General features: G+C 41.9%; 5 protein-coding genes and 4 pseudogenes across 7 annotated transcripts; all 9 read left to right on the top strand.

Moving 5' to 3' along the window:
- Positions 1-2,563: 2,563 nt before the first annotated feature.
- Positions 2,564-5,763, top strand: LOC113577685 (zinc finger protein 585A-like). The gene is made up of 2 exons (XM_035534980.1): positions 2,564-2,777; positions 4,180-5,763. Exon 2 carries the CDS (start codon positions 4,324-4,326, stop codon positions 5,761-5,763), a length of 1,440 nt encoding a protein of 479 aa, XP_035390873.1. The 5' UTR covers positions 2,564-2,777; positions 4,180-4,323.
- A 3,864-nt stretch (positions 5,764-9,627) lies between these two features.
- LOC118242716 (zinc finger protein 585A-like) lies at positions 9,628-12,806 on the top strand. Its single transcript, XM_035534981.1, has 2 exons — positions 9,628-9,696; positions 11,223-12,806. The coding sequence occupies exon 2, from the start codon at positions 11,367-11,369 to the stop codon at positions 12,804-12,806; it is 1,440 nt and encodes a 479-aa protein (XP_035390874.1). The 5' UTR covers positions 9,628-9,696; positions 11,223-11,366.
- A 4,199-nt stretch (positions 12,807-17,005) lies between these two features.
- Positions 17,006-20,433, top strand: LOC118242714 (annotated as a pseudogene).
- Positions 20,434-20,470: 37 nt separating this feature from the next.
- LOC118242717 lies at positions 20,471-21,528 on the top strand (annotated as a pseudogene).
- Positions 21,529-24,122: 2,594 nt separating this feature from the next.
- On the top strand, positions 24,123-27,299 carry LOC118242715 (zinc finger protein 585A-like). Its single transcript, XM_035534979.1, has 2 exons — positions 24,123-24,191; positions 25,716-27,299. The coding sequence occupies exon 2, from the start codon at positions 25,860-25,862 to the stop codon at positions 27,297-27,299; it is 1,440 nt and encodes a 479-aa protein (XP_035390872.1). The 5' UTR covers positions 24,123-24,191; positions 25,716-25,859.
- Positions 27,300-29,983: 2,684 nt separating this feature from the next.
- LOC118242713 (zinc finger protein 850-like) lies at positions 29,984-41,062 on the top strand. 2 transcript variants are annotated; one of them, XR_004776998.1, is made up of 3 exons: positions 29,984-30,055; positions 31,651-31,731; positions 39,827-41,062. XR_004776998.1 is itself a non-coding variant. In XM_035534976.1 (2 exons), exon 2 carries the CDS (start codon positions 31,795-31,797, stop codon positions 33,652-33,654), a length of 1,860 nt encoding a protein of 619 aa, XP_035390869.1. In that variant the 5' UTR covers positions 29,984-30,055; positions 31,651-31,794; the 3' UTR covers positions 33,655-33,712. The 2 variants fall into 2 exon arrangements, 1 of the variants encoding a protein (XP_035390869.1); XM_035534976.1 differs by lacking the exon at positions 39,827-41,062 and having other exon boundaries at positions 31,651-33,712.
- LOC113569413 lies at positions 36,526-38,594 on the top strand (annotated as a pseudogene).
- A 4,370-nt stretch (positions 41,063-45,432) lies between the features above and the next one.
- Positions 45,433-49,350, top strand: LOC113577037 (annotated as a pseudogene).
- Positions 49,351-59,621: 10,271 nt separating this feature from the next.
- LOC113577026 (zinc finger protein 850-like) lies at positions 59,622-63,815 on the top strand. Of its 2 annotated transcripts, XM_035534978.1 has the most exons (4): positions 59,622-59,715; positions 59,818-60,031; positions 60,788-60,968; positions 61,698-63,815. In XM_035534978.1, exon 4 carries the CDS (start codon positions 61,831-61,833, stop codon positions 63,352-63,354), a length of 1,524 nt encoding a protein of 507 aa, XP_035390871.1. In that variant the 5' UTR covers positions 59,622-59,715; positions 59,818-60,031; positions 60,788-60,968; positions 61,698-61,830; the 3' UTR covers positions 63,355-63,815. The 2 variants fall into 2 exon arrangements, with proteins under 2 accessions (XP_035390871.1, XP_035390870.1); XM_035534977.1 differs by having other exon boundaries at positions 59,635-60,012.
- The last annotated feature ends 7,609 nt before the right edge of the window (positions 63,816-71,424 follow it).

Here is a 71,424-nt window from a genome sequence, read left to right as displayed (position 1 = left end):
ACTTCAAAAAGGCAGCTCTGAACATTGTGATGCCAGTAACGATGCCAAGTTTCGAAGAACACGCTGATCCTGTACAAGCCCCTGAGGCCGTGGCGTGCGAGTCCTCTGTGGCAGTTTGGAGAGCTTGCTCAGGCAACACGTACGTCACTGCGCACGACCTGAGGGGGCTACCTCACGCGTCTCACGTGCATGTCTTCAATAAGTCACAGCCAGACCCAAAGCTGCATGTGTCTGTATGCAGAAGGCCTACCTTTACCTCAGTTTGCTTTTGTAAATATATGAAGAGGAAATAATAAAAATGTGTTTCTGGCGTTTTTTTGTTTTGTTTTGGTTTTTTTTGCTGTTTATATCAGCATGGTCGTCTAAAACGGTTTTGGCCTTGTGTTTCTTCAAGGTTTTACCTGAGCATGTGGAACAGGTAGCAGAAAGTGAATAACCCAGGGTTGGCTTTAGCCATGTGGTGTAGTTGTCATTTTTTATCCACTCATTATTAAAGAAGCAGTTTTCATTTGGCAGTGACAGGGCTTGAACCAGCAACCTTCTAACTACAAGCCAAGTACCTTAACCACTGAGCTACCTGTGGAGGAAAAGCCAATAGGACTCGATGAGCGAGCTTTATTGGTTCTGTCCCTTATGCATCGATGGAGAGAAGCCTCAAACTTCTCTCACATGAGTTCATATACCCTCACCATTCCCTGTTGTTCTCTCATGTGCTAATCTCGTGACTCCAGGTGCCAGGCATCTCAACTGTCCCTAAACATTCTTTCCTGGCAGTAACAAGTAACAAGTTGTTATTCCCTGCTGCTGCACCCCTGCCCAGCAACAGAGAAGCGATAACTGTCATGCTCCATCACTTCTCTAGCCGCCTTTCTTGCAGACTGGTCAAGGCAAGGGCAAAGGTCACATATTTCTCACTTCCTCTTTCAAACCAGCATTAAGCATTTTCCCTCACGCTACCTCTGCGCTAGGCTCATCACCTGTTGATTTTTGTGGCTACTGACCTGTTTCCTCCCCAGACTACACCTCGCTCCCAGCCCTTCGGTTCACTCTGGACTCTGCCTGTTGGTTCTGACCCTGGATTTGACTACTCTCTGCATCGTGATCTCCTGGTTACTAATGCTAATCCTATAAACCCCTCATACAGTCCCTATCTGTATGGTGAACCCATTAAAGCCTTGCGCATTTGGATCTAAACCTCCCTGTGTCCTAGCTGTCTTGACCATTAAAGTTACCATTAAGTAGTAGATTCAGTGCAATTAGCAGTCAGTTCACTGCCACTTTGGTGCCCAACTCCTCCAAGTATGTCTTGATCTCACACCATAAGAACCTATGGGCATTTAAGTGACTTAAAGAATGTCCTAATAAAAAATGTGTGGGAAGCAACAACAGGATACAACTGAAATGGTAAAATAAATTAATCTAGGCTATTGATCTAGGCTTACCTGAGTAAGCAGCCCAGAACTCTTCAGTCCTCCATCGTAACTGGGGTATGGAGGGGGAAATGTGCAGACGTGCAAAAAAGGAGTGTTGGGCACTTCTTGAATTCTATGAAGACCAGTATCTTTAGACCTCACTTCCAGGGATACAGCAGATCACCAGACTGAAACGTTACACAGGGTATCTTTAAGCTCGGCATGTGATTTGCACTTACATACTCACTAATTATACACTAACCACCCAAAACAGAACACCTTTTTCTTGAGAAAATTGAAATACATTTTCATGTTGTTTCAACTATAGAATTAGAAACATTGGATTTACCATCGATACCTCACAGAGAAATAATGACACTACACCATGAAGGCTTGGGCAATAATATAAATTTAGACTGTTTCCTAAATCATAGTACTATTTTGCATCTGTTTAAAAGAGTAGTAGAGTTTTTGGAAGGAAGACATTTTCCCAAGCAAGTGATCCTGATTGATGAGAGTGGGGTTCACAGTGCAGCTCACATCATCCCTGATTCCCCTGTTTCTGTGGGGGTCACAAATTAAGTCAGACAGACACTTCCCTCTCATTTGGAGGTTCGGAAGTCCAGTATTCCTGATGCCAGTGTTTAACCACGGTAATACTGTTCTAGTCTGTGCACACTCTGGCCACTACCAGGGAGAACTGACTGAAAAAGAGGAGGAAATGGAAAGCAGCTACTCCAGGGTGCTGAGTTTGTTTCATGTTATTTGTTCATTCATTTAGAAGTTCCTTCCAAAATCATGATATTACATATAGAGGCAATAACCACCAGTCATCACAACTACATTTTTTGTCCTTCAATCCCTAACGAATCTGTTATATTGAGTCCTACTGTAGTAGAATACTTTGTATTCATTTATGTAAATTAAAATTTCTTTTTTTTCAGATATACAAGTGCAAGCACTGTGAGGCGCATAGATGTGAGCACCCATTATAATTGGATGAGGTGAGGAATGCAGGTCTTGTAGGTATCATGCCCACCAGCAGGTGGCAGCACCACCAGCAACGCACAGCGCAAGTTTGCGTCATCGGAAGGAAGGGGTATATTCAAAACCACGCGGAATTCAGCTGCAAACATTGTCATCAACAGAGCTTCGTTCTGTCCTCGTTTTTGCCTCCCGCTAAGGTTTGGCCTTAAATATCTTCTCCGTCGTCTCTCTCTCTTTCTTTGCCGGCACTACGTGGACAGTTAACGCGCAGCTGATGAGCATCTTTCTTTTAATCTAAGGGACGGAAGCATTTGAGCTAACGCGAGATCAGCGTTACCACAGCAACAGATTCACTGCTTCTGTTTACGTGCGACGGAGGTCAGTCGGCCTGAAACAAAGGCCCAGTACATCCGCACGACGTCCAGACGGAGATTCTCTACTGTTGCTCTCGATCAAACAAAGCAGGAGAGGCGCTTCTAGTTCTGTTAAAGTCCAAACATTGTGTGTGTTGTTTTGCTCATTTAACCTTAAAACTTACTTTAGTTGTTACCCTTCAGTTGATCATATCGGGTCAATATTTGCCCTACTCTAACTTACCTGATGTTGTTTGATCGATGAGGAATGGTGAGCTACATGTTCAAGTTATGACTTTGGAGTGTTTGCTTCAGGAAAGTTCTATAGTTCATGGGTTGCCACTTAACTTGGTATTGAAAATCTGCTAGATTAAGATATTTACAAGACAAAACCTTTTTGTTATTGTAACTATGCTTAGATGTGAACTAGACATTCACATTTTTTTTAGTACAGTAGTGGCATTATCATAGTGTAACTCTGAAAATACAAAAATCTTGCTGAATCGTGTTTTCCTGTCCAATGTCCTGCACTGAAATTTAATCATGTTTTTTAGTTTTGTTTGACCTCAAACAATTTGTTTGAATATCATTATCATGATATGAATCTTTGTGAAGTTGGCACCCCATATGTCTCAGATTTATTCAGACCAGTGTCAGTCATTTGTGCCTTTTGAATTTTTCATTTTGTGCTGTTTTAGTTTTTGAGATATAAAGTTTAGTTTAGATACAGTTGGCATGAAGTTAGCATCCATCATGCAAGCAAAGTAAGCAGTGTAAACAAAGCTACACGTGAGAGCCAGCAGTTGCAGCACAATGTAAATTCTTTACAGAACAAATGGTTAAGACTAGTTTGGTTAAAATCACCCATATGGGGTGCCAACTTCATGTTGATTACATAACAATTTAAAACAATGTTTTATGTTTCTAAAGCAGTCCAGACAAAACATGCAAAGGCACAAATGTTATAATCTTAGACAATCTGGGTTGCCATCTTCACATAGAACTTTTACAGGGACAGTACATAACCTATGTCATAATTTGTAATGTAATGAGTTAGTAATGTCTGTCTTTTCCATCCAGAAATGCATGACGTCCAGATGCAAGTCTTCTGTTTTGTGTGTCCACATTCCTATGTAGCTAATATGTACTTTGAATAGACATTAATTGCTTATTTTTTCATTTTTGTATTTATTTTTCTCTTTAAATGAATATTATTGTGGTGAGCATTGTTGGCCAGAGGAGGATAGAGCCCCCCCCTTTGAGCCTTGGTTCCTCTCAAGGTTTCTTCCTCATGCTCTAGGGGTTTTTTCCTTGCCACTGTGGCCCTTGGCTGGCTCACTGGGGGCTTGTAAAGCTGCTTTGTGACATGTTTTGTGAAAAGCACTATAGAAATAAATTTTGATTTTTTTTCTTCTTCTTTTCACTAGTAAATCAAGAAAGGCCATCCTGAGGAGCATTTCAGATTGCTGAAATTGAGAGATTAACCACGGGTCTGGCACCAAAAAAAGGTTCAGCACTCCACAAACATAATAATCTGCACACTAGCACATGTCAGACATTTGCAGAAAGATATGAAAAAGGAAAGAACTCACCACTGCTCAGAATGTGGGTTGAGTTTTTTTCAACAGAGAAGTCTCCAGCGACACCAGCGTGTTCACACAGGAGAGAAACCATTTTGCTGCTCAGAGTGTGGAAAGGGTTTAACTACACAGAGCGCTCTAAAGGAACACCAGCGTATTCACACAGGAGAGAAGCCGTATCTCTGCACAGACTGTGGAAAAAGTTTCACTCAACAGGGTGTTCTCCAACAACATCAGCGCATTCACAGAGGAGAAAAGCCATATCGCTGCTCAGAGTGCGGAAAGAGTTTTACTACACAGAGCGCTCTAAAGGAACACCAGCGTATTCACACAGGAGAGAAGCCGTATCTCTGCACAGACTGTGGAAAAAGTTTCACTCAACAGGGTGTTCTCCAACAACATCAGCGCATTCACAGAGGAGAGAAGCCATATCACTGCTCAGAGTGTGGAAAGAGTTTCACTCAGCAGAGTCATCTCCGTGCACACCAGCGCATTCACACAGGAGAGAAGCCATATCACTGCTCAGTGTGTGGGAGTAGTTTTACTGTATCAAGTGCTCTCCAGAAACACCAGCGCATTCACACAGGAGAGAAGCCATATGTCTGCTCAGAGTGTGGAAAGAGCTTTACTATATATAATAATCTCCAACAACATCAGCGCATTCACACAGGAGAAAAACCACATCGCTGCTCAGTATGTGGAAAGAGTTTCACTCAGCAGAGTAATCTCCAACATCACCAGCGCATTCACACAGGAGAGAAGCCATATCGCTGCTCAGAGTGTGGGAAGAGTTTCACTCACCAGAGTAGTCTCCATACACACCAGCGCCTTCACACTGGAGAGAAGCCATATCACTGCTCAGTGTGTGGAAAGAGTTTCGCTCATCAGAGTAATCTCCGTACACACCAGCGCATTCACACAGGAGAGAAGCCATATCACTGCTCAGTTTGTGGGAGTACTTTTACTTTACTGAGGGCTCTTCAAAAACACCAGCGTATTCACACAGGAGAGAAGCCATATGTCTGCTCAGAATGTGGAAAAAGCTTTACTCATCTGTATCGTTTCCAACGACACCAGCACATTCATGCAAAGAAGACATATATCTGCTCAGACTGTGGAAAGATTTTTACTCTACTGTGTAATCTCCGTACACACCAGCGCATTCACACAGGAGAGAAGCCGTATCTCTGCACAGAGTGTGGAAAGAGTTTTACTATACAGAGTAATCTCAAACAACATCAGCTCATTCACACAGGAGAGAAGCCATATCACTGCTCAGTGTGTGGGAAGAGTTTCACTCGCCAGAATAGTCTCCAACGACATCAGCGCATTCACACAGGAGAGAAGCTACATCACTGCTTAGTGTGTGGGAAGAGTTTTATTCAACAGAGCAGTCTCCAGTATCATCAGCGCATTCACACAGGAGAGTAGCTGCATCACTGCTTAGTGTGTGGGAAGAGTTTTATTCAACAGAGCAGTCTCCAGTATCATCAGCGCATTCACACAGGAGAGTAGCTGCATCACTGCTTAGTGTGTGGGAAGAGTTTTATTCAACAGAGCAGTCTCCAGTATCATCAGCGCATTCACACAGGAGAGTAGCTGCATCACTGCTTAGTGTGTGGGAAGAGTTTTATTCAACAGAGCAGTCTCCAGTATCATCAGCGCATTCACACAGGAGAGTAGCTGCATCACTGCTTAGTGTGTGGGAAGAGTTTTATTCAACAGAGCAGTCTCCAGTATCATCAGCGCATTCACACAGGAGAGTAGCTGCATCACTGCTTAGTGTGTGGGAAGAGTTTTATTCAACAGAGCAGTCTCCAGTATCATCAGCGCATTCACACAGGAGAGTAGCTGCATCACTGCTTAGTGTGTGGGAAGAGTTTTATTCAACAGAGCAGTCTCCAGTATCATCAGCGCATTCACACAGGGGAGTAGCTGCATCACTGCTTAGTGTGTGGGAAGAGTTTTATTCAACAGAGCAGTCTCCAGTATCATCAGCGCATTCACACAGGGGAGTAGCTGCATCACTGCTTAGTGTGTGGGAAGAGTTTTATTCAACAGAGCAGTCTCCAGTATCATCAGCGCATTCACACAGGGGAGTAGCTGCATCACTGCTTAGTGTGTGGGAAGAGTTTTATTCAACAGAGCAGTCTCCAGTATCATCAGCGCATTCACACAGGGGAGTAGCTGCATCACTGCTTAGTGTGTGGGAAGAGTTTTATTCAACAGAGCAGTCTCCAGTATCATCAGCGCATTCACACAGGGGAGTAGCTGCATCACTGCTTAGTGTGTGGGAAGAGTTTTATTCAACAGAGCAGTCTCCAGTATCATCAGCGCATTCACACAGGGGAGTAGCTGCATCACTGCTTAGTGTGTGGGAAGAGTTTTATTCAACAGAGCAGTCTCCAGTATCATCAGCGCATTCACACAGGAGAGTAGCTGCATCACTGCTTAGTGTGTGGGAAGAGTTTTATTCAACAGAGCAGTCTCCAGTATCATCAGCGCATTCACACAGGGGAGTAGCTGCATCACTGCTTAGTGTGTGGGAAGAGTTTTATTCAACAGAGCAGTCTCCAGTATCATCAGCGCATTCACACAGGGGAGTAGCTGCATCACTGCTTAGTGTGTGGGAAGAGTTTTATTCAACAGAGCAGTCTCCAGTATCATCAGCGCATTCACACAGGAGAGTAGCTGCATCACTGCTTAGTGTGTGGGAAGAGTTTTATTCAACAGAGCAGTCTCCAGTATCATCAGCGCATTCACACAGGAGAGTAGCTGCATCACTGCTTAGTGTGTGGGAAGAGTTTTATTCAACAGAGCAGTCTCCAGTATCATCAGCGCATTCACACAGGAGAGTAGCTGCATCACTGCTTAGTGTGTGGGAAGAGTTTTATTCAACAGAGCAGTCTCCAGTATCATCAGCGCATTCACACAGGAGAGTAGCTGCATCACTCCCTAACTGAGAAGGCTTCATTTGTTTCTTCCTCATTGCTTTCCTCCTACACAGGAGAGGAACGGTTAAAGTAATGAGTTTTCAACATGTTGAATTGGTTTGTAGCTAGTATCGTACTGTTCTGCATTTTTCTAGTTATGCATTTATGCCTTATGCTGTTCTGTTTTTCTAAGCCAAAAAACAAACAGAAATGAATCCTTTAGATATGAGAAGTAGTCTAAACCAAATATGTATTTGGTAAAAGATCCAGCACACAATTATTTCAGTGCTTAGATGTTTGTTGATGACAGGAACTACTGTAAATAGTGTTAATTAAGTAGTAAGCCACTTATGATAACATGTCAAATGTGACAGCAGAGGGACACACAAATATCCGGTCAAACACCAAACTGATACAACAGCCTGAGGACATTCAAATAAAACAACTAATCAATGGCCTTTGCATTAGAAGCAAGCTCATGTTAGCCTGACTGCAACTGCATTCATGAGTAATGTTCCATGTTGTCCTGTAATGTCCTGTAGCTCCTTCCACTTCTGAAAAGTTTGTTTTATCTCTGGCTCAGTCGGTTATTTTTAGCTTGCCTTTCTTCATTAGTCATCTTTTGTTTACTTCTGTTTACACTCCTGCTGGCTCTGATTGGATTGGTTTGATTCAGGACTGGTGCATTCTTGCAGATGTACTTAGGTGCAGTAGGTGGAGCTAGAAGAGCCTGATTCAAAACCCCTCTCCCTTCTTTTTTTTTCTTCTTTTTTTGCTCTTATAAAGTAGAAGTCAATAAATTCTCTTTTATATTAAATACATTGTTTTTGACCATTTTTGGGCTCCTAAATTTTCTTGAGGTTTTAAACGTTTATCTTCTCAAATGTTCTTCACGCAATGCTCCTGTCAAAAAATAATGAAGTAAATAAATTGTTCATAATTTGTTATAAACATTTTATTGAAGATTGAAAAGCATGTTATAGCAGAAGATGCATGTTTTGCCAAGATCATCACTGTTTGATCGTCACTATAAACACAAAGCCACGTGCCGGTCTCACTTCGTGGATGATGGAGAAGGGGAAGCCGTTACACTGCTAGCTTGAAGGGTATTTGGCTGAGGAGGTAAATTTTGGTAGAGGTATTTAGCTGTGGGGTAGTTCTGTTTGAGGGTTATTTACCTGACAGGATTTGATGCCTTTGAAAGTCACTTGGCTGTTGATGAATATTTTAGTTGAGGGGCAATTGGCTGTGGGGTAGTTGAGGGGTTGTTTACTTGTTGACATAGTTGGTGGTGGATGGCTATTGGGCTGAATGGGAAGTTTCTGTTGAAGGGCATCTAGACATGGAGTGGTATTTTGGATGAGGGGCAACTGTCTTTGGGGTAGATGAATCTGAAGGATTATTTTAGATGTGGGCTAGTTGTGGTTTAAGGTTATTTGGCTTGTGGTACACTTGTCATTGATGGATAATTGGACATGTGGTGTATCTCAGTAAAGTCATTAGATGGACTATCTGGGTTTTTTTTTAAAAATAATTTGTTGTTTGAGAGATGAAACTGGTGAAACATGTAATATCAGAATTATTGTGATCAAAATTATTACTGTTATCAGTATTATCTGGTATGGTTAAAATTTGCTCAGAATGTTAAAAAAGTATTATATTATTATTATTATAAACACAATTCCAAATGAGTCTTAAGAAGACAATTAAAGTAATTGCAATTAACAACAACATACAGAGAAGTATAGTGATCCTCCTGTAGGAAGACTTTTATAACCAATTTGACAGCTGTGATTAAATGAACAAAACTGGTTGGGTATGGAAGCCCTAAAAGGCCATGAATCAGCATCTTTATTAAAAATTCCAATTGACTGTTATAATGAGTTAATTTTATTTTATAGAGATCTCTAATTATTTTTATTAACACCACATCATAAACATTGTTTTTCTCTATATAATTGACAAATTTTATGGAGGTATTGAGAAAATGAAACCTTATTTTCTCCAGATAAACACATTATTAATTTGATATCTAAAAACAAAAACCTAAACATAACCAGATAATCTAAAATCATTACTTTAAACAACGTGTGTGTCGGGATGTCAAAGGAGCGGGAGTACATTGACTAGCACGTTACATTTGTCTTTAATCGAGCTTGACACAACATGAAATAGATTTGTGTCTAGCTAAAGAAAATATACATAAAAATGATTAGTGTGCATTATCTCATATGATGGTTAGCCCAGCTTGAGCTCAGAATGCAGCACTGAGCTCTTGTAGGTATCATGCCCACCAGCAGGTGGCAGCACCACCAGCAACGCACAGCGCAAGTTTGCGTCATCGGAAGGAAGGGGTATATTCAAAACCACGCGGAATTCGAACATTGATCAACAGAGCTTCGTTCTGTCCTCGTTTTTGCCTCCCGCTAAGGTAATTTCGCTCTTTCTTTATCGGTACTACGTAGATAGTTATCAAACAGCTGAGAAGTATGTTTCTTTATTTCCCTTGAATGTTTATTTAATCTAAGGAACGGACGTCCAGACGGAGATTCTCTACTGTTGCTCTCGATCAAACAAAGCAGGAGAGGCGCTTCTAGTGTGATAGAGCCGACGAATTAACCAAAGATCATGTTAAACGATCTCTGGAACAAACAGTGTTCTGTTAAAGTCCAAACATTGTGTGTGTTGTTTTGCTCATTTAACCTTAAAACTTACTTTAGTTGTTACCCTTCAGTTGATCATATCGGGTCAATATTTGCCCTACTCTAACTTACCTGATGTTGTTTGACCGATGAGGAATGGTGAGCTACATGTTCAAGTTATGACTTTGGAGTGTTTGCTTCAGGAAAGTTCTATAGTTCGTGGGTTGCCACTTAACTGGGTATTGAAAATCTGCTAGATTAAGATATTTACAAGACAAAACCTTTTTGTTATTGTAACTATGCTTAGATGTGAACTAGACATTCACATTTTTTTTTAGTACAGTAGTGGCATTATCATAGTATAACTCTGAAAATACAAAAATCTTGCTGAATCGTATTTTCCTGTCCAATGTCCTGCACTGAAATTTAATCATGTTTTTTAGTTTTGTTTGACCTCAAACAATTTGTTTGAATATCATTATCATGATATGAATCTTTGTGAAGTTGGCACCCCATATGTCTCAGATTTATTCAGACCAGTGTCAGTCATTTGTGCCTTTTGAATTTTTCATTTTGTGCTGTTTTAGTTTTGAGATATAAAGTTTAGTTTAGATACAGTTGGCGTGAAGTTAGCATCCATCATGCAAGCAAAGTAAGCAGTGTAAACAAAGCTACACGTGAGAGCCAGCAGTTGCAGCACAATGTAAATTCTTTACAGAACAAATGGTTAAGACTAGTTTGGTTAAAATCACCCATATGGGGTGCCAACTTCATGTTGGTTACATAACAATTTAAAACAATGTTTTATGTTTCTAAAGCAGTCCAGACAAAACATGCAAAGGCACAAATGTTATAATCTTAGACAATCTGGGTTGCCATCTTCACATAGGTTATGTATTGTCCCTGTAAAAGTTCTATGTCATAATTTGTAATGTAATGAGTTAGTAATGTCTGTCTTTTCCATCCAGAAATGCATGACGTCCAGATGCAAGTCTTCTGTTTTGTGTGTCCACATTCCTATGCAGCTAATATGTACTTTGAATAGACATTAATTGCTTATTTTTTCATTTTTGTATTTATTTTTCTCTTTAAATGAATATTATTGTGGTGAGCATTGTTGGCCAGAGGAGGATAGAGCCCCCCCCTTTGAGCCTTGGTTCCTCTCAAGGTTTCTTCCTCATGCTCTAGGGGTTTTTTCCTTGCCACTGTGGCCCTTGGCTGGCTCACTGGGGGCTTGTAAAGCTGCTTTGTGACATGTTTTGTGAAAAGCACTATAGAAATAAATTTTGATTTTTTTTCTTCTTCTTTTCACTAGTAAATCAAGAAAGGCCATCCTGAGGAGCATTTCAGATTGCTGAAATTGAGAGATTAACCACGGGTCTGGCACCAAAAAAAGGTTCAGCACTCCACAAACATAATAATCTGCACACTAGCACATGTCAGACATTTGCAGAAAGATATGAAAAAGGAAAGAACTCACCACTGCTCAGAATGTGGGTTGAGTTTTTTTCAACAGAGAAGTCTCCAGCGACACCAGCGTGTTCACACAGGAGAGAAACCATTTTGCTGCTCAGAGTGTGGAAAGGGTTTAACTACACAGAGCGCTCTAAAGGAACACCAGCGTATTCACACAGGAGAGAAGCCGTATCTCTGCACAGACTGTGGAAAAAGTTTCACTCAACAGGGTGTTCTCCAACAACATCAGCGCATTCACAGAGGAGAGAAGCCATATCACTGCTCAGAGTGTGGAAAGAGTTTTACTACACAGAGCGCTCTAAAGGAACACCAGCGTATTCACACAGGAGAGAAGCCGTATCTCTGCACAGACTGTGGAAAAAGTTTCACTCAACAGGGTGTTCTCCAACAACATCAGCGCATTCACAGAGGAGAGAAGCCATATCACTGCTCAGAGTGTGGAAAGAGTTTCACTCAGCAGAGTCATCTCCGTGCACACCAGCGCATTCACACAGGAGAGAAGCCATATCACTGCTCAGTGTGTGGGAGTAGTTTTACTGTATCAAGTGCTCTCCAGAAACACCAGCGCATTCACACAGGAGAGAAGCCATATGTCTGCTCAGAGTGTGGAAAGAGCTTTACTATATATAATAATCTCCAACAACATCAGCGCATTCACACAGGAGAAAAACCACATCGCTGCTCAGTATGTGGAAAGAGTTTCACTCAGCAGAGTAATCTCCAACATCACCAGCGCATTCACACAGGAGAGAAGCCATATCGCTGCTCAGAGTGTGGGAAGAGTTTCACTCACCAGAGTAGTCTCCATACACACCAGCGCCTTCACACTGGAGAGAAGCCATATCACTGCTCAGTGTGTGGAAAGAGTTTCGCTCATCAGAGTAATCTCCGTACACACCAGCGCATTCACACAGGAGAGAAGCCATATCACTGCTCAGTTTGTGGGAGTACTTTTACTTTACTGAGGGCTCTTCAAAAACACCAGCGTATTCACACAGGAGAGAAGCCATATGTCTGCTCAGAATGTGGAAAAAGCTTTACTCATCTGTATCGTTTCCAACGACACCAGCACATTCATGCAAAGAAGACATATATCTGCTCAGACTGTGGAAAGATTTTTACTCTACTGTGTAATCTCCGTACACACCAGCGCATTCACACAGGAGAGAAGCCGTATCTCTGCACAGAGTGTGGAAAGAGTTTCACTATACAGAGTAATCTCAAACAACATCAGCTCATTCACACAGGAGAGAAGCCATATCACTGCTCAGTGTGTGGGAAGAGTTTCACTCGCCAGAATAGTCTCCAACGACATCAGCGCATTCACACAGGAGAGAAGCTACATCACTGCTTAGTGTGTGGGAAGAGTTTTATTCAACAGAGCAGTCTCCAGTATCATCAGCGCATTCACACAGGAGAGTAGCTGCATCACTGCTTAGTGTGTGGGAAGAGTTTTATTCAACAGAGCAGTCTCCAGTATCATCAGCGCATTCACACAGGAGAGTAGCTGCATCACTGCTTAGTGTGTGGGAAGAGTTTTATTCAACAGAGCAGTCTCCAGTATCATCAGCGCATTCACACAGGAGAGTAGCTGCATCACTGCTTAGTGTGTGGGAAGAGTTTTATTCAACAGAGCAGTCTCCAGTATCATCAGCGCATTCACACAGGAGAGTAGCTGCATCACTGCTTAGTGTGTGGGAAGAGTTTTATTCAACAGAGCAGTCTCCAGTATCATCAGCGCATTCACACAGGAGAGTAGCTGCATCACTGCTTAGTGTGTGGGAAGAGTTTTATTCAACAGAGCAGTCTCCAGTATCATCAGCGCATTCACACAGGAGAGTAGCTGCATCACTGCTTAGTGTGTGGGAAGAGTTTTATTCAACAGAGCAGTCTCCAGTATCATCAGCGCATTCACACAGGAGAGTAGCTGCATCACTGCTTAGTGTGTGGGAAGAGTTTTATTCAACAGAGCAGTCTCCAGTATCATCAGCGCATTCACACAGGGGAGTAGCTGCATCACTGCTTAGTGTGTGGGAAGAGTTTTATTCAACAGAGCAGTCTCCAGTATCATCAGCGCATTCACACAGGGGAGTAGCTGCATCACTGCTTAGTGTGTGGGAAGAGTTTTATTCAACAGAGCAGTCTCCAGTATCATCAGCGCATTCACACAGGGGAGTAGCTGCATCACTGCTTAGTGTGTGGGAAGAGTTTTATTCAACAGAGCAGTCTCCAGTATCATCAGCGCATTCACACAGGGGAGTAGCTGCATCACTGCTTAGTGTGTGGGAAGAGTTTTATTCAACAGAGCAGTCTCCAGTATCATCAGCGCATTCACACAGGGGAGTAGCTGCATCACTGCTTAGTGTGTGGGAAGAGTTTTATTCAACAGAGCAGTCTCCAGTATCATCAGCGCATTCACACAGGGGAGTAGCTGCATCACTGCTTAGTGTGTGGGAAGAGTTTTATTCAACAGAGCAGTCTCCAGTATCATCAGCGCATTCACACAGGAGAGTAGCTGCATCACTGCTTAGTGTGTGGGAAGAGTTTTATTCAACAGAGCAGTCTCCAGTATCATCAGCGCATTCACACAGGGGAGTAGCTGCATCACTGCTTAGTGTGTGGGAAGAGTTTTATTCAACAGAGCAGTCTCCAGTATCATCAGCGCATTCACACAGGGGAGTAGCTGCATCACTGCTTAGTGTGTGGGAAGAGTTTTATTCAACAGAGCAGTCTCCAGTATCATCAGCGCATTCACACAGGAGAGTAGCTGCATCACTGCTTAGTGTGTGGGAAGAGTTTTATTCAACAGAGCAGTCTCCAGTATCATCAGCGCATTCACACAGGAGAGTAGCTGCATCACTGCTTAGTGTGTGGGAAGAGTTTTATTCAACAGAGCAGTCTCCAGTATCATCAGCGCATTCACACAGGAGAGTAGCTGCATCACTGCTTAGTGTGTGGGAAGAGTTTTATTCAACAGAGCAGTCTCCAGTATCATCAGCGCATTCACACAGGAGAGTAGCTGCATCACTGCTTAGTGTGTGGGAAGAGTTTTATTCAACAGAGCAGTCTCCAGTATCATCAGCGCATTCACACAGGAGAGTAGCTGCATCACTGCTTAGTGTGTGGGAAGAGTTTTATTCAACAGAGCAGTCTCCAGTATCATCAGCGCATTCACACAGGAGAGTAGCTGCATCACTGCTTAGTGTGTGGGAAGAGTTTTATTCAACAGAGCAGTCTCCAGTATCATCAGCGCATTCACACAGGAGAGTAGCTGCATCACTCCCTAACTGAGAAGGCTTCATTTGTTTCTTCCTCATTGCTTTCCTCCTACACAGGAGAGGAACGGTTAAAGTAATGAGTTTTCAACATGTTGAATTGGTTTGTAGCTAGTATCGTACTGTTCTGCATTTTTCTAGTTATGCATTTATGCCTTATGCTGTTCTGTTTTTCTAAGCCAAAAAACAAACAGAAATGAATCCTTTAGATATGAGAAGTAGTCTAAACCAAATATGTATTTGGTAAAAGATCCAGCACACAATTATTTCAGTGCTTAGATGTTTGTTGATGACAGGAACTACTGTAAATAGTGTTAATTAAGTAGTAAGCCACTTATGATAACATGTCAAATGTGACAGCAGAGGGACACACAAATATCCGGTCAAACACCAAACTGATACAACAGCCTGAGGACATTCAAATAAAACAACTAATCAATGGCCTTTGCATTAGAAGCAAGCTCATGTTAGCCTGACTGCAACTGCATTCATGAGTAATGTTCCATGTTGTCCTGTAATGTCCTGTAGCTCCTTCCACTTCTGAAAAGTTTGTTTTATCTCTGGCTCAGTCGGTTATTTTTAGCTTGCCTTTCTTCATTAGTCATCTTTTGTTTACTTCTGTTTACACTCCTGCTGGCTCTGATTGGATTGGTTTGATTCAGGACTGGTGCATTCTTGCAGATGTACTTAGGTGCAGTAGGTGGAGCTAGAAGAGCCTGATTCAAAACCCCTCTCCCTTCTTTTTTTTTCTTCTTTTTTTGCTCTTATAAAGTAGAAGTCAATAAATTCTCTTTTATATTAAATACATTGTTTTTGACCATTTTTGGGCTCCTAAATTTTCTTGAGGTTTTAAACGTTTATCTTCTCAAATGTTCTTCACGCAATGCTCCTGTCAAAAAATAATGAAGTAAATAAATTGTTCATAATTTGTTATAAACATTTTATTGAAGATTGAAAAGCATGTTATAGCAGAAGATGCATGTTTTGCCAAGATCATCACTGTTTGATCGTCACTATAAACACAAAGCCACGTGCCGGTCTCACTTCGTGGATGATGGAGAAGGGGAAGCCGTTACACTGCTAGCTTGAAGGGTATTTGGCTGAGGAGGTAAATTTTGGTAGAGATATTTAGCTGTGGGGTAGTTCTGTTTGAGGGTTATTTACCTGACAGGATTTGATGCCTTTGAAAGTCACTTGGCTGTTGATGAATATTTTAGTTGAGGGGCAATTGGCTGTGGGGTAGTTGAGGGGTTGTTTACTTGTTGACATAGTTGGTGGTGGATGGCTATTGGGCTGAATGGGAAGTTTCTGTTGAAGGGCATCTAGACATGGAGTGGTATTTTGGATGAGGGGCAACTGTCTTTGGGGTAGATGAATCTGAAGGATTATTTTAGATGTGGGCTAGTTGTGGTTTAAGGTTATTTGGCTTGTGGTACACTTGTCATTGATGGATAATTGGACATGTGGTGTATCTCAGTAAAGTCATTAGATGGACTATCTGGGTTTTTTTTTAAAAATAATTTGTTGTTTGAGAGATGAAACTGGTGAAACATGTAATATCAGAATTATTGTGATCAAAATTATTACTGTTATCAGTATTATCTGGTATGGTTAAAATTTGCTCAGAATGTTAAAAAAGTATTATATTATTATTATTATAAACACAATTCCAAATGAGTCTTAAGAAGACAATTAAAGTAATTGCAATTAACAACAACATACAGAGAAGTATAGTGATCCTCCTGTAGGAAGACTTTTATAACCAATTTGACAGCTGTGATTAAATGAACAAAACTGGTTGGGTATGGAAGCCCTAAAAGGCCATGAATCAGCATCTTTATTAAAAATTCCAATTGACTGTTATAATGAGTTAATTTTATTTTATAGAGATCTCTAATTATTTTTATTAACACCACATCATAAACATTGTTTTCTCTATATAATTGACAAATTTTATGGAGGTATTGAGAAAATGAAACCTTATTTTCTCCAGATAAACACATTATTAATTTGATATCTAAAAACAAAAACCTAAACATAACCAGATAATCTAAAATCATTACTTTAAACAACGTGTGTGTCGGGATGTCAAAGGAGCGGGAGTACATTGACTAGCACGTTACATTTGTCTTTAATCGAGCTTGACACAACATGAAATAGATTTGTGTCTAGCTAAAGAAAATATACATAAAAATGATTAGTGTGCATTATCTCATATGATGGTTAGCCCAGCTTGAGCTCAGAATGCAGCACTGAGCTCTTGTAGGTATCATGCCCACCAGCAGGTGGCAGCACCACCAGCAACGCACAGCGCAAGTTTGCGTCATCGGAAGGAAGGGGTATATTCAAAACCACGCGGAATTCGAACATTGATCAACAGAGCTTCGTTCTGTCCTCGTTTTTGCCTCCCGCTAAGGTAATTTCGCTCTTTCTTTATCGGTACTACGTAGATAGTTATCAAACAGCTGAGAAGTATGTTTCTTTATTTCCCTTGAATGTTTATTTTAATCTAAGGAACGGACGTCCAGACGGAGATTCTCTACTGTTGCTCTCGATCAAAACAAAGCAGGAGAGGCGCTTCTAGTGTGATAGAGCCGACGAATTAACCAAAGATCATGTTAAACGATCTCTGGAACAAACAGTGTTCTGTTAAAGTCCAAAACATTGTGTGTGTTGTTTTGCTCATTTAACCTTAAAACTTACTTTAGTTGTTACCCTTCAGTTGATCATATCGGGTCAATATTTGCCCTACTCTAACTTACCTGATGTTGTTTGATCGATGAGGAATGGTGAGCTACATGTTCAAGTTATGACTTTGGAGTGTTTGCTTCAGGAAAGTTCTATAGTTCGTGGGTTGCCACTTAACTTGGTATTGAAAATCTGCTAGATTAAGATATTTACAAGACAAAACCTTTTTGTTATTGTAACTATGCTTAGATGTGAACTAGACATTCACAATTTTTTTAGTACAGTAGTGGCATTATCATAGTATAACTCTGAAAATACAAAAATCTTGCTGAATCGTATTTTCCTGTCCAATGTCCTGCACTGAAATTTAATCATGTTTTTTAGTTTTGTTTGACCTCAAACAATTTGTTTGAATATCATTATCATGATATGAATCTTTGTGAAGTTGGCACCCCATATGTCTCAGATTTATTCAGACCAGTGTCAGTCATTTGTGCCTTTTGAATTTTTCATTTTGTGCTGTTTTAGTTTTTGAGATATAAAGTTTAGTTTAGATACAGTTGGCGTGAAGTTAGCATCCATCATGCAAGCAAAGTAAGCAGTGTAAACAAAGCTACACGTGAGAGCCAGCAGTTGCAGCACAATGTAAATTCTTTACAGAACAAATGGTTAAGACTAGTTTGGTTAAATCACCCATATGGGGTGCCAACTTCATGTTGGTTACATAACAATTTAAAACAATGTTTTATGTTTCTAAAGCAGTCCAGACAAAACATGCAAAGGCACAAATGTTATAATCTTAGACAATCTGGGTTGCCATCTTCACATAGGTTATGTATTGTCCCTGTAAAAGTTCTATGTCATAATTTGTAATGTAATGAGTTAGTAATGTCTGTCTTTTCCATCCAGAAATGCATGACGTCCAGATGCAAGTCTTCTGTTTTGTGTGTCCACATTCCTATGCAGCTAATATGTACTTTGAATAGACATTAATTGCTTATTTTTTCATTTTTGTATTTATTTTTCTCTTTAAATGAATATTATTGTGGTGAGCATTGTTGGCCAGAGGAGGATAGAGCCCCCCCCTTTGAGCCTTGGTTCCTCTCAAGGTTTCTTCCTCATGCTCTAGGGGGTTTTTTCCTTGCCACTGTGGCCCTTGGCTGGCTCACTGGGGGCTTGTAAAGCTGCTTTGTGACATGTTTTGTGAAAAAGCACTATAGAAATAAATTTTGATTTTTTTTCTTCTTCTTTTCACTAGTAAATCAAGAAAGGCCATCCTGAGGAGCATTTCAGATTGCTGAAATTGAGAGATTAACCACGGGTCTGGCACCAAAAAAAGGTTCAGCACTCCACAAACATAATAATCTGCACACTAGCACATGTCAGACATTTGCAGAAAGATATGAAAAAGGAAAGAACTCACCACTGCTCAGAATGTGGGTTGAGTTTTTTTCAACAGAGAAGTCTCCAGCGACACCAGCGTGTTCACACAGGAGAGAAACCATTTTGCTGCTCAGAGTGTGGAAAGGGTTTAACTACACAGAGCGCTCTAAAGGAACACCAGCGTATTCACACAGGAGAGAAGCCGTATCTCTGCACAGACTGTGGAAAAAGTTTCACTCAACAGGGTGTTCTCCAACAACATCAGCGCATTCACAGAGGAGAGAAGCCATATCACTGCTCAGAGTGTGGAAAGAGTTTTACTACACAGAGCGCTCTAAAGGAACACCAGCGTATTCACACAGGAGAGAAGCCGTATCTCTGCACAGACTGTGGAAAAAGTTTCACTCAACAGGGTGTTCTCCAACAACATCAGCGCATTCACAGAGGAGAGAAGCCATATCACTGCTCAGAGTGTGGAAAGAGTTTCACTCAGCAGAGTCATCTCCGTGCACACCAGCGCATTCACACAGGAGAGAAGCCATATCACTGCTCAGTGTGTGGGAGTAGTTTTACTGTATCAAGTGCTCTCCAGAAACACCAGCGCATTCACACAGGAGAGAAGCCATATGTCTGCTCAGAGTGTGGAAAGAGCTTTACTATATATTAATAATCTCCAACAACATCAGCGCATTCACACAGGAGAAAAAACCACATCGCTGCTCAGTATGTGGAAAGAGTTTCACTCAGCAGAGTAATCTCCAACATCACCAGCGCATTCACACAGGAGAGAAGCCATATCGCTGCTCAGAGTGTGGGAAGAGTTTCACTCACCAGAGTAGTCTCCATACACACCAGCGCCTTCACACTGGAGAGAAGCCATATCACTGCTCAGTGTGTGGAAAGAGTTTCGCTCATCAGAGTAATCTCCGTACACACCAGCGCATTCACACAGGAGAGAAGCCATATCACTGCTCAGTTTGTGGGAGTACTTTTACTTTACTGAGGGCTCTTCAAAAACACCAGCGTATTCACACAGGAGAGAAGCCATATGTCTGCTCAGAATGTGGAAAAAGCTTTACTCATCTGTATCGTTTCCAACGACACCAGCACATTCATGCAAAGAAGACATATATCTGCTCAGACTGTGGAAAGATTTTTACTCTACTGTGTAATCTCCGTACACACCAGCGCATTCACTACAGGAGAGAAGCCGTATCTCTGCAACAGAGTGTGGAAAGAGTTTCACTATACAGAGTAATCTCAAACAACATCAGCTCATTCACACAGGAGAGAAGCCATATCACTGCTCAGTGTGTGGGAAGGAGTTTCACTCGCCAGAATAGTCTCCAACGACATCAGCGCATTCACACAGGAGAGAAGCTACATCACTGCTTAGTGTGTGGGAAGAGTTTTATTCAACAGAGCAGTCTCCAGTATCATCAGCGCATTCACAACAGGAGAGTAGCTGCATCACTGCTTAGTGTGTGGAAGAGTTTTATTCAACAGAGCATCTCCAGTATCAGCAGCGCATTCACACAGGAGAGTAGCTGCATCACTGCTTAGTGTGTGGGAAGAGTTTTATTCAACAGAGCAGTCTCCAGTATCATCAGCGCATTCACACAGGAGAGTAGCTGCATCACTGCTTAGTGTGTGGGAAGAGTTTTATTCAACAGAGCAGTCCTCCAGTATCATCAGCGCATTCACACAGGAGGAGTAGCTGCATCACTGCTTAGTGTGTGGGAAGAGTTTTATTCAACAGAGCAGTCTCCAGTATCATCAGCGCATTCACACAGGAGAGTAGCTGCATCACTGCTTAGTGTGTGGGAAGAGTTTTATTCAACAGAGCAGTCTCCAGTATCATCAGCGCATTCACACAGGAGAGTAGCTGCATCACTGCTTAGTGTGTGGGAAGAGTTTTATTCAACAGAGCAGTCTCCAGTATCATCAGCGCATTCACAACAGGAGAGTAGCTGCATCACTGCTTAGTGTGTGGGAAGAGTTTTATTCAACAGAGCAGTCTCCAGTATCATCAGCGCATTCACACAGGGGAGTAGCTGCATCAGCTGCTTAGTGTGTGGGAAGAGTTTTATTCAACAGAGCAGTCTCCAGTATCATCAGCGCATTCACACAGGGGAGTAGCTGCATCACTGCTTAGTGTGTGGGAAGAGTTTTATTCAACAGAGCAGTCTCCAGTATCATCAGCGCATTCACACAGGGGAGTAGCTGCCATCACTGCTTAGTGGTGTGGGAAGAGTTTTATTCAACAGAGCAGTCTCCAGTATCATCAGCGCATTCACACAGGGGAGTAGCTGCATCACGGCTTAGTGTGTGGAAGAGTTTTATTCAACAGAGCAGTCTCCAGTATCATCAGCGCATTCACACAGGGGAGTAGCTGCATCACTGCTTAGTGTGTGGGAAGAGTTTTATTCAACAGAGCAGTCTCCAGTATCATCAGCGCATTCACACAGGAGAGTAGCTGCATCACTGCTTAGTGTGTGGGGAGAAGTTTTATTCAACAGAGCAGTCTCCAGTATCATCAGCGCATTCACACAGGGGAGTAGCTGCATCACTGCTTAGTGTGTGGGAAGAGTTTTATTCAACAGAGCAGTCTCCAGTATCATCAGCGCATTCACACAGGGGAGTAGCTGCATCACTGCTTAGTGTGTGGGAAGAGTTTTATTCAACAGAGCAGTCTCCAGTATCATCAGCGCATTCACACAGGAGAGTAGCTGCATCACTGCTTAGTGTGTGGGAAGAGTTTTTATTCAACAGAGCAGTCTCCAGTATCATCAGCGCATTCACACAGGAGAGTAGCTGCATCACTGCTTAGTGTGTGGGAAGAGTTTTATTCAACAGAGCAGTCTCCAGTATCATCAGCGCATTCACACAGGAGAGTAGCTGCATCACTGCTTAGTGTGTGGGAAGAGTTTTATTCAACAGAGCAGTCTCCAGTATCATCACGCATTCACACAGGAAGTAGCTGCATCACTGCTTAGTGTGTGGGGAAGAGTTTTATTCACAGAGCAGTCTCCAGTATCATCAGCGCATTCACACAGGAGAGTAGCTGCATCCACTCCCTAACTGAGAAGGCTTCATTTGTTTCTTCCTCATTGCTTTCCTCCTACACAGGAGAGAACGGTTAAGAGTAATGAGTTTTCAACATGTTGAATTGGTTTGTAGCTAGTATCGTACTGTTCTGCATTTTCTAGTTATGCATTTATGCCTTATGCTGTTCTGTTTTTCTAAGCCAAAAACAAACAGAAATGAATCCTTTAGATATGAGAAGTAGTCTAAACCAAATATGTATTTGGTAAAGATCCAGCCAGCAATTATTTCAGTGCTTAGATGTTTGTTGATGACAGGAACTACTGTAAATAGTGTTAGATTAAGTAGTAAGCCACTTATGATAACATGTCAAATGTGACAGCAGAGGGACACACAAATATCCGGTCAAACACCAAACTGATACAACAGCCTGAGGACATTCAAATAAAACAACTATCAATGGCCCTTTGCATTAGAAGCAAGCTCATGTTAGCCTGACTGCAACTGCATTCATGAGTAATGTTCCATGTTGTCCTGTAATGTCCGTAGCTCCTTCCACTTCTGAAAAGTTTGTTTTATCTCTGGCTCCGTCGGTTATTTTTAGCTTGCCTTTCTTCATTAGTCATCTTTTGTTTACTTCTGTTTACACTCCTGCTGGCTCTGATTGGATTGGTTTGATTCAGGACTGGTGCATTCTTGCAGATGTACTTAGGTGCAGTAGGTGGAGCTAGAAGAGCCTGATTCAAACCCCTCTCCCTTCTTTTTTTTCTTCTTTTTTTGCTCTTATAAAGTAGAAGTCAATAAATTCTCTTTTATATTAAATACATTGTTTTTGACCATTTTTGGGCTCCTAAATTTTCTTGAGGTTTTAAACGTTTATCTTCTCAAATGTTCTTCAACGCAATGCTCCTGTCAAAAAATAATGAAGTAATAAAATTGTTCATAATTTGTTATAAACATTTTATTGAAGATTGAAAAGCATGTTATAGCAGAAGATGCATGTTTTGCCAAGATCATCACTGTTTGATCGTCACTATAAACACAAAGCCACGTGCCGGTCTCACTTCGTGGATGATGGAGAAGGGGAAGCCGTTACACTGCTAGCTTGAAGGGTATTTGGCTGAGGAGGTAAATTTTGGTAGAGATATTTAGCTGTGGGGTAGTTCTGTTTGAGGGTTATTTACCTGACAGGATTTGATGCCTTTGAAAGTCACTTGGCTGTTGATGATATTTTAGTTGAGGGGCAATTGGCTGTGGGTAGTTGAGGGGTTGTTTACTTGTTGACATAGTTGGTGGTGGATGGCTATTGGGCTGAATGGGAAGTTTCTGTTGAAGGGCATCTAGACATGGAGTGGTATTTTGGATGAGGGGCAACTGTCTTTGGGGTAGATGAATCTGAAGGATTATTTTAGATGTGGGCTAGTTGTGGTTTAAGGTATTTGGCTTGTGGTACACTTGTCATTGATGGATAATTGGACATGTGGTGTATCTCAGTAAAGTCATTAGATGGACTATCTGGGTTTTTTTTTAAAAATAATTTGTTGTTTGAGAGATGAAACTGGTGAAACATGTAATATCAAATTATTGTGATCAAATTATTACTGTTATCAGTATTATCTGGTATGGTTAAAATTTGCTCAGATGTTAAAAAAGTATTATATTATTATTATTATAAACACAATTCCAAATGAGTCTTAAGAAGACAATTAAAGTAATTGCAATTAACAACAACATACAGAGAAGTATAGTGATCCTCCTGTAGAAGACTTTTATAACCAATTTGACAGCTGTGATTAATGAACAAAACTGGTTGGGTATGGAAGCCCTAAAAGGCCATGAATCAGCATCTTTATTAAATTCCAATTGACTGTTATAATGAGTTAATTTTATTTTATAGAGATCTCTAATTATTTTATTACACCACATCATAAACATTGTTTTCTCTATATAATTGACAAATTTTATGGAGGTATTGAGAAAATGAAACCTTATTTTCTCCAGATAAACACATTATTAATTTGATATCTAAAAACAAAACCTAAACATAACCAGATAATCTAAAATCATTACTTTAAACAACGTGTGTCGGGATGTCAAGGAGCGGGAGTACATTGACTAGCACGTTACATTTGTCTTTAATCGAGCTTGACACAACATGATAGATTTGTGTCTAGCTAAAGAAATATACATAAAAATGATTAGTGTGCATTATCTCATATGATGGTTAGCCCAGCTTGAGCTCAGAATGCAGCACTGAGCTCTTGTAGGTATCATGCCCACCAGCAGGTGGCAGCACCACCAGCAACGCACAGCGCAAGTTTGCGTCATCGGAAGGAAGGGGTATATTCAAAACCACGCGGAATTCGAACATTGATCAACAGAGCTTCGTTCTGTCCTCGTTTTTGCCTCCCGCTAAGGTAATTTCGCTCTTTCTTTATCGGTACTACGTAGATAGTTATCAAACAGCTGAGAAGTATGTTTCTTTATTTCCCTTGAATGTTTATTTTAATCTAAGGAACGGACGTCCAGACGGAGATTCTCTACTGTTGCTCTCGATCAAACAAAGCAGGAGAGGCGCTTCTAGTGTGATAGAGCCGACGAATTAACCAAAGATCATGTTAAACGATCTCTGGAACAAACAGTGTTCTGTTAAAGTCCAAACATTGTGTGTGTTGTTTTGCTCATTTAACCTTAAAACTTACTTTAGTTGTTACCCTTCAGTTGATCATATCGGGTCAATATTTGCCCTACTCTAACTTACCTGATGTTGTTTGATCGATGAGGAATGGTGAGCTACATGTTCAAGTTATGACTTTGGAGTGTTTGCTTCAGGAAAGTTCTATAGTTCGTGGGTTGCCACTTAACTTGGTATTGAAAATCTGCTAGATTAAGATATTTACAAGACAAAACCTTTTTGTTATTGTAACTATGCTTAGATGTGAACTAGACATTCACATTTTTTTTAGTACAGTAGTGGCATTATCATAGTATAACTCTGAAAATACAAAAATCTTGCTGAATCGTATTTTCCTGTCCAATGTCCTGCACTGAAATTTAATCATGTTTTTTAGTTTTGTTTGACCTCAAACAATTTGTTTGAATATCATTATCATGATATGAATCTTTGTGAAGTTGGCACCCCATATGTCTCAGATTTATTCAGACCAGTGTCAGTCATTTGTGCCTTTTGAATTTTTCATTTTGTGCTGTTTTAGTTTTTGAGATATAAAGTTTAGTTTAGATACAGTTGGCGTGAAGTTAGCATCCATCATGCAAGCAAAGTAAGCAGTGTAAACAAAGCTACACGTGAGAGCCAGCAGTTGCAGCACAATGTAAATTCTTTACAGAACAAATGGTTAAGACTAGTTTGGTTAAAATCACCCATATGGGGTGCCAACTTCATGTTGGTTACATAACAATTTAAAACAATGTTTTATGTTTCTAAAGCAGAGACAAAACATGCAAAGGCACAAATGTTATAATCTTAGACAATCTGGGTTGCCATCTTCACATAGGTTATGTATTGTCCCTGTAAAAGTTCTATGTCATAATTTGTAATGTAATGAGTTAGTAATGTCTGTCTTTTCCATCCAGAAATGCATGACGTCCAGATGCAAGTCTTCTGTTTTGTGTGTCCACATTCCTATGCAGCTAATATGTACTTTGAATAGACATTAATTGCTTATTTTTTCATTTTTGTATTTATTTTTCTCTTTAAATGAATATTATTGTGGTGAGCATTGTTGGCCAGAGGAGGATAGAGCCCCCCCCTTTGAGCCTTGGTTCCTCTCAAGGTTTCTTCCTCATGCTCTAGGGGTTTTTTCCTTGCCACTGTGGCCCTTGGCTGGCTCACTGGGGGCTTGTAAAGCTGCTTTGTGACATGTTTTGTGAAAAGCACTATAGAAATAAATTTTGATTTTTTTTCTTCTTCTTTTCACTAGTAAATCAAGAAAGGCCATCCTGAGGAGCATTTCAGATTGCTGAAATTGAGAGATTAACCACGGGTCTGGCACCAAAAAAAGGTTCAGCACTCCACAAACATAATAATCTGCACACTAGCACATGTCAGACATTTGCAGAAAGATATGAAAAAGGAAAGAACTCACCACTGCTCAGAATGTGGGTTGAGTTTTTTTCAACAGAGAAGTCTCCAGCGACACCAGCGTGTTCACACAGGAGAGAAACCATTTTGCTGCTCAGAGTGTGGAAAGGGTTTAACTACACAGAGCGCTCTAAAGGAACACCAGCGTATTCACACAGGAGAGAAGCCGTATCTCTGCACAGACTGTGGAAAAAGTTTCACTCAACAGGGTGTTCTCCAACAACATCAGCGCATTCACAGAGGAGAGAAGCCATATCACTGCTCAGAGTGTGGAAAGAGTTTTACTACACAGAGCGCTCTAAAGGAACACCAGCGTATTCACACAGGAGAGAAGCCGTATCTCTGCACAGACTGTGGAAAAAGTTTCACTCAACAGGGTGTTCTCCAACAACATCAGCGCATTCACAGAGGAGAGAAGCCATATCACTGCTCAGAGTGTGGAAAGAGTTTCACTCAGCAGAGTCATCTCCGTGCACACCAGCGCATTCACACAGGAGAGAAGCCATATCACTGCTCAGTGTGTGGGAGTAGTTTTACTGTATCAAGTGCTCTCCAGAAACACCAGCGCATTCACACAGGAGAGAAGCCATATGTCTGCTCAGAGTGTGGAAAGAGCTTTACTATATATAATAATCTCCAACAACATCAGCGCATTCACACAGGAGAAAAACCACATCGCTGCTCAGTATGTGGAAAGAGTTTCACTCAGCAGAGTAATCTCCAACATCACCAGCGCATTCACACAGGAGAGAAGCCATATCGCTGCTCAGAGTGTGGGAAGAGTTTCACTCACCAGAGTAGTCTCCATACACACCAGCGCCTTCACACTGGAGAGAAGCCATATCACTGCTCAGTGTGTGGAAAGAGTTTCGCTCATCAGAGTAATCTCCGTACACACCAGCGCATTCACACAGGAGAGAAGCCATATCACTGCTCAGTTTGTGGGAGTACTTTTACTTTACTGAGGGCTCTTCAAAAACACCAGCGTATTCACACAGGAGAGAAGCCATATGTCTGCTTAGAATGTGGAAAAAGCTTTACTCATCTGTATCGTTTCCAACGACACCAGCACATTCATGCAAAGAAGACATATATCTGCTCAGACTGTGGAAAGATTTTTACTCTACTGTGTAATCTCCGTACACACCAGCGCATTCACACAGGAGAGAAGCCGTATCTCTGCACAGAGTGTGGAAAGAGTTTCACTATACAGAGTAATCTCAAACAACATCAGCTCATTCACACAGGAGAGAAGCCATATCACTGCTCAGTGTGTGGGAAGAGTTTCACTCGCCAGAATAGTCTCCAACGACATCAGCGCATTCACACAGGAGAGAAGCTACATCACTGCTTAGTGTGTGGGAAGAGTTTTATTCAACAGAGCAGTCTCCAGTATCATCAGCGCATTCACACAGGAGAGTAGCTGCATCACTGCTTAGTGTGTGGGAAGAGTTTTATTCAACAGAGCAGTCTCCAGTATCATCAGCGCATTCACACAGGAGAGTAGCTGCATCACTGCTTAGTGTGTGGGAAGAGTTTTATTCAACAGAGCAGTCTCCAGTATCATCAGCGCATTCACACAGGAGAGTAGCTGCATCACTGCTTAGTGTGTGGGAAGAGTTTTATTCAACAGAGCAGTCTCCAGTATCATCAGCGCATTCACACAGGAGAGTAGCTGCATCACTGCTTAGTGTGTGGGAAGAGTTTTATTCAACAGAGCAGTCTCCAGTATCATCAGCGCATTCACACAGGAGAGTAGCTGCATCACTCCCTAACTGAGAAGGCTTCATTTGTTTCTTCCTCATTGCTTTCCTCCTACACAGGAGAGGAACGGTTAAAGTAATGAGTTTTCAACATGTTGAATTGGTTTGTAGCTAGTATCGTACTGTTCTGCATTTTTCTAGTTATGCATTTATGCCTTATGCTGTTCTGTTTTTCTAAGCCAAAAAACAAACAGAAATGAATCCTTTAGATATGAGAAGTAGTCTAAACCAAATATGTATTTGGTAAAAGATCCAGCACACAATTATTTCAGTGCTTAGATGTTTGTTGATGACAGGAACTACTGTAAATAGTGTTAATTAAGTAGTAAGCCACTTATGATAACATGTCAAATGTGACAGCAGAGGGACACACAAATATCCGGTCAAACACCAAACTGATACAACAGCCTGAGGACATTCAAATAAAACAACTAATCAATGGCCTTTGCATTAGAAGCAAGCTCATGTTAGCCTGACTGCAACTGCATTCATGAGTAATGTTCCATGTTGTCCTGTAATGTCCTGTAGCTCCTTCCACTTCTGAAAAGTTTGTTTTATCTCTGGCTCAGTCGGTTATTTTTAGCTTGCCTTTCTTCATTAGTCATCTTTTGTTTACTTCTGTTTACACTCCTGCTGGCTCTGATTGGATTGGTTTGATTCAGGACTGGTGCATTCTTGCAGATGTACTTAGGTGCAGTAGGTGGAGCTAGAAGAGCCTGATTCAAAACCCCTCTCCCTTCTTTTTTTTTCTTCTTTTTTTGCTCTTATAAAGTAGAAGTCAATAAATTCTCTTTTATATTAAATACATTGTTTTTGACCATTTTTGGGCTCCTAAATTTTCTTGAGGTTTTAAACGTTTATCTTCTCAAATGTTCTTCACGCAATGCTCCTGTCAAAAAATAATGAAGTAAATAAATTGTTCATAATTTGTTATAAACATTTTATTGAAGATTGAAAAGCATGTTATAGCAGAAGATGCATGTTTTGCCAAGATCATCACTGTTTGATCGTCACTATAAACACAAGCCACGTGCCGGTCTCACTTCGTGGATGATGGAGAAGGGGAAGCCGTTACACTGCTAGCTTGAAGGGTATTTGGCTGAGGAGGTAAATTTTGGTAGAGGTATTTAGCTGTGGGGTAGTTCTGTTTGAGGGTTATTTACCTGACAGGATTTGATGCCTTTGAAAGTCACTTGGCTGTTGATGAATATTTTAGTTGAGGGGCAATTGGCTGTGGGGTAGTTGAGGGGTTGTTTACTTGTTGACATAGTTGGTGGTGGATGGCTATTGGGCTGAATGGGAAGTTTCTGTTGAAGGGCATCTAGACATGGAGTGGTATTTTGGATGAGGGGCAACTGTCTTTGGGGTAGATGAATCTGAAGGATTATTTTAGATGTGGGCTAGTTGTGGTTTAAGGTTATTTGGCTTGTGGTACACTTGTCATTGATGGATAATTGGACATGTGGTGTATCTCAGTAAAGTCATTAGATGGACTATCTGGGGGTTTTTTTTTAAAATAATTTGTTGTTTGAGAGATGAAACTGGTGAAACATGTAATATCAGAATTATTGTGATCAAAATTATTACTGTTATCAGTATTATCTGGTATGGTTAAAATTTGCTCAGAATGTTAAAAAAGTATTATATTATTATTATTATAAACACAAATCCAAATGAGTCTTAAGAAGACAATTAAAGTAATTGCAATTAACAACAACATATAGAGAAGTATAGTGATCCTCCTGTAGGAAGACTTTTATAACCAATTTGACAGCTGTGATTAAATGAACAAAACTGGTTGGGCATGGAAGCCCTAAAAGGCCATGAATCAGCATCTTTATTAAAAATTCCAATTTACTGTTATAATGAGTTAATTTTATTTTTATAGAGATCTCTAATTATTTTATTAACACCACATCATAAACATTGTTTTCTCTATATAATTGACAAATTTTATGGAGGTATTGAGAAAATGAAACCTTATTTTCTCCAGATAAACACATTATTAATTTGATATCTAAAAACAAAAACCTAAACATAACCAGATAATCTAAAATCATTACTTTAAACAACGTGTGTGTCGGGATGTCAAAGGAGCGGGAGTACATTGACTAGCACGTTACATTTGTCTTTAATCGAGCTTGACACAACATGAAATAGATTTGTGTCTAGCTAAAGAAAATATACATAAAAATGATTAGTGTGCATTATCTCATATGATGGTTAGCCCAGCTTGAGCTCAGAATGCAGCACTGAGCTCTTGTAGGTATCATGCCCACCAGCAGGTGGCAGCACCACCAGCAACGCACAGCGCAAGTTTGCGTCATCGGAAGGAAGGGGTATATTCAAAACCACGCGGAATTCGAACACTGATCAACAGAGCTTCGTTCTGTCCTCGTTTTTGCCTCCCGCTAAGGTAATTTCGCTCTTTCTTTATCGGTACTACGTGGATAGTTATCAAACAGCTGAGAAGTATGTTTCTTTATTTCCCTTGAATGTTTATTTTAATCTAAGGAACGGAAGCATTTGAGCTAACGCGAGATCAGCGTTACCACAGCAACAGATTCACTGCTTCTGTTTACGTGCGACGGAGGTCAGTCGGCCTGAAACAAAGGCCCAGTACATCCGCACGACGTCCAGACGGAGATTCTCTACTGTTGCTCTCGATCAAACAAAGCAGGAGAGGCGCTTCTAGTTCTGTTAAAGTCCAAACATTGTGTGTGTTGTTTTGCTCATTTAACCTTAAAACTTACTTTAGTTGTTACCCTTCAGTTGATCATATCGGGTCAATATTTGCCCTACTCTAACTTACCTGATGTTGTTTGATCGATGAGGAATGGTGAGCTACATGTTCAAGTTATGACTTTGGAGTGTTTGCTTCAGGAAAGTTCTATAGTTCGTGGGTTGCCACTTAACTTGGTATTGAAAATCTGCTAGATTAAGATATTTACAAGACAAAACCTTTTTGTTATTATATTGCCCTTGTTATTGTAACTATGCTTAGATGTGAACTAGACATTCACATTTTTTTTAGTACAGTAGTGGCATTATCATAGTGTAACTCTGAAAATACAAAAATCTTGCTGAATCGTGTTTTCCTGTCCAATGTCCTGCACTGAAATTTAATCATGTTTTTTAGTTTTGTTTGACCTCAAACAATTTGTTTGAATATCATTATCATGATATGAATCTTTGTGAAGTTGGCACCCCATATGTCTCAGATTTATTCAGACCAGTGTCAGTCATTTGTGCCTTTTGAATTTTTCATTTTGTGCTGTTTTAGTTTTTGAGATATAAAGTTTAGTTTAGATACAGTTGGCATGAAGTTAGCATCCATCATGCAAGCAAAGTAAGCAGTGTAAACAAAGCTACACGTGAGAGCCAGCAGTTGCAGCACAATGTAAATTCTTTACAGAACAAATGGTTAAGACTAGTTTGGTTAAAATCACCCATATGGGGTGCCAACTTCATGTTGATTACATAACAATTTAAAACAATGTTTTATGTTTCTAAAGCAGTCCAGACAAAACATGCAAAGGCACAAATGTTATAATCTTAGACAATCTGGGTTGCCATCTTCACATAGGTTATGTATTGTCCCTGTAAAAGTTCTATGTCATAATTTGTAATGTAATGAGTTAGTAATGTCTGTCTTTTCCATCCAGAAATGCATGACGTCCAGATGCAAGTCTTCTGTTTTGTGTGTCCACATTCCTATGCAGCTAATATGTACTTTGAATAGACATTAATTGCTTATTTTTTCATTTTTGTATTTATTTTTCTCTTTAAATGAATATTATTGTGGTGAGCATTGTTGGCCAGAGGAGGATAGAGCCCCCCCTTTGAGGCTTGGTTCCTCTCAAGGTTTCTTCCTCATGCTCTAGGGGTTTTTTCCTTGCCACTGTGGCCCTTGGCTTGCTCACTGGGGGCTTGTAAAGCTGCTTTGTGACATGTTTTGTGAAAAGCACTATAGAAATAAATTTTGATTTTTTTTCTTCTTCTTTTCACTAGTAAATCAAGAAAGGCCATCCTGAGGAGCATTTCAGATTGCTGAAATTGAGAGATTAACCACGGGTCTGGCACCAAAAAAAGGTTCAACACTCCACAAACATAATAATCTGCACACTAGCACATGTCAGACATTTGCAGAAAGATATGAAAAAGGAAAGAACTCACCACTGCTCAGAATGTGGGTTGAGTTTTTTTCAACAGAGAAGTCTCCAGCGACACCAGCGTGTTCACACAGGAGAGAAACCATTTTGCTGCTCAGAGTGTGGAAAGGGTTTTACTACACAGAGCGCTCTAAAGGAACACCAGCGTATTCACACAGGAGAGAAGCCGTATCTCTGCACAGACTGTGGAAAAAGTTTCACTCAACAGGGTGTTCTCCAACAACATCAGCGTATTCACAGAGGAGAGAAGCCATATCGCTGCTCAGAGTGTGGAAAGAGTTTCACTCAGCATGGTAATCTCCGTGCACACCAGCGCATTCACACAGGAGAGAAGCCATATCACTGCTTAGTGTGTGGGAGTAGTTTTACTGTATCAAGTGCTCTCCAGAAACACCAGCGCATTCACACAGGAGAGAAGCCATATGTCTGCTCAGAGTGTGGAAAGAGCTTTACGTTTCATCATAATCTCCAACAACATCTGCGCATTCACACAGGAGAAAAACCACATCGCTGCTCAGTATGTGGAAAAAGTTTCACTCAACAGGGTAATCTCAAATATCACCAGCGCATTCACACAGGAGAGAAGCCATATCGCTGCTCAGAGTGTGGGAAGAGTTTCACTCACCAGAATAGTCTCCATACACACCAGCGCCTTCACACTGGAGAGAAGCCATATCACTGCTCACTGTGTGGGAAGAGTTTCACTCACCGGAGTAGTCTTCATAAACATCAGCGCACTCACACAAGAGAGAAGGCATATCACTGCTCAGTTTGTGGGAGTACTTTTACTGTACTGAGGGCTCTTCAAAAACACCAGCGTATTCACACAAGAGAGAAGCCATATGTCTGCTCAGCATGTGGAAAAAGTTTTGCTCATCTGTACCATTTCCAACGACACCAGCACATTCATGTAAAGAAGACATATGTCTGCTCACAGTGTGGAAAGGTTTTTAGTCTATTGTGTCATCTCCGTACACACCAGCGCATTCACACAGGAGAGAAGCCGTATCTCTGCACAGAGTGTGGAAAGAGTTTTACTATACAGAGTAATCTCAAACAACATCAGCTCATTCACACAGGAGAGAAGCCATATCACTGCTCAGTGTGTGGGAAGAGTTTTATTCAACAAAGTACATTTAAACAGCATCAGCGCATTCACACAGGAGAAAAACCATATCACTGCTCAGCATGTGGAAGGAGTTTCTCTCACCGCAGTAGTCTCCAACGACATCAGCACATTCACACAGGAGAGAAGCCATATCACTGTTTAGTGTGTGGGAAGGGTTTTAGTCAACAGAGTAGTCTCCAAGGACATCAGCGTATTCACACAGGAGAGAAGACACATCATTGCTCAGTTTGTGGAAAGAGTTTTATTCAGCTGGGTAATCTCCATGTACACCAGCGCATTCACACGGGAGTGAAGCCATATCACTGCTCAGTGTGTGGGAGTAGTTTTACTGTATCAAGTGCTCTCCAGAAACACCAGCGCATTCACACAGGAGAGAAGCCATATGTCTGCTCAGAGTGTGGAAAGAGCTTTACTTTTCATCATAATCTCCAACAACATCAGCGCATTCACACAGGAGAAAAACCACATCGCTGCTCAGTATGTGGAAAGAGTTTCACTCAGCAGGGTCATCTCCAATATCACCAGCGCATTCACACAGGAGAGAAGCCATATCACTGCTCAGAGTGTGGGAAGAGTTTCACTCAGCAGAGTAGTCTCCATACACACCAGCGCCTTCACACAGGAGAGAAGCCATATCGCTGCTCAGAGTGTGGGAAGAGTTTCACTCAGCAGAGTAGTCTCCATACACACCAGCGCCTTCACACAGGAGAGTAGCTGCATCACTGCTTAGTGTGTGGGAAGAGTTTTATTCAACAGAGCAGTCTCCAGTATCATCAGCGCATTCACACAGGAGAGTAGCTGCATCACTGCTTAGTGTGTGGGAAGAGTTTTATTCAACAGAGCAGTCTCCAGTATCATCAGCGCATTCACACAGGAGAGTAGCTGCATCACTGCTTAGTGTGTGGGAAGAGTTTTATTCAACAGAGCAGTCTCCAGTATCATCAGCGCATTCACACAGGAGAGTAGCTGCATCACTCCCTAACTGAGAAGGCTTCATTTGTTTCTTCCTCATTGCTTTCCTCCTACACAGGAGAGGAACGGTTAAAGTAATGAGTTTTCAACATGTTGAATTGGTTTGTAGCTAGTATCGTACTGTTCTGCATTTTTCTAGTTATGCATTTATGCCTTATGCTGTTCTGTTTTTCTAAGCCAAAAAACAAACAGAAATGAATCCTTTAGATATGAGAAGTAGTCTAAACCAAATATGTATTTGGTAAAAGATCCAGCACACAATTATTTCAGTGCTTAGATGTTTGTTGATGACAGGAACTACTGTAAATAGTGTTAATTAAGTAGTAAGCCACTTATGATAACATGTCAAATATGACAGCAGAGGGACACACAAATATCCGGTCAAACACCAAACTGATACAACAGCCTGAGGACATTCAGATGAAACAACTAATCAATGGCCTTTGCATTAGAAGCAAGCTCATGTTAGCCTGACTGCAACTGCATTCATGAGTAATGTTCCATGTTGTCCTGTAATGTCCTGTAGCTCCTTCCACTTCTGAAAAGTTTGTTTTATCTCTGGCTCAGTCATTATTTTTAGCTTGCCTTTCTTCATTAGTCATCTTTTGTTTACTTCTGTTTACACTCCTGCTGGCTCTGATTGGTTGATTTGATTCAGGACTGGTGCATTCTTGCAGATGTACTTAGGTGCAGTAGGTGGAGCTGGAAGAGCCTGATTCTCATCCCCCCCCCCCCCCAAAAAAAAAAACCTTTTAACTTTTAAAATGTTCTTTGCAATGCTCCTGTAAAAAATTAAGTAAATACATTGTTCACAAATTGTTGTAAACATTTTATTGAAGATTTTAAAGCATGTTATAGCAGAAGATGCATGTTTTGCCAAGATCATCACTGTTTGATCGTCACTATAAACACAAAGCCACGTGCTGGTCTCATTACGTGGATGATGGAGAAGGGGAAGCTGTTTCACTGCTAGCTTGAAGGGTATTTGGCTGAGGGGTTAAATTTTGGTAGAGGTATTTAGCTTTGGGATAGTTCTGTGTGAGGGTTATATACCTGATGGGGTTTGATGCCTTTGAAAGTCACTTGGCTGTTGATGGATATTTTGGCTGAGGGGCAATTGAATGTGGGGTGGTTGAAGCTGAGGGGTTATTTAGCTGTTGACATAGTTGGCAGTTGAGGGCTATTGGGCTGATTGGGAAGATTTTGTTGAAGGGCATCTAGACATGTTTTTGGGGTAGATGAATGTGAAGGATCATTTTAGATGTGGGGTAATCGTGGTTCAAGGCTATTTGGCTCATAGTACAGTTGTCATGAGGGATAACTCGACGTGTGGTGTTTCTCATTCTAGTCATTAGATGGACTATGGACTGGGTTCAGCAGTGAGCTCTTGTAGGTATCATGCACACCAGCAGGTGGCAGCACCACCAGCAACGCACAGCGCAAGTTTGCGTCATCGTGAGGAAGGGGTATATTCAAAACCACGCGGAATTCAGCTGTAAACATTGTCATCAACAGCTTCGTTCTGTCCTCGTGTTTGCCTCCCGCTAAGGTAATTTCGCTCTTTCTTCATCGGCACTACGTAGATAGTTATCAAACAGCTGAGAAGTATGTTTCTTTATTTCCCTTGAATGTTTATTTTAAATTAAGGAACGGAAGCATTTGAGCTAACGCGAGATCAGCGTTACCACAGCAACAGATTCACTGCTTCTGTTTACGTGCGACGGAGGTCAGTCGGCCTGAAACAAACGGCGACGTCCAGACGGAGATTCTCTACTGTTGCTCTCGATCAATCAAAGCAAGGAGAGGCGCTTCTAGTGTGATAGAGCCGACGAATTAACCAAAGATCACGTTAAACGACCTCTGTAACAAACAGTGTTCTGTTAAAGGTTAAGTCCAAACACATCAGGTATCATATCAGATCAGTGTTTGCCCGACTAACTCACCTGATGTAGCTCACCAGTCCTCAACGATCAAATGTTCAAGTTATGACTTTGGAGAGTTCAGACATTTACAAGACAAAACATTTTTGTTATTATATTGTCCTTGTTATTGAAACTATGCTTAGATGTAAAGTAGATATTGATTTCATATTTTTCTTAGTACAGTAGCAGTATTATCATAGTATAACTCTGAAAATACAAAAATCCTAATCATGTTGTCCTATCCAATGTCCTGCACTGTAATTTTAATTCAAACCAGCATCAATCGTTTGTGCCTTTTGAATTTTTCATTTGCGCTGTTTTAGTTTTTAAAATCTAAAGCTTAGTTTAGGTATAGTTTATGTAATTGGCATGAAGTTGGAACCCATCATGCAGGTGATGTAAGCAACGTAAACAACGCTACACATCTGAGAGCAGTTGCAGCACAATGTAAACTCTTTATAGCACAAACGGTTGAGACTGGTTTAGTTAAAATCATACATATGGGGTGCCAACTTCATGTTGATTACATAACAATGTAAAACAATGTTGTTGTTTTTTTCTTCTAAAGCAGTCCAGACAGAAATTGCAATGGCACAAATGTTATAATCTGATGCAAGTCTTCTGCTTTGTGCGTCCACATTCCTATACAGGTAGAATGTACTTCCATTAGTAAATCAGGAAAGATCAAGAGATTAACCACGAGTCTGGCACCAAAAAAGCTTCAGTGCTCCACAAACATAATAATCTCCTCACTAACACACCTCAGACAATCACAGAAAGACATGGAAGAGGAAACAACTCACCTCTCCTCAGAATGTGGGTTGAGTTTTTCAGCAGAGTGGTCAACAACACCAGCACATTCACACAGGAGAGAAGCTATATCACTGCTCAGAGTGTGGAAAGAATTTTACTCATCTGTGTCATCTCCGTACACACCAGCGCATCCACACAGGAGAGAAGCCGTATGATTGCACAGATTGTGGAAAGAGTTTCACTCAACAGTGTAATCTCAAACAACATCAGCAGATTCACAAAGGAGAGAAGCCATTTCACTGCTCAGAGTGTGGAAAGAGCTTTACTGTACAGAATTATCTCAGACAACACCAGCACATCCACACAGGAGAGAAGCCACATCACTGCTCAGAGTGTGGAAAGAGTTTTACTGCACGGAGTGCTCTCCAGAAACACCAGCGCATTCACACAGGAGAGAAGCCATATCACTGCTCAGAGTGTGGAAGGAGTTTTGCTCACCAGAGTAATCTCCGTAAACACCAGCGTATTCATAGAGGGGAGACGCCATATCGCTGCTCAGTGTGTGGCAGTAGTTTTACTGTTCCGAGTGCTCTCCAAAAACACCAGCGCATTCATACAGGAGAGAAGACATATGTCTGCTCAGAGTGTGGAAACAATTTTACTCAACTCTCTCATCTCTGTGTACACCAGTGCATTCACACAGGAGAGAAGCCGTATCTCTGCACAGATTGTGGAAAGAGTTTTTCTCACCAGAGTAATCTTCATAAACACCATCGCATTCACACGGGAGAAAAGCTATATTGCTGCTTACAGTGTGGAAAGAGTTTCAGTCACCAGAGTCATCTCCCCAACAGCACCAGCGCATTCACACGGGAGAAAAGCCATATAGCTGCTCAGAGTGTGGAAGGAGTTTCTCTTACAGGAGTAGTCTCCAGCAACATCAGCGCCTTCACACAGGAGAGAAGCCATATCACTGCTCAGTGTGTGGGAAGAGTTTTATTCAACAGACTAGTCTCTGTAATCACCAGCGCATTCACTCAGGACAGCAGCTGTATCACTCTCTGTGAGTTTTACTGTACAGAGTCATCTCTGACATGACTATTCACAGGACAGAAGGAATATCCAGGGTTCCCTACACACATCAACTTCTGGCTGCTTGTCCTCATCATGTCATAGGTGGGGTTGAGCCAACTGAATTCCATACTGGATCTCTTAAGCACCAGCGGCAGCTAGTGGCAGTGGGGCCACGCTAATTCCTGCACTGTTTGCACTTGGCAGTCCTTGAAGACTCCCTCACAGCAGACTCCCTCGCAACTTCTGTGCCGTCGGCTTTGAGCAGTTTTGTGTCACTGCCAGAGACTCAAAAGGCTGAAGTGCTGTGTCTTCTCCACGTGCTGAGCAGGCACCATTCATTCAGAGCAAATGACATGAGTAGTAGTGTCTTGGTTACTACGTTCAGATATGTAAAGTCTTTCACCTGTGGTGAAATTGAAACCACCCCTGATGCCAAATATTGCATTGCTTCATTCATTAAAAGAAAGCCATCACACAATGTTATTGAAGAAACCTGTGTGTTCATCTTCAACGAATGCAGGAAAAAAACAGCAAAGTGCAAGCAGTTGGATCTCTGTTTTAGGTACTTGAGCAGTGAAGAGATGGGAAATGCATGTCATCATCTACTATTATGGATGGCAATTCATAGGCCACTCCTGACCCAAGGACTTTTTAGATAATTTCAGTGTAAATAACGTTTTGTTTGAAATCACATACTAACACTTTTCATACTAAATATGGCATACAATTAATCTGTGGTCTGATAAACAGTGAATGACTTAAATTCAGTATAATTATTAATTATATAATTTGTGTGTAAATGCTATATTGTGTTTATCTATGTATGGTGTGTTTGGTTTTATTTTTGTGTATTTTAGCAAGAAACAATCATTAAAATTTTTGGCCAAAAAAAGTTCACACACTAATATTTCGTTGGACTGCCTTTAGCTTTGATTATGGCACGCATTCGCTGTGGTGTCGTTTCCACAAGCTTCTGCAATGTCACAAGATTTATTTCTGTCCAGAGTTGCATTAATTTTTCCCCAAGATCTTGTATCGATGATGGGAGATTTGGACCACTGCGTAACGTCTTCTCCAGCACATCCCAAAGATTCTCAATGGGGTTCAGGTCTGGGCTCTGTGGTGGCCAATCCATGTGTGAAAAAGATGTCTCATGCTCCCTGAACCACTCTTTCACAATTTGAGCCTGATGAATCCTAGCATTGTCATCTTGGAATATACCCGTGCCATAAGGGAAGAAAAAATTCATTGATGGAATAACCTGGTCATTCAGTATATTCAGGTAGTCAGCTGACCTCATTCTTTGGGCACATAACATTGCTGAACCTAGACCTGACCAAGTGCAGCAACCCCAGATCATAGCACTGCCCCCACAAGCTTGTACGGTACGCATTAGGCATGATGGGTGTATCACTTCAGCTGCCTCTCTTCTTACCCTGATGTGCCCATCACTCTGGAACTGGTTAAATCTGGACTCATCAGATCACATGACCTTCCATTGTTCGAGTCCAATCTTTATGCTCCCTAGTAAATTGAAGCTGTTTTTGCTGGTTAGCCTCACTGACGTGGTTTTCTTAAGACTACACATCTGTTTAGTCCCAATCCCTTGAGTTCCCTTCGCATTGTGCATGTGGAAATGCTCTTACTTTCACTATTAAACATATCCCTGAGTTCTACTGTTGTTTTTCTACGATTTGATTTCAACAGATGTTTAAGTGATCGCCGATCATCATTCAAGATTTTTTTTCCCGACCACATTCCTTCCTCGAAGATGATGTTTCCCCACTGTCCTTCCACTTTTTAATAATGTGTTGGACAGTTCTTAAACTGATTTTAGTAGTTTCAGCAGATGTTTTCTCTGCTTGATGCATGCCAATAATTTGACTCTTCTGAAATAGATTGCCATCTTTTCCATGACCACAGGATGTGTCTTTCGACATGGTTGTTTAACAAATGAGAAGCTACTCACTGCATCAGTTAGGGTTAAATAACTTGCCAGCTGAAACATAATCACCCATACAGTAATTATCCAATGGGAGGCTCTTACCTATTTCCTTAGTTAAATCCAGGTGGTGTATTAGGCTAATACAACCTTTCCTTAACCTGACGTAGATTACTTAGGACAATGAACTGACTGTTTTCACCTTTTTTTTTCAAACGTGTAGGAATGTACATAAGAGCTGGTTCTGAACAACATGCAGTCTCTGTCAGTGGATGGGCCCACTGTTAACTGGGAGTTTGTTGAGCTCATACTAGAGGAGCAGAGAGAACAATGTACTGGAGCCCATCTACAGATTGTTTGGAGTCGTGACCTTCACATGATGCACAACTCCTTCAAGAATGGCTTCATGGTGTGGCATATTGACAGTGCTCAGCGTCCTGTATTACCTGTTTCATTGTGCCCCTGGAAGAAGGGAGAACTTTGTTTGTGAATGAGTGTGGTACATTTGCTCAGCCATTTTGTGGGCATCTTAAGCTGCAAAAAATGCCAGCAGTGGAGAGAGCCATTGGAGTTTGCCAATATATCGTCACCTACGTGGATCAATGGTTTCAGCCATTTCTCACAAAGTACCAAACAGACGCCTCGATGCTTCCATTCCTATACAAAGATTTGGAAGATATGATCAGGGTAGACCTGACTACAGTTAAAGTAATGGATTTACTATGATGAATTGGTTTGTAGTTAGTATTGTACTTTATTTTTCCAGTCATAAATTTAAGCCTTATGCTGTTCCATTTTCAGAGCCAACGAACAAGCAGAAATGAATCCTTTAGATATGAGAAATATGTATTTGGTAAAAGATCCAGCACACAATTATTTCAGTGTGCTGTAGATGTTTGTTGATGTCAGGAACTACTGTAAATAGTGTTAATTAAGTAGTAAAGTGCTTATGAAAACGTTAGCTGTGAGAGGGAAGAGAGACGCAAATATCCAGTCAAACATTAAACTGATACAACAGCCTGAGGACATTCAGATAAAACAACTAATCAATGGCCTTTGCATTAGAAGCAAGCTCATGTTAGCCTGAAGGCAACTGCATTCATGAGAAATGTGCTATGTTGTCCTGTAATGTCTGTTCCTTTCTGTTCCTTTTAGCTTGCTTTTCTTCATTTTGTTTACTTCTGTTTACACTCCTGCTGGCTCTGATTGGTTGATTTGATTCAAGTGCAGTGGATTCTTGTAAATATAATTAGGAGCAGTAGGTGGAGCCAGAGGGGCTGATTCAAACCCCCCCCCCCCCTTTTTTTTTAATGTTTTTTTTTTTTTTTTTTTTTTTTTTGTCCTTACAAAGAAGAACTCAATAAATTCTCATTTCTATTAAAGAAAGTGTGACATTTCTTAAGATGCTAAATTTTGTTAAGGTCTTAAATGTTTGAAATTTAAAATGTCCTTCACGCGATGCTCCTGTAAAAAATAATAAATAAATTGTTTCATTGCAGGAAAACATCATTTGTGGGTCTTACTGTTACAACCTTATTTATGTACATGATCATTGTATTTAAAATGTCTAAAAATGGTGCCTATTGTACCGAATTCAGTCATTTTCTTGTTCTACTAATGCACAATGTTTTAGTAGTTAACAAGGGAATATTCCAGATTATCCACTGTGAAAGGTGGATTTATGTATAGAGGTTTTCCAGTCTCTCTGCTTGACTCTCAGATTCACTGGGGACATTCAGCAGAAGAGTATCCCATTAGTTTATAAAAGGTAATGATTGGGCAGGTAAAATATGTTGTAAAGCATTGCCTTTAATTTTAATCTCATTTTGTTTTTAAACAGCTGTCAGCAAAGACACACTATATACTGTATTCATTTTCATTTACATTCATGGCATTTAGCAGATGCTCTTATCCAAAGAGACTTACAAAAGTGCTTTGTCATTTACTCATAGAATATATCCTAGTCTCTACAGTAGTTTAAAGTCCAATATACCAATGATCTAGAATACTGTAGAAATACAGGGATCACTGCTGATACATAGAAGTACAAAATACATAAGGTCTATCTGAAACATTGATAAGTGTAATAATAAGTACAACATCAGTGTAATAAACAATACCCTACAATAAGTATTAAGTCAATGTAGGAGCAGGGTCAATTGTCATTTAAATATTTCACGAATAGATGGGTCTTCAGTCTGCGTTTAAAGACAGCAAGGGACTGCTGTATGCCTTCCTGCTCAGTGAGCTTAGCCTGTAACTCTGCTGGATCTATCGAAGTGGCGAAGTATTTTGTAACGAGCTCCCAAACACAGTTAAGTGAGGATCCAATTGTAAGAGTTTATTGGTACTGACAGGAATGGGTGCGAGGTGGATATGAGTAGCAGTCGTCAACGCGGTGGTTCGGACGAGGAGAGTTGAGGGCACTGTTCCCTCTGTAAATCATTAGGCATGAACCTGAGTAATCCAAGGGGCTAGGAACGAGGCGTAGTCTGAGGAGGAAGCAGAGGTCAAAAGCCAGGGGAATCAAAAGGAACAAAGAACGCTCGGCATGCATATAAGGATACAATACTTTGCGATTTGGAGGTGGGAAACTGGGATGTTATAAGGGTGACTGGAATGAGAGACAGGTGTAGCTTATTAGTACTCAGGTGAGGGGGACCGAAGTCTTGGTGGGGAAAGGCTAGTGGGCTGAAACGATGCTGTCACAATGGTCTAATACTGAGCCCTGTGGAACACCAGTGGAGAAGTACATGGTTTGGATGTGGAGGTGTGAGGAAGGGTGGACAAAATAGAAGAAGTAAGGCAAGAGGGAGTTATGGAGTGCAGATTGTGATGGAAGGGAGGAGGAACAACGTTGGGGAGGTCTGGATGGAAAGAGAAGGAAGGGAGAGAGAGAAGGATAGAAATTGATGGTCCAAGAGGTGAAGGGGGGTGACTGTGATGTCTGATGTGATGTGGTGGTCCGGGTGAAGATCAGGTCCAGAACATTACCTGCTTTGTGAGTCGGTGGAGAGTGGTTGAGGGTGAAGTCAAAAGCTGTCAATAGTGGAAGGATGCAGGAGGAATGCAGCTTGTCTGAGAATACTGAAGTCACCAAGGAGAATGAGTAAATTTCCTTCAATGGGGAATTGACTCAGGAGGATGTCAAGCACATCAGTGAAGTGATCAAGGGAACCTGGAGGGCGGTAGATGACAATGATATGAATTTTGGTGGGGAAAGACATTGTATTCATAGTTGATTTACATGAAGAAATAATACAAAAACTATGCACATCATTGCTCAGACCATATGTACCTGTCGATACGTCTATTCTCAAACTTAGTTTGTCAGAGTATGGGACCTAGAACCGGAGCAGAGACGAGCACGTTCTGTTCTTACTCCTCCTGCTGACTCTCGTCCGGTGCCCACTCCATGCAAGGTGTGGACCCTTACCACTGTCTCTACTCCTCGAACACCTACGTAGAACACCTCTGGCACACCCCTGTCTGCGCATTTGACTCCATCGCCTTGTACTGGCTTTGATGTCAATAAAAACCTGTTGTTGGTACACTATTCCATGAGAATGAGGTCGACATGTGTGTCCAGGTGTTTGAACGTAACTAAACACACTACAGTGGCCAAAAGACGTTCGGTCGTTAATGTTGCACTGTAAGCTTGTGGGAAGAGCTCAGGGGGTGTGTTCTGCTCTTTCTTTGGAGCAAAGTTTAGATTATGATACAGTGAAGTCTGCGGTTTTGTGTGCATATGAGCTAGGGCCGCAGGCATATCGACAAAGGTTCCGAAAACATTCCAAAACCTCCAGCCAGATATATGTTGAATTCGCTCGAGACAAAACCGCACTCCTTGATAAGTGGTGCGCTGCATGCAAAAGTAAACCACTTTGGAACAGTTTAAAGAACTTGTCCTGTTAGAAGAATTTAAAAACTGTGTCCCGGAAAAGGTTGTCATGCATCTAAATGAACAAAAGGTTACAGCCCTCATTAATGCTGCCATTCTGGCAGACGAATTTGTGCTTATGAACAAAATGATGTTTCACCCTCCCCAGCGTGTGTGTCAGAACACCCGTGTTGATACACCAATCCAGAACGCACCTAAGAAAACACTGCGTGAGTCTCGTGAGTGTTTTTATTGTCATGAAAGTGGTCGTCTCATCGTGGCTTGTTCAAAATCAATTCAAAGGAACCAGAAAATGCCTAGTTGTTTCCCGTGTGGTTGGCTTGTTTCAGGTTCTGTCATCCCAGTTGCTTTATAATTCCTCATTTGTGTTCTATGCTGTAGACGCTTCTTTTAAGCCTTTTGTATTTTATGGGATGGTGCCACTGTCGCTGTACTATGCAAACCAGTACCCAGCTCGCATACTGAGAGATACTTGTGCAAGCTCAGTCATTCACTTTAGACACTGTTCTCCCTTTGTCTGAGGATCCTAGATGCGATTCTTATGTGTTAATACAAGGTATAGATTTTTATGTATTGAAAATACCTCTCCATACCGTTTATTTAGTCTCTGAGCTTGTAACTGGCACGGTCAAAGTTGCAGTGTGCAGTCAACTACCTATCAGAGGTATATAATTTATTTTCGGGAATGACTTAACCAGTGACAAGACTGCACCAAATGCAGGTCAGACATCATATTGAGATATTGAGAAAATGAAACTTTATTTTCTCCAGATAAACACATTATTAATTTTATATCTAAAACAAAAACCTAAACATAACCAGATAATCTAAAATCATTACTTTAAACAACGTGTGTATCGGGATGTCAAACGTTACGTTTGACTTTAATCTGTTGAAGGGCATCTAGACATGGAGTGGTATTTTGGATGAGGGGCAACTGTCTTTGGGGTAGATGAATCTGAAGGATTATTTTAGATGTGGGCTAGTTGTGGTTTAAGGTTATTTGGCTTGTGGTACACTTGTCATTGATGGATAATTGGACATGTGGTGTATCTCAGTAAAGTCATTAGATGGACTATCTGGGGGTTTTTTTTTTAAATAATTTGTTGTTTGAGAGATGAAACTGGTGAAACATGTAATATCAGAATTATTGTGATCAAAATTATTACTGTTATCAGTATTATCTGGTATGGTTAAAATTTGCTCAGAATGTTAAAAAAGTATTATATTATTATTATTATAAACACAAATCCAAATGAGTCTTAAGAAGACCAATTAAAGTAATTGCAATTAACAACAACATATAGAGAAGTATAGTGATCCTCCTGTAGGAAGACTTTTATAACCAATTTGACAGCTGTGATTAAATGAACAAAACTGGTTGGGCATGGAGCCCTAAAAGGCCATGAATCAGCATCTTTATTAAAAATTCCAATTTACTGTTATAATGAGTTAATTTTATTTTTATAGAGATCTCTAATTATTTTATTAACACCACATCATAAACATTGTTTTCTCTATATAATTGACAAATTTTATGGAGGTATTGAGAAAATGAAACCTTATTTTCTCCAGATAAACACATTATTAATTTGATATCTAAAAACAAAAACCTAAACATAACCAGATAATCTAAAATCATTACTTTAAACAACGTGTGTGTCGGGATGTCAAAGGAGCGGGAAGTACATTGACTAGCACGTTACATTTGTCTTTAATCGAGCTTGACACAACATGAAATAGATTTGTGTCTAGCTAAAGAAAATATACATAAAAATGATTAGTGTGCATTATCTCATATGATGGTTAGCCCAGCTTGAGCTCAGAATGCAGCACTGAGCTCTTGTAGGTATCATGCCCACCAGCAGGTGGCAGCACCCACCAGCAACGCACAGCGCAAGTTTGCGTCATCGGAAGGAAGGGGTATATTCAAAACCACGCGGAATTCGAACATTGATCAACAGAGCTTCGTTCTGTCCTCGTTTTTGCCTCCCGCTAAGGTAATTTCGCTCTTTCTTTATCGGTACTACGTAGATAGTTATCAAACAGCTGAGAAGTATGTTTCTTTATTTCCCTTGAATGTTTATTTTAATCTAAGGAACGGAAGCATTTGAGCTAACGCGAGATCAGCGTTACCACAGCAACAGATTCACTGCTTCTGTTTACGTGCGACGGAGGTCAGTCGGCCTGAAACAAAGGCCCAGTACATCCGCACGACGTCGCGTTTCATCACCGAGGAACAAGCGCTGGAAATTACTCTTTAATTCCAGAGGACAAGCACCAAAATCAACACGTGAGACTTTCACATCTGGGTACGTTTAATTCCAAGACCCTTGTTTATTTAGAGTTAGTTAAACAGCACAGCACAGTCTCTGAATGTGACGTTATTGATCGTTGTTGAAACAGCGACATTGTCCTCTTATTTACGATCACGCTTTGACAAACCAGCTGAGCTCATTGATATACAGCCACGTTACTCTGCTGTTCAAACTCTGCACCATTTTCCTTTGTACTCTATAGAAGAACCAGGATAGCAAACCCTACCTCCTCCTTGCATCAGGACATGTACACAAGGACGTAGACACAACACACATTGGGAGGGACACGTCCCTCCAATATTAAGCTCAAAATGCCCCCCCCCCCCCCCCCCCCGATATCCCCCAATATAACGAATAAAAAAAATTCCACACTAGCTTTGTGCAATGTTATTATAATAATATATATTTTTGTAATCATAATTATTTCCTCATGAGTTGGCGAATTCTCCCCTGGGGAGATTTGGTCCCCACCAATGTTCAGATCATGCCTACGGCTTTGCTTGTACCACACACACACACACACACACACACACACACAGGCTAAATAGCCAATTTACTTATTCTCTGTGCATATATTGATCGTTGACTCTGCAGTTAGTAGTTGTGTTTAATAAATACCATTTATTATTATTATACTGTGTATGACTATGTATGTGACAAATAAACCAAACTTGAACAAGTTATTTCTTTTGATATTCAGATTATGTTTTTTGCCAATATCTTCAGATATAGAGCTCATATTTATTCAATTCTTCAGAGACCAAATCATTAATGTTACATTCTTTAGGTAAAAATAAGAGCTTGTGGTCATTTTTATTGGATTATATGAGACTAATAATTGAGGCATAGTAAATCATATGCAGTGTAAGGATTCGTAGGTAAAACCCCTACATACTGGAGTTTAATTACTTTTATTGCTTCTTTGGTCAACCTTTCCCTACCAGTTATTTGTTCCTCTCTGTCTGCCTGTTTTCTTTCAAATATGTGAATTGTTCTCATAATGATGATGAGCAGAATCTGATGGCCTTCTGATCTCAAGGGGAGATTCTCTACTGTTGCTCTTGGTGAATCAAAACAGGAGAGCAGCTTCTAGTGTGATAGAGACGAATTCACCAAAGATCATGTTAAATGACCTCTGGAACAAACTGTTCTGTTAAAGGTTAAGTCCAAACATTCTATGTGTTATTTTGATAATTTAATCTTAACTTACTTTAGTTGTTAAAACCTGAAGTGTATCATACCAGGTCAATATTTGTCGTACTCTAACTCACCCATGTAGCTCACCAGTCCTTAACGATCAAATGTTCAAGTTATGACTTTGGAGAGTTCAGACATTTACAACACACAACGTTTTTGTTTTTACATTGTCCTTGTTATTGAAACTATGCTTAGATGTGAATTAGACATTCATTCACATTTTTCTTAGTACACATTTTTAGTAGTAGCAATATCTTAATATAACTCTGAAAATACAAATATCTGCCTAATCCTGGTGTCCTATCCAATGTCTTGCACTGAAATGTACTCATGTTTTGTATTTTTTTTAGTTTTATTTGACCTTAAGCAGTTTCAGTTTGAATATTGTTACCATGATGATATAGATCTATGTGAAGTTGGCACCCCATGTGTCTCAGTGTCAATCGTTTCTGCCTTTGAATTTGTAATTTTTGCAGTTTTAGTTTTTGAGATATAAAGCTTAGTTTAGATACAATTGGCGTGAAGTTGGAACCCATCATGCAGGCGATGTAAGCAACGTAAACAACGCTACACATCTGAGAGAGCAGTTGCAGCACAATGTAAACTCTTTATAGCACAAACGGTTGAGACTGGTTTAGTTAAAATCATACGCATGGGGTGCAGACTTCAGGTTGATTACATAACAATGTAAAACAATGTTTGTTTGTTTTTCTAAAGCAGTCCACACAAAAATGGCATAAACTCAGCACAAATGTTATAATCTGATGCAAGTCTTCTGTTTTGTGTGTCCATATTTCTATACAGGTAAAATGTGCTTCGACTAGTAAATCAGAAGATTGGGAGATTTATCACGAGTCTGACAACAAAAAAAAGCTTCAGTGCTCCACAAACATAATAATCTCCTCACTAACACACCTCAGACAATCGCAGAAAGACATGGAAGAGGAAAGAACTCACCTCTCCTCAGAATGTGGGTTGAGTGTTTTTCAGCAGAGTGGTCAACAACATCAGCACATTCACACAGGAGAGAAGCTATATCACTGCTCAGAGTGTGGAAAGAGCTTTACTGTACAGAATTATCTCCGACAACACCAGCACATCCACAGAGGAGAGAAGCCACATCACTGCTCAGAGTGTGGAAAGAGTTTTACTGCACGGAGTGCTCTCCAGAAACACCAGCGCATTCACACAGGAGAGAAGCCGTATCTCTGCACAGAATGTGGAAAGAATTTTACTCAACTGTCTCATCTCCAGAAACACCAGCGCATTCACACAGGAGAGAAGCCATATTGCTGCTCAGAGTGTGGAAGGAGTTTTACTCACCAGAGTGGTCTACAACATCATCAGCGCATTCACACAGGAGAGAAGCCATATCACTGCTCAGAGTGTGGAAGGAGTTTTACTCACCAGAGTAATCTCCGTAAACACCAGCGTATTCATAGAGGGGAGACGCCATATCGCTGCTCAGTGTGTGGCAGTAGTTTTACTGTACCGAGTGCTCTCCAAAAACACCAGCGCATTCATACAGGAGAGAAGCCACATGTCTGCTCAGAGTGTGGAAAGAGTTTTACTCAACTGTGTAATCTCCAACAACACCAGCGCATTCATGCAGGAGAGAAACCATATGTCTGCTCAGAGTGTGGAAAGAATTTTACTCAACTCTCTCATCTCCGTATACACCAGTGCGTTCACACAGGAGAGAAGCCGTATCACTGCTCAGAGTGTGGAAAGAGTTTTTCTCAACTGCGTAATCTGCATAAACACCAGCGCACTCACACAGGAGAGAAGCCGTATCTCTGCACAGATTGTGGAAAGAGTTTTTCTCATCAGAGTAATCTCCAACAACACCAGCGCATTCACACAGGAGAAAAGCCATATTGCTGCTCAGAGTGTGGAAAGAATTTCACTCACCAGAGCAATCTCCAACAACACCAGCGCATTCACACAGGAGAAAAGCCATATCGCTGCTCAGAGTGTGGAAAGAGTTTCACTCACCAGAGTAGTCTCCAACATCATCAGCGCATTCACACGGGAGAGAAGCCATATTGCTGCTCAGAGTGCGGAAGGAGTTTCACTCGCCAGAGTGGTCTCCAACAACATCAGCGCATTCACACAGGAGAAAAACCATATCACTGCTTAGTGTGTGCGAAGAGTTTTATTCAACAGAGTAGTCTCCAACAGCACCAGCGCATTCATACAGGAGAAAAACCATATCACTGCTCAGAGTGTGGAAGGAGTTTCTCTCACAGGAGTAGTCTCCAGCAACATCAGCGCATTCACACAGGAGAGAAGCCATATCACTGCTCAGTGTGTGGGAAGAGTTTTATTCAACAGACTAGTCTCTGTAATCACCAGCGCATTCACTCAGGACAGTAGCTGTATCACTCTCTGTGAGTTTTACTGTACAGAGTCATCTCTGACATGACTATTCACAGGACAGAAGGAATATCCAGGGTTCCCTACACACATCAACTTCTGGATGCTTGTCCTCATCATGTCATAGGTGGGGTTGAGCCAACTGAATTCCATACTGGATCTCTTAAGCACCAGCGGCAGCTAGTGGCAGTGGGGCCACGCTAATTCCTGCACTGTTTGCACTTGGCAGTCCTTGAAGACTCCCTCACAGTAGACTCCCTCGCAACTTCTGTGCCGTCGGCTTTGAGCAGTTTTGTGTCACTGCCAGAGACTCAAAAGACTGAAGTGCTGTGTCTTCTCCACGTGCTGAGCAGGCACCATTCATTCAGAGCACCTGTGGTGAAATTAAAACCACCCCTGATGCCAAATATAGCGTCGCTTCGTTCATTAAAAGAGAGCCATCATGCAGTGTTATTGAGAAAACCTGTGTGATCTTGTTCAATGAATACAGGAATTAAACAGCAAAGTGCAAGCAAGTGGATCTCTGTTTGAGGTACTGAAGCAGTGAAGAGACGCACGTGCTCTTCTGTTATTATGGATTGCAATTCCTGGGCCACTCCTGAGCCGAGGACGTTAGATAATTTCAGTGTAAGTAACATTTTGTTTCAAGTCACACACTAACATACTTTTCATACTAAATATGACATACAATTAATCTGTGGTCTGATAAATAGTGAAATAATTAAGTTCGGTATCCTATATATGAATTATATAATTATTAATTATATCATTTGTGTGTACATACTATATTATCTTTGTATGGTGTGTATGCTTTTGTTTTTGTGTATATTAACAAGAAACAATAATTAGAATTTGATTATTATTAGGCTAATACAAGCATCCCTTAGCCTGATGTGGATTACTTGGGACAAAGAACTGACTGTTTCCTCCTTTTTTTTTCAAATGTGTAGGAACGTACATAAGAGTTGCTTCTGAGCAACATGCAGTCTCTGTGAGTGGATGGGCCCACTGTTAACTGGGAGTTTGTTGAGCTCATACTAGAGGAGCATTTACATTTATGGCATTTAGCTGACACTTTTGTCCAAAGCAACTTACAATTATGACTGAGTACAACTTGAGCAATTGAGAGTTAAGGGCCTTGCTCAGGGGCCCAACAGTGGCAACTTGGCAGTGGTGCGGCTTGAACCAGCTACATTCTGATTACAAGTCAAGTACCTTAACCACTGAGCTACCACACAAGCAAAGAGCAATGACCTTCACATGATGCACAACTCCTTTAAGAATGGCTTCATGGTGTGGCATATTGACAGTGCTCAGCGTCCTGTATTACCTGTTTCACTGTGCCCCTGGAAGAAGGGAGAACTTCATGTTTGTGAATGAGTGTGGTACATTTCATCAGCCATTTTGTGGGCATCTTAAGCTGCAAAAAATGCCAGCAGTGGAGAGAGCCATTGGAGTTTGCCAATATATCGTCACCTACGTGGATCAATGGTTTCAGCCATTTCTCACAAAGTACCAAACTGACGCCTCGATGCTTCCATTCCTATACAAAGATTTGGAAGATATGATCAGGGTAGACCTGACTACAGTTAAAGTAATGGATTTACTATGATGAATTGGTTTGTAGTTAGTATTGTACTTTATTTTTCCAGTCATAAATTTAAGCCTTATGCTGTTCCATTTTCAGAGCCAACGAACAAGCAGAAATGAATCCTTTAGATATGAGAAATATGTATTTGGTAAAATATCTAGCACAATTATTTCAGTGTGCTGTAGATGTTTGTTGATTACAGGAACTATTGTAAGTAGTGTTAATTAAGTAGTAATTAACTGATAGAACAGCTTGGGGACATTCAGATAAAACAGCTCATCACTGGCCTTTGCATTAGAGCCACACTCATGTTAGTGTTGGATACTGGAGCCTTTCTCTCTTCAGGCACCAAACACAAGTCTCTGCCTATCAGCCATGACATTGCTGGTTGCCCAAGGGCATCCGCTCCCTCTTCTTGTCTCCTTTACCTCTCTCTCTCTCTCTCTCTCTCTCTCTCTCTCTCTCTCTCCCTTTCTCTCTCTCTCTCTCTCTCTCCCTTTCTCTCTCTCTCGCTCTCTCTCTCTCTCTCTCCCTTTCTCTCTCTCTCTCTCTCTCTCTCTCTCTCTCTTTCTTTCTCTCTCTCTCTCTCTTTCTCTCTCTCTCTCTCTCTCTCTCTCTTTCTCTCTCCCTCTCTCCCTCTCTCTCTCACTCTCTCTCACTCTCTCTCTCTCTCTCTCTCTCTCTCACTCTCTCTCTCTCTCTCTCTCTCTCTCTCTCTCTCACTCTCTCTCTCTCTCTCTCTCTCTCTCTCTCTCTCTCTCTCTCTCCCTTTCTCTCTCTCTCTCTCTCTCTCTCTCTCTCTCTCTCTCTCTCCCTTTCTCTCTCTCTCTCTCTCTCCCTTTCTCTCCCTGTCTCTCTCTCTAAGCACAGGAGTGGCTCATGGCGAGCACGGGAACAGCTCGTGGCTCGTTCATGCAGAGAACATCTAATCTTTACTAAGCTTGTCTCTTTCCTTTCTACGTAGACCCTTAGAACATGCCTCACTTTTCCCCGTCATCCTGTAGATTTAGATAGTAGATATAGGACACATATATACTCTGTGCTTTCCTCAATAAAGTTGAACTCTCTTGATTCTCTACCTTGGTGTCAGTATCTCTTGACTTCCCCTGATCCAGCTACAGAGGACGGAGGGCAGAGGGTAAATTGGAGGAGATAGAATCTGAAGGACTGGTCACTTTGAACCAGTTTCTAACAGCCTGACTACAACTGCATTCATGAGAAATGTGCTATGTTGTCCTGTAATGTCCTGTAGTTCCTTCCACTCCTGTAATGTTTGTTTGATCTGACTCCGTCTGTTCCTTTCTGTTCCTTTTAGCTTGCTTTTCTTCATTTTGTTTACTTCTGTTTACACTCCTGCTGGCTCTGATTGGTTGATTTGATTCAGGTGCAGTGGATTCTTGCAAATATAATTAGGAGCAGTAGGTGGAGCCAGAGGGGCTGATTCAACCCCCCCCCCCCTTTTAAAATGTTTTATTATTTTTTTTTTTATATTTGGCCTTACAAAGAAGAACTCAATAAATTCTCATTTCTATTAAAGAAAGTGTGATATTTCTTAAGATGCTAAATTTTGTTAAGGTCTTAAATGTTTGAAATTTAAAATTTCCTTCACGCAATGCTCCTGTAAAAAATATTAAATAAATTGTTGCATTGCAGGAAAACATCATTTGTGGGTCTTACTATGACAGCCGTATTTATGTACATGATTGTTATTGTATTTAAAATGTTATAACAGTCTAAAGAATAGTGCCTATTGTACCTAATTCAGTCATTTTCTTGTTCTACTAATGCACAATGGCTCAGTAGTTAACAAGGGAATATTCCAGATTATGCACTGTGAAAGGCGGATTTATGTATAGAGGTTTTCCAGTCTCTGCTGGGCTCTCAGATTCACTGGGGACATTCAGCAGAAGAGTAAGTCATTAGTTTATAAAAGGTAATGATTGGGCAGGTAAAATATGATCTTAAACAAGTGTTGTAAACATTGCCTTTAATTTTAATCTCATTTTGTCTTTAAGAAGGTGTCAGCAAAGACACACTATATAGTGTATTCAGGGTTGATATACATAAAGAAATAATACCAAAACTATGCACATCATTGCTCAGCCCATATGTACCTGTGGATACATCTATGCAATTCTCAAACTTAGTTTGTCCAAAAAAAACAGGTTTGTCCTATTTATTTATGATTCAGACTCTGAACGTGTTCTGACGTTGGCTTTGCAACCACATTCATGATCTTTGTTTATCCTCCGTATGGAAATTGGTTGCCGATGTAAATTGTGTCCATAGTGTGTTATACTTATTTAATTATTCTGTTGTTTTATGTTTGGTTGTAGTTTAAGAAGTAGGGAGGTGATTCCGTTTATTTTTACCTTTCTTTTTGTCTTCTGTTTCTGTCATCTCCTGAAGCACACCTCTTTATGAAAAAATATCTCCCTTTTCTTTGTTATATCCTTTTCCCCTTCTCTCCTTTCTCTTTTACGATCCGGAGCCTAGACCGGGTCGTAACAGAGCTGGAGGCTCGTCCTTTGCTTGTTTTTTTGTGGTGTATTCGGCTGCAAGTTTTGTCTTTTCTTTCGAATGTGGGGGCGATGGTCTGGAACAGTTACGCTCAGTTTAGAACAGTTTGATGTGTGTTGGAAGGATGCTTTTTTTGTTGATAGATTTCTTCGAAGTGGTGGTGCCTCGTAGTGCGGCTAAGTGGATAGTCAAGGCCACGCTGCATGATGAGCTTGTGCAACAGCAGATTCTACTATAGGCTGACGGGATGCCGGATGTTGTTCACCCAGCTGAGTCTTCAGTCCCAGCAGAGGCTGAGGCTGAACTCAAATGTTCAGTGTGCATAGATCCCATTACTCCCTTTCTGCCTTAAATGGATACGATGCTGGCTCTGAAACAGAGTAGATCGAAGGTTCGTGCTCTTAAATTTGATACACACGAGACGTCAGAATATGGGACCTAGAACCGGAGCAGAGACGAGCACGTTCTGTTCTTACTCCTCCTGCTGACTCTCGTCCGGTGCCCACTCCATGCAAGGTGTGGACCCTTACCACTGTCTCTACTCCTCGAACACCTACGTAGAACACCTCTGGCACACCCCTGTCTGCGCATTTGACTCCATCGCCTTGTACTGGCTTTGATGTCAGTAAAAACCTGGTTGTTGGTACACTATTTCCATGAGAATGAGGTCGACATGTGTGTCCAGGTGTTTGAACGTAACTAAACCACACTACAGTGGCCAAAAGACGTTCGGTCGTTAATGTTGCACTGTAAGCTTGTGGGAAGAGCTCAGGGGGTGTGTTCTGCTCTTTCTTTGGAGCAAAGTTTAGATTATGATACAGTGAAGTCTGCGGTTTTGTGTGCATATGAGCTAGGGCCGCAGGCATATCGACAAAGGTTCCGAAAACATTCCAAAACCTCCAGCCAGATATATGTTGAATTCGCTCGAGACAAAACCGCACTCCTTGATAAGTGGTGCGCTGCATGCAAAGTAACCACTTTGGAACAGTTTAAAGAACTTGTCCTGTTAGAAGAATTTAAAAACTGTGTCCCGGAAAAGGTTGTCATGCATCTAAATGAACAAAAGGTTACAGCCCTCATTAATGCTGCCATTCTGGCAGACGAATTTGTGCTTATGAACAAAATGATGTTTCACCCTCCCCAGCGTGTGTGTCAGAACACCCGTGTTGATACACCAATCCAGAACGCACCTAAGAAAACACTGCGTGAGTCTCGTGAGTGTTTTTATTGTCATGAAAGTGGTCGTCTCATCGTGGCTTGTTCAAAATCAATTCAAAGGAACCAGAAAATGCCTAGTTGTTTCCCGTGTGGTTGGCTTGGTTCGGGTTTCGTCATCTCAGTTGCTTTATGATTGCTCATCTGTGGTATATCCGTTGGTTCTTTTAAGCCTTTTGTATCAGATGGGACGCGTCACTGTGAGATTGTGCAGCTCAGTCATTTATTCTAGACACAGTTACCCTTTGTCTGAGGATATGCGATTCTTATGTGTGAATATGCGATTATGTGTTAATACAAGGCATAGATTTGCACGTACTGAAAGTACCTCTCCATACTGTTTATTTACTCTCTGAGCTTGTAACTGGCACGGTCAAAGTTGCGGTGCACACTCAACTACCTATCAAAGGTATACCATTTATTCTCAGGAATGACTTAGCTGGTGACAAGACGTGGTCTTTAGTTGAAGTTGTGTCAGTGCCAGAAGAGACGGCTTCTGAAACATTAACTTGTGAATTTCCTGCGGTATTCAAAGCTTGTGTGCTGACCAGGGCACAAGCATGGAAATACGCAGACATTGAAGATCTGTCAGATTCGTAAAAAATATATTGAACATTAAACAGTAAAAAAACAGTAAAAAACAGTAAAAAAAACATTTGAAGCAAAACAACTTTTGTGTTGGACCCTACGCATGATCCCTCTGCAGATACTTGTTCAATATGAATGGACTTTAGGTCAAGATAAGTTTATTACAGCTCATCGAAACGCTGTCCCGGTGTTTAGTCAACATCTTAGACAAAGATAGTTTATCCACTCATGTGACAGTCTACTACTTAGACAACTGTGTTTTGGTACATAAATGGACTCCTACCGATTCTGGCACAGATCGTGAGTGGTGAACCGTGTACCAAGTAGTAGTACCTAAGCCCCAGAGGACACACGTTCTGACTCTTGAACATGACCATCTCTTATCCAGACACCTTCGAAAGTGTATCAGAGTGTGTTACAACTATTTTTCTTGCCAGTGATGGAACGGGATGTGACCCAGTTCTGTCATTCATGTCACACTTGTCAAGTGGCATGAAAACCGAATCAGGTTATCCCACCGATTCCACGGAAACCCATTCCGATAGTTTGTGAGCCCTTTGAATGTATAATTATTAGCTGTGTAGGTCCGCTTCCTAAAACAAAAGCAGGCCATGTGTATTTGTTGACTGTATGTGTGCTGAAAATCGGTGCAGTCCATAATTGCTTTTCCTGCCCCGACAACCAGAAGGGGCATTCCCTTGAAATGATGGGATACTGCAGAAGTTTCTGTCGAAACTTTTCAGATGTGGTACTCCTTCTTCCAAACCTTCTGCGTAAATGTAGCCCCTTTTGTTTAGTCTCTGACCTGTCAGTCAGCGTTTGAGGCCATAAATTGGCTGTTGTGCTCATCACCTTCCTTTTCTGCCCCTAAATTTGCGAAGCCTTTTAAGTTAGAATTTGATGCAAGTGACTGTGGAGCCATGTTAGTACACGAGGATGCCGTTGGCATAGATCATCTCGTATCTAAACTCAAACAACATCAAGTTCACTACAGTACAATAGAAATAGAAGCTCTTGCCCTATTACTGAACATTCAGCATTTCGAGGTGTACATTGGTTCTAGTGTTGTACCCATTACTGTGTATAGTGACCATAACGCTCTCGTGTTTTTACAACAGATGTCCAACACAAATCACTGACTCTTGCACTGGTCTTTAACCTGCCAGAATTTTATGCTCGATATCATACACAAAAAAAGGCAAAGACAATGTAAGGGCAGATGATTTGCCACTGTTTGGAAACTCTTAGTTTGTTCTTATGGGTGGAGGTGTTATGAACCTAAGTTGGTCGTTTTGTTTGATTGTCGCACCTCAGAAGAGGAGGAGGACAGAATTGCCTCTCACTTTTGTGTACTTTATTGAATTGCGACTGATTTGTGCCTTTGCAAATATGTTTTTTTGTTGAGAGTATGTGAGAGTTTGTGTTTGGTTCTGTTGCATCTGTGTAATAATAACGGGCTTTGTAAACCCGTTCATTATCGTCGCTTAGCCCCGTATGGAAATCGTTTGCCGATGTAAATTGTGTACATAGAGTGTTATACTTCTTTAATTATTCTGTCGTTATATGTTTGTTCATAGTTTGGGAAGTAGGGAGGTGATGCCGTTTATTTTGAGGTTTCTTTTTCTCTTCTTTTTTGGTTCAGAGAGTTAGGGCAGGTTATTGTTGTTTGTTTATGTCTTATTTCTTCGTTTGGTAGATTATCTGTTCCGTTTTTGTTCTAGGACTTTGTTTATTATTTTGGCAGTGTCATCTTGGCTGTTCATGGATATTTTGGCTGAGGGGTAGTTGAAGTAGAGGGGCTATTTAGCTATTTAGACATGTTTGGCAGTGGATGGCTATTGGGTTGATTGGGTAGTTTCTGTTGAAGGGCATCTAGACATGAGGCAGTATTTTGGTTGAGGGGCAACTATTTTTGGGGGGTAGATGAATCTGAAGGATTATTTTAGATGTGGGGTAGTTGTGGTTTAAGGTTATTTGGCGCATGCTATAGTTGTCATGAGGTGTAATTGGGTATGAGGGATAATTGGACATAGCTCAGTCAAGTCATTAGATAGACTATTTGGGGTTTTTTCCTAATAATTTGTTTGTTTCTCTGAGAGATGAAACAGTATGAAACATGTAATATCACAATTATTGTGACAAATTATTACTGTTATGTGTATTATCTGGTATTGTTAAAATTTGCTCAGAAAGTATTATTATTATTATTATTATTATTATTATTATTATTATTATTATTATTATTATAAACACAAATACATCTTAAGAAGACACTTAAGGTAATGGCAGTTAACTCCACAATATTTAGAGGAGTATTGTAATGGCCCGAGTGCCGCAGGGCGAGGAGCAGGACACACGGGCTCTCTTGATGTTGACATTTATTATACATACACAAAGGACAAACATATCAGCACTCACAAAAAAAACAGGTAGGTGAATATGGACAACAGATTACACACACGCGATACTACTGTGACATGAACATAACCAAAACATGAACAACTCTACACTCTCCTGCATCGATTTAAATACATACAGACATCAGACACAGAAGCCGTTGCAGGTGTGCAAACGCGAGCGTGGCTACAAACGAAAAGACAAACTCCCACATCATGCGGCAGGCCGTACCACGTGACCAGTGTGACTGGGAGCAGTCCGTGACAGAAACCCCATCCAAAGGATGCAGCTGCCGACACATCCTTCTTGGGACTGCGAACCCCGTGACGCCTTGTGTACATATACACGGAAACACACACGACGGCAATGCCTGGTGCCTCGTAGGGACCCAGCCTGAACAAACATACAGAACAATGAGCAGATGCACCTGAACACAAACACAAAGGCGCTGAGACACAGCATCCACTGAAAGGGCAGGCGCTAGGCCCTGGCCCTACAGGACACGCAGAGGGGCACGGCCAGCCTGGGTTCGGACGTGCTGCCGCGGACTACTGCCCACCAGGCGCCAGCTGCCCAGGGAGAGCCCCTTACTCCAGGGATTTGTTTGGACCCTTCCAGTACTCATAGTCTGCACTCAGGAGCGGGAGCGCACAGGCTACTATAGCCAACTCCACCGGACCACCTATACAGCGGATCCAGTGGAGCCCTTCGGCTATCTGTGGTCCTGGCTCGGGAGCCTTAGACCCCCCAAGAAATTCCAGGGGGAGTTCCCCTCCTTGCCTGGAATGGGCTCTCTCCTCTTCCTCTGGTGTGGCCGTGAGCTCTGGTCGTCCTCCCAACATCCAGGGATCCAGGCAGCGGCTTGGGATGTCGGTAAGAATCCTTTGCGCACATCCCCATGAGAAGTCCGTTAAACGTCAAGGGAGTAGGCTTCCTGTGGCAGTCAGTCTTTCTGTAACGGCCTGAGTGCCGCAGGGCGTGGAGCAGGACACACAGGCTCTCTTGACGTAGAGAGACATTTATTATACATACACGAAGGACAACCGTATGGGCACTCACCAAAAAACAAAAAAACAAAAACAGGCACGTGAACACGGACAACAGGTTACAAACATAACATGGGATATTACTGTGACATGAACAAAGACCGACAACTCTACACTCTCCTGCAACGGTTTAAATACATACAGACATTAGACATAGAAGCTGGTGCAGGTGTGTATACATGAGCGTGGCTACAAACGAAAAGACAAACTCCCACACAACACATCGGGCCATATCATGTGACCAGTGAGACTAGGAGCAGTCTGTGACAAGTATAGTGATCCTCCTGTAGGAAGATTTTTATAACTAATTCGACAAGTGTGATTAAATGAATTAAACTGGTTGGGTATGGAAGCCCTAAAAGGCTACGAATTTGCATCTTTATTTAAAATTCCAATTTACTCTTATAATGAGTTAAATTTATTTATTTTATAGAGATCACTGATTATTTATTTAGTTAACACCACATAACACAGTTTTGTTTTTTTTTCCAAGATAGTGGACTAATTTTATGGAGGTATTGAGAAAAGGAAACTTTATTTTCTCCAGATAAACACTATTAATTTGATATCTCGAAAAACCTTAACATAACCAGATAATCTAAAATCATTACTTTAAACAACGTGTGTGTCGGGATGTCAAAGGAGCGGGAGTACATTGTTACATTTTTCTTTAATCGAGCTTGACACAACATGAAATAGATTTGTGTTTGGCTAAAGAAAATATACATAAAAATGATTAGTGTGCATTATCTCATATGATGGTTAGCCCAGCTTGAGCTCAGAATGCAGCACTGAGCTCTTGTAGGTATCATGCCCACCAGCAGGTGGCAGCACCACCAGCAACTCACAGAGCAAATTTGCGTCATCGTGAGGAAGGGGTATATTCAAAAGCACACGGAATTCAGCTGCAAACATTGTCATCAACAGAGCTTCGTTCTGTCCTCGTTTTTGCCTCCCGCTAAGGTTTGGCCTTAAATATCTTCTCCGTCGTCTCGCTCTCTTTCTTTGCCGGCACTACGTGGACAGTTAACGCGCAGCTGATGAGCATCTTTCTTTTAATCTAAGGAACGGAAGCATTTGAGCTAACGCGAGATCAGCGTTACCACAGCAACAGATTCACTGCTTCTGTTTACGTGCGACGGAGGTCAGTCGGCCTGAAACAAAGGCCCAGTACATCCGCACGACGTCGCGTTTCATCACCGAGGAACAAGCGCTGGAAATTACTCTTTAATTCCAGAGGACAAGCACCAAAATCAACACGTGAGACTTTCACATCTGGGTACAATTAATTCCAAGACCCTTGTTTATTTAGAGTTAGTTAAACAGCAGTTTCATTAACGAACAGAATTCGAATAGTTATACGCTATTTTAATGGATTTATGGGTTGTGTTCAATCCGTCAACCCACCAGAGGTGCACACAAAGGTTATTTCTCCTCTTTGTGATCTCTCTCCTTCTTTACTAACAATACCATGATATCTCGTTATCAGCAAACGCACTACTGACGTTATTGTTCGTTGTTAAAACAGCGATATTGTCCTCTGATACACGAACATGCTATATCCAAAGTTCAGATCACGCCTACAGCTTTGCATGTACATGTACATACACACCCTACAGGCTAAGTAACCAATTTGCTTATTCACTGTGAATATACTGATTGTTGACTCTGGTGTTAGAAGTTGTGTTTAATAAATACCATTTATTCTCACCAAGTTATTTGTTTTGATGTCCAGATTCTGGTTTTTGCCAATATCTTCAGATATAGATATCACATTTATTAAATTCTCCAAAGATCAAATCATTAATGTTACTTTCTTTAGGTAAAAATGACAGATTGTGATAAGTTTTATTTGACTATATGAGACTAATAATTGCAGCATAGTAAATCATATGTAGTGTAAGGATTCATAGGTAAAACCCCTACATACTGGAGTTCATTAGCTGTCTGTTATGATTAATGAATTTGATTGCTTCTTTGGTCAACCTTTCCCTACCAGTTATTCGTTCCTCTGTGTCTGCCTGTTTTCTCTCAGATATGTGAATTGTGCTCATAATGATGATGAGCAGAATCTGGTGGCCTTCTGATCTCAAGGGGAGATTCTCTACTGTTGCTCTTGATCAATCAAAGCAGGAGAGGAGTTTCTAGTGTGATAGAGACGAATTCACCAAAGATCACGTTAAATGACCTCTGGAACAAACAGTGTTCTGTTAAAGGTTAAGTCCAAACATTCTATGTGTTATTTTGATCATTTAATCTTAACTTGCACTTCAGTTTAACATATCAGGTATCATATCAGATCAGTGTTTGCCCTACTCTGATGTAGCTCACCAGTCCTCAACGATCAAATGTTCAAGTTATGACTTTGGAGAGTTCAGACATTTACAAGACAAAACCTTTTTGTTATTACACTGTCCTTATTATTGAAACTATGCTTAGATGTAAAGTAGACATTGATTCATATTTTTCTTAGTACAGTAGTAGCATTATCATAGTATAACTATGAAAATACAAAAATCCTAATCATGTTGTCCTATCCAATGTCCTGCACTGAAATTTAATTCAAACCAGCATCAATCGTTTGTGCCTTTTGAATTTTTCATTTGCGCTGTTTTAGTTTTTAAAATATAAAGCTTAGTTTAGGTATAGTTTATGTAATTGGCATGAAGTTGGAACCCATCATGCAGGCGATGTAAGCAACATAAACAAAGCTACACATCTGAGAGAGCAGTTGCAGCACAATGTAAACTCTTTATAGCACAAACGGTTGAGACTGGTTTAGTTAAAATCATACATATGGGGTGCCAACTTCATGTTGATTACATAACAATGTAAAACAATGTTTTGTTTTTTTCTTCTAAAGCAGTCCAGACAAAAATTGCAATGGCACAAATGTTATAATCTGATGCAAGTCTTCTGCTTTGTGTGTCCATATTCCTGTACAGGTAAAACGAACTTTAACTAGTAAATCACGAAAGCTCGAGAGATTAACCACGAGTCTGACAACAAAGAAAGCTTCAGTGCTCCACAAACATAATAATCTCCTCACTAACACACCTCAGACAATCGCAGAAAGACATGGAAGAGGAAAGAACTCACCTCTCCTCAGAATGTGGGTTGAGTGTTTTTCAGCAGAGTGGTCAACAACATCAGCACATTCACACAGGAGAGAAGCTATATCACTGCTCAGAGTGTGGAAAGAGCTTTACTGTACAGAATTATCTCAGACAACACCAGCACATCCACAGAGGAGAGAAGCCACATCACTGCTCAGAGTGTGGAAAGAGTTTTACTGTACGGAGTGCTCTCCAGAAACACCAGCGTACTCACACAGGAGAGAAGCCGTATCTCTGTACAGAATGTGGAAAGAGCTTTAGTCAACTGTCTCATCTCCAGAAACACCAGCGCATTCACACAGGAGAGAAGCCATATTGCTGCTCAGAGTGTGGAAGGAGTTTCACTCACCAAAGTGGTCTGCAACATCATCAGCGCATTCACACAGGAGAGAAGCCATATCACTGCTCAGAGTGTGGAAGGCGTTTTACTCACCAGAGTAATCTCCGTAAACACCAGCGCATACACACAGGGGAGACGCCATATAGCTGCTCAGTTTGTGGGAGTAGTTTTACTGTACCGAGTGCTCTCCAAAAACACCAGCGCATTCATACAGGAGAGAAGCCACATGTCTGCTCAGAGTGTGGAAAGAGTTTTACTCAACTGTGTAATCTCCAACAACACCAGCGCATTCACACAGGAGAGAAACCATATGTCTGCTCAGAGTGTGGAAAGAATTTTACTCAACTCTCTCATCTCCGTATACACCAGTGCGTTCACACAGGAGAGAAGCCGTATCACTGCTCAGAGTGTGGAAAGAGTTTTACTCAACTGCGTTATCTCCATAAACACCAGCAAACTCACACAGGAGAGAAGCCATATCACTGCACAGAATGTGGAAAGAATTTTACTCAACTGTCTCATCTCCAGAAACACCAGCGCATTCACACAGGAGAGAAGCCATATCACTGTTCAGAGTGTGGAAGAAGTTTCACTCAGCAGAGTGGTCTCCAACAACACCAGCGCATTCACACAGGAGAAAAGCCATATCGCTGCTCAGAGTGTGGGAAGAGTTTCACTCACCAGAGTAATCTCAAACAACACCAGCGCATTCACACGGGAGAAAAGCCATATCACTGCTCAGAGTGTGGAAAGAGTTTCACTCACCAGAGTAGTCTCCAACATCATCAACGCATTCACACAGGAGAGAAGACATATTGCTGCTCAGAGTGTGGAAAGAGTTTCACTCACCAGAGTGGTTTCCAACAACATCAGCGCATTCACACAGGAGAGAAGCCATATCACTGCTCAGTGTGTGGTAAGAGTTTTATTCAACAGAGTAGTCTCAAACAGCATCAGCGCATTCACACAGGAGAAAAACCATATCACTGCTCAGTGTGTGGAAGGAGTTTCTCTCACCGGAGTAGTCTCCAACAACATCAGCGCCTTCACACAGGAGAGAAGCCATATCACTGCTCGGTGTGTGGGAAGAATTTTATTCAGCAGAGTAGTCTCTGTTATCATCGGCGCATTCACTTAGGACAGTAGCTGTTTCACTCTCAGTGTGAGTTTTACTGTACAGAGTCATCTTCAACATCACTGCATTCACAGGACAGAAGGAATATCCAGGGTTCCCTACACACATCAACATCTGGCTGCTTGTCATCATAACGTCATAGGTGGGATTGAGCCAACTGAATCCCATACTGGATCTCAAAAGCACCAGTGGAGGCTAGTGATAGTTGGGCTTCGCTAATTCCTACATTGTTTGGACTTGGCAGTCCTTGAAGACTCCCTCACAGCAGACTCCCTCGCAACTTCTGTGCCGTCGTGTGTCACTGTGTCACACGTTGTGTGTCGTGTGTTCTGTGTCACTGCCAGAGACTCAAAAGACTGAAGTGCTGTGTCTTCTCCATGTGGTGAGCAGGCACCATTCATTCAGAGCAAATGACGACATGGGTAGTAGTGGCTTGGTTACTAAGTTCAGATATGCAAAGTCATTCACCTGTGGTGAAATTAAAACCACCCCTGATGCCAAATATAGCGTCGCTTCGTTCATTAAAAGAGAGCCATCATGCAGTGTTATTGAGAAAACCTGTGTGATCTTGTTCAATGAATACAGGAATTAAACAGCAAAGTGCAAGCAAGTGGATCTCTGTTTGAGGTACTGAAGCAGTGAAGAGACGCACGTGCTCTTCTGTTATTATGGATTGCAATTCCTGGGCCACTCCTGAGCCGAGGGCATGTTGGATAATTTCAGTGTAAGTAACGTTTTTGTTTCAAGTCACACACTAACATACTTTTCATACTAAATATGACATACAATTAATCTGTGGTCTGATAAATAGTGAAATAATAAGTTCGGTATCCTATATACGAATTATTTAAATATTAATTATATCGTTTGTGTGTACATGCTATATTGTGTTTATCTATGTATTGTGTGAGTGTTTCTTGCTAATATACACAAAAACAAAATCAATCATTAATATTTGTTTATTATTAGGCTGCAATGGGAGGCTCTTACCTATTTCCTTAGTTAAATCCAGGTGGTGTATTAGGCTAATACAACCTTTCCTTAACCTGACGTAGATTACTTAGGACAATGAACTGACTGTTTTCACCTTTTTTTTTCAAATGTGTAGGAATGTACATAAGAGCTGGTTCTGAACAACATGCAGTCTCTGTCAGTGGATGGGCCCACTGTTAACTGGGAGTTTGTTGAGGTCTTACTAGAGGAGCAGAGAGAACAATGTACTGGAGCCCATCTACAGATCGTTTGGAGTCGTGACCTTCACATGATGCACAACTCCTTTAAGAATGGCTTCATGGTGTGGCAAATTGACAGTGCTCAGCGTCCTGTATTACCTGTTTCACTGTGCCCCTGGAAGAAGGGAGAACTTTGTTTGTGAATGAGTGTGGTACATTTGCTCAGCCATTTTGTGGGCATCTTTAGCTGCAAAAAATTCCAGCAGTGGAGAGCCATTGGAATTTGGCCATACATCGTCACCTACGTGGATCAACAAAGATTTGGAAGATATGATCAGGGTAAGCCTGACTACATACAGAAGAGAGGAACAGTTAAAGTAATGAGTCTAACATGTTGAATTGGTTTTGTAGCTAGTGAGAAGTAATCTAAACCAAATATGTATATATGAATATGTATATATAAACCAAATATGTATATATGAAATAAGTGTGTGTTAGATGTGTAGCTAGGCTTGAAATACCATGCTTCGAGGCTCATGGAAGACAAGCATAGAGAATATTCTCTGTCCTGGTTCCTAGATGGTGGAATGAACTTCCGGACAGCAGAGTTCCTTGCAGTCTTCATCTATTCGTGGAATATTACAATGACCACTGACCCTGCTTCTATGTTGACTAACTGAAACTAGTACTTCTTGTAGGGTATTGTTTATTACACCGATGTTGAGTAACAAATTGTAGTACTTATTATTTATTGTAGTTATCGTTGTCACTGACCTTATGTATTTTGTACTTCTAGGCATCAGCATTGATCCCTGTATTTCTACAGTGTTCTTGTTCATTGGTATATTGGACCTACTTGACTGGCTAGGATGTATTCTATGAGTAAATGACAAAGCGCTTTTGTAAGTCGCTCTGCATAAGAGCGTCTCCTAAATGCTGTAAATGTAAATGATTGGTTGATTCTTGAAAATGTAATTAGGAGCAGTAGGTGGAGCCAGAAGAGCGTGACTTCCCCCCCCCCCCCCATTTTTTTTTTCTTTCCTTTTTTTTCTTTTTTCTTTTGGTCTTAGAAAGTAGAACTCAATAAATTCTCTTTTCTATTAAATAAATATTGTTGAGGTTTTAAATGTTTGACTTTTAAAATGTCCTTCGCAATGCTCCTGTTTTTTTTTTGTTTGTTTTTTTAAAAAAATGTTTTCCTACAATGCAAAAATTCAGCATTTGTAGGTCTTACTATTACAGCCTTATTTATGTACATGATTGTTATTCTATTTAAAATGTTGTCTAACAGTCTAAAAAATGGTGCATGTTGTACCTAATTCAGTAATTCTCTTGTTCTACTAATGCACAATGATTCAGTAGTTAACAAGGGATTATTCCAGATTATCCACTGTAAAAGGCGGATTTATGTATAGAGGTCTTCCAGTCTCTCTGCTGGCCTCTCAGATTCACTGGGGGCATTCAGCAGAAGGGTAAGTCATTAGTTTATAAAAGGTAATGATTGGGCAGGTAAAATATGATCTGGAACAAGTGTTGTAAAGCATTGCCTTTAATTTTAATCTCATTTTGAGTCTTTAAACTGCTGTCAGCAAAGTCAAACTACAGATAGTGTATTCAGGGTTGATTTACATGAAGCAATAATACCAAAACTATGCACATCATTGCTCAGTGCTGGGACTTTGGATGTTGAGGTCTGTGAGGCCTTGTGCTACACCTCACTTCTGTGCTGCGGGGGTGTCTTGTGGTTTCACACATCCCCTCCCCTCTCCAGTTCTCCCCTTCAAATCCATCTCTCTCCCAATGCTCCCCTTAGCCATTACAGTTCCTCCCTGTTTTCTGGTTTTGTTTGAGAAGTTTTAGTTTGGTCAGGGCATCGGGGCTGCCATTCTTCCCATGGTGTCCTTGGTTCTCCCCTTTCCCATGCGCAGTGTGGTGTTTAGTTTTTTTTCCTCTAGTTTTGTCGTCCTCCGTTCCTCTGAAGGGCAATATACACACAGTTTGATAGCTGCTGCAGCCTAGCGGGTCTTTGTCTGCTTTGCACCAAAGTGGCTGGGGTTCAACTCCCCTTTGGTTATTTACCTTTCTTGTGTTACCTGTTCCATGATCTAACTGTTCTGCACACAGGCCCACCATTAGAGCATGGTTGCTCACCCAGTAGGCTGTTGGTGTCATCACCTAGCTGATCTGGGTTTGAGCCCACCTTACCCAGCTCAACAGTTAGATGTAGAACAGGTAAAGGTGGCTCTGACTAATCAGGGGGTGACTGTTGGTTGACATGAGCAGGCCCTGCAACAGATCACCTCTCAGTTGCAGGCCCTGACAGACCTCCTGACACGAACACCAGTGCTTCTAGCTGCCCCTAGTCAGGAGGCAGCTGGGGCAGTGGCAGCAGCAGAGCCAGCCCAAGTCCTGCCCACCAGCTTGTGTTTAGCACTGTTGCTCCCTGCCCCTGAGCACTATGTCGGCGAGGCAGCAGGTTGTAGGGGGTTCCTCCTTCAACGTGCATTGGCTTTTCTCGTTTCCCCATACAGTGAGCAAAGTTGGTGTACATCATCTCCCTTCTGACTGGGCAGGCTCTGGCATAGGCCACCCTGGTTTGGGAGCAACAAACAGACATATGTTCCACTGTGGCAGAGTTCGCTGCTGCCCTTAAGCGGACTTTTGACCATTCAGTCGCTTAATATACGTCGGGAAAAGACGTATATCTAGGGTGGCCGAGATGGCTGCTTTCCACCAGGGCCTCACCAGGGCCTCAGCAAAGAGGAGCTTAAATATGAACTGGTACTGATACTCCTGCCTCTCTCGACGACCTGATAGATCTGCTTTTGCGTACTGACAGTCGTGTACAAGAGAGCCGTAGAGCACAGGGACCAGAGATCAGTCGAGGTTCTCGTGGAGTTCCGTGCACCCTTAGCCCTGTTCATGTGCCTGACAAGCAGGGGGAGTATGGTTCCCAGCCAATGCAGGTTGGACACACCACCCGCCTTTCCCGAAGTGAGGGGAGATGTCTACTGTGTCTGTACTTTGATGGACTCAACCTGTCCTCCCCGAGCTCAAGGGTTGTTCCTCAGTACCACAATGGCTTGGGGAATGTCTGAAACACGTCTCCAGGCATTTGTGGACTCGGGAGCGGCGGGCAACTTTCTCGACGCTGGGTTGGCCAACAAGTTAGCAATGCCACTGATCCCACTGGATGAACCCCTACCCATTGCTGCCATCGATGGCCGGTCCCTTGACCCAGGGGTTGTTAGTCATCAGAACCATCCAGTCATGTTGCGAGTCAGCCCACACACTGAACAGATTGCGCAGTTTATTATTCCGAATTGCAACTGATTTTGGGGTACCCCTGGCTTCAGCGGCATAATCCTCAGGTAGACTGGCTGAGCCAGTCGGTGCTGTCTTGGGGTTCGGGGTGCCAGACCTCCTGCCTGCAACCACCCAAACCTCAGCCTGGGGCTGGTCACAATCCCGATGGTCTGGACCTGTCTCAAGTCCCCCAGGAATACTGGGACCTTAGGGAGGCATTTAGCAAACAGAAGGCCCAACTATTGCCTCCCCACCAGCCATATAACATTGGCCATAAACCTCCTCCCGGGCTCCAGTCCCTCTAAAGGCTGCTTATTCTCCCTTTCTGGTAAGGGATGAATGTATTCAGGAAGCCTTAGCCCTAGAGTTCATCCGGCCATCTGCTTCCCTGGCTGGCACAGGGTTTTTCTTTGTCAGGAAGAAAGACGGCGGGTTACACCCCTGTATAGACTACCGGGGCCTTAGCAAAATGACTGTCAAGGACCGTTTTCTATTGCCCCTCATGACCTCAGCATTTTAGGTGCTGCAGCAGGCCTCCATTTTTATTAAACTGGACCTGCGCAGCGCCTACAACCTAGTGAGAATCTGAGAGGGAGACGAATGGAAGATTGCGTTCATCATCCCCTCTGGGCACTATGATTACCTAGTCATGCCATTTGGGTTGATGAATGCACCTGCCGTGTTCCAACGGTACATCAACGAGGTCCTAAGGGATGTCCTTGACAGATACGTGTTCATCTACTTGGACAACATCTTAATATACAGCCAAACGGCAGACAATCATGTTACCCATGTTAGGCAGGTTCTCCAGCTTCTACTCGAGAGCCACCTCTTCATCAAGCCGGAGAGGTCAGTATTCCATGCCCATGCCATCTCCTTTTTGGGATTTGTCATCTGCCACAAGTTGCGCATGGACCCCGCCAAGGTACGGGCTGTGCAGAACTGGCCTAGAACCACCTCGGTGGGTCTGGTCCAACGCTTCCCGGGCTTCACAAATTTTTTACCACAGGTTCGTTAGGAACTTTAGCGCAGTTGCAGCCCCACTGATCGCGTTGACCAGGAAGGCGTCTGGTTGGTTCTGCTGGTCTACTGAAGCCCAGCAAGCGTTTGAAGAACTGAATGCCGTCTGATCAAAGCTCCTATTCTTCAGCTCCCTGATGCCGAGCTTCCATTTATCATCGAGGTGGACGCATCTGAGGTGGGCGTTGGTGCAGTTCTGTCCCAACGGTCAGGAGAGGACTAAAGACTGCATCCCTGTGCCTACTTATCTCGGCGTCTGTCCCCATCTGAACGGAACTACGATGTGGGTGACCGTGAATTACTGGCGGTCAAGCTTGCGCTCGAGGAGTGGAGACACTGGCTGGAGGGGGCAAAACACCCCTTCATGGTCTGGATGAACCACAAAAACTTGGCCTACATACAGCAGGCCAAGTGACTTAATCCGCGCCAGACCAGATGGGGACTGTTCTTTGCCTGGTTTGATTTTACTTTATCATACCGGCCGGGCACTAAGAACATTAAACCTGATGCCCTCTCCTGCCAGTGGGAATCTGCTCCGCCCTCAACCGATATCCCCAGGGCCCACGTCATAGAGCCAATCCAGTGGGTAGTTGAGAAGGCAGTACATCAGGCTCTCCTTGCTGAACCAGACCCGGGTGGAGGCCCGCCAGAACAGTTGTATGTACCTAAGGCGGTTAGAGCTCAGGTCCTTGAGTGGGGACATGCATCCCCATGTCACATGGGGATGCATGTCGCACCTGCGCTCAATGCAAGGACCCCAGGACAAAGTTCGCTGGTCTGTTGCACCCACTGGCTGTCCCTTCATGCCCTTGGTCTCATCTGTTGCTCGATTTTATCAAGGGGCAACAGTGATTTTGGTGGTCGTCGACAGGTTCTCCAAGGTCGGCCGCTTCGCTGCACTGCCAAAACTGCCATCTGCAAAGGGGATGGCTAAACTATTACTTACTATTCTTCATGGGCTGCCTAAGGACATCGTGTCAGACTGCGGGCCTCAATTCACTAGCTGGTTCTGGCGGCTTTTGTCAGTTGTTGGGGCAGAAGCCAACTTGTTCTCCGGCTTCCGTCCCCAATCCAACGGCCAGACTAAGAGCGTTAACCAGGACTTGGAGCACACCCTCCGCTGTCTGGCCACTTCCTGCCCATCCTCTTGGTCTGAGCACCTATTATGGGCAGAGTTTGCCCACAACACCCTGTGGCACGCCTCGATAGGCATGTCACCATTCGAGTGCCAATTCAGGTATGCTCCGCCCATGTTTCCTGACCAAGAGGCTGACATGGATGTACAGTCTGCTGAGCAGACAGTCAGGCTCTGCTGCTTAGCCTGGCGAAAAGCACGCAACGGAGGGCTCTCTTATCTGCTGCCGCTGCTCAAATGCTTTACGCCGACAAGACACGGTGACCAGCGCTGACTTATTGGCCAGGACAGCGGGTTTGACTACCAGCCAAGGACCTGCCTCTGCATGGTTATCCCCGCAAACTCGCTCCTCACTATATCGGGCCATTCAAGGTCCTTCGCCACGTTAACCCTGTCTCTTATCGCCTTGCCCTTTCCCCGTCGTTGAGGGTCCACCCCACTTTCCACGTGTCTCGCCTTAGGCCCATATTGTGTTCGGTGGGGCCCTCCGACCCGCCGGGTCTGTGCATGGTGGACAGTGTCCCAGCATACACGGTGAAGCGTGTCTGGGACGTCCGGCAGGTTCATGGTGGGGTCCAGCATTTGGTGGACTGGGAGGGATACAGGCCCGAGGAGCAGTCCTGGGTACCCTCCCGTCACATCATGCACCGTGAACTCATTCGGGCTTTTCGGTAGGATCGTGTGGCTGGCCTTGAGACGTCAGGAGCCACCCCATCCAGGGGGGTCCTGTAAGGGTCGGTGCCAGGCCGAGGCCCCCTCCGGCCACCAGAGGGAGGCCTTGAGTCAGACACACCACTAATCAGGCTTAACACCGAACAGCTGGGCTAGACCTATATAAGCCCAGTGACCCAGTCACTCAATGCTGGGTCTTTGCTAAAGTTCTGAGTCAAGCTCCTAGCCGGTAACTTTGGGTATTGAGGTCTGTGAGCCCTTGTGCTACACCTCACTTCTGTGATGCGAGGGTGTCTGTGTTTTTACATGTCCCCTCCCCTCTCCAGTTTCCCCCCTCAAATCTGTATCTCTCCCAAGGCTCCCCTTAGCCATTATAGTTCCACCCTGTTTTCTGATTTTGTTTGGGAAGTTTTAGTTTGGCTTTCCCCAGAGCATCATGGCTGCCATTCTTCCTGTGGCTTTCTTGGTTCTCCCTTTTCCCACGCTCGCCGTGGTGTTTAGTTTTTTTCTCCTAGTTTTGTCGTCCTCCATTCCTCTGAAGGGCGATATACACACAGGTAGATTTATAGCTGCCGCAGTCTAGCGGGTTCAACTCCTCTTTGATTATTTACTTTTCTTGTGTTACCTGTTCCACGACCTATCTGTTCTGCACACAGGCCCACCATTAGAGCATGGTTGCTCACCCACTAGGCTGCCAATGCCATCACCTAGCTGACCTGGGTTTAAGCCCACCTTACAGTACCTGTGGATACATCAATGTAATACTCAAACTTAGT

The sequence above is a fragment of the Electrophorus electricus genome, chromosome 16 (assembly GCF_013358815.1).
Source record: "Electrophorus electricus isolate fEleEle1 chromosome 16, fEleEle1.pri, whole genome shotgun sequence".
Classification (NCBI taxonomy): Eukaryota; Metazoa; Chordata; class Actinopteri; order Gymnotiformes; family Gymnotidae; genus Electrophorus; species Electrophorus electricus.
Note: the sequence above shows the minus strand (reverse complement) of the source record. Positions and strands in the feature narration are given on the sequence as shown.

Excerpts from the sequence above, each read along its gene's own strand:
- LOC118242713 (XM_035534976.1), top strand. The coding sequence starts at position 31,795 with ATGAAAAAGGAAAGAACTCACCACTGCTCAGAATGTGGGTTGAGTTTT.
- LOC118242715 (XM_035534979.1), top strand. The coding sequence starts at position 25,860 with ATGAAAAAGGAAAGAACTCACCACTGCTCAGAATGTGGGTTGAGTTTT.
- LOC118242716 (XM_035534981.1), top strand. The coding sequence starts at position 11,367 with ATGAAAAAGGAAAGAACTCACCACTGCTCAGAATGTGGGTTGAGTTTT.
- LOC113577685 (XM_035534980.1), top strand. The coding sequence starts at position 4,324 with ATGAAAAAGGAAAGAACTCACCACTGCTCAGAATGTGGGTTGAGTTTT.
- LOC113577026 (XM_035534978.1), top strand. The coding sequence starts at position 61,831 with ATGGAAGAGGAAAGAACTCACCTCTCCTCAGAATGTGGGTTGAGTGTT.